This window comes from Vicia villosa, linkage group LG4 (assembly GCF_029867415.1).
Source record: "Vicia villosa cultivar HV-30 ecotype Madison, WI linkage group LG4, Vvil1.0, whole genome shotgun sequence".
NCBI classification, from domain to species: Eukaryota; Viridiplantae; Streptophyta; class Magnoliopsida; order Fabales; family Fabaceae; genus Vicia; species Vicia villosa.
In genome coordinates this window covers 116,483,662-116,555,750 of record NC_081183.1, presented here as the reverse complement: position 1 = coordinate 116,555,750, position 72,089 = coordinate 116,483,662, and the positions used below count along the sequence as shown (strand labels likewise).

General features: G+C 33.2%; 2 protein-coding genes, 2 long non-coding RNA genes and 1 pseudogene across 4 annotated transcripts; 2 read left to right on the top strand and 3 right to left on the bottom strand.

Moving 5' to 3' along the window:
* The first annotated feature begins 10,051 nt into the window (after window positions 1–10,051).
* On the top strand, window positions 10,052–11,178 carry LOC131599525 (uncharacterized). Its single transcript, XR_009282819.1, has 3 exons — window positions 10,052–10,211; window positions 10,297–10,531; window positions 10,980–11,178. It is a non-coding gene; the product is annotated as an uncharacterized LOC131599525 (long non-coding RNA).
* Window positions 11,179–24,330: 13,152 nt separating this feature from the next.
* LOC131599524 (transcription factor bHLH35-like) lies at window positions 24,331–32,970 on the bottom strand. Its single transcript, XM_058871846.1, has 5 exons — window positions 32,706–32,970; window positions 32,451–32,604; window positions 32,116–32,349; window positions 29,374–29,544; window positions 24,331–24,803 (listed from the first exon to the last, which is right to left on the bottom strand). The coding sequence occupies exons 1-5, from the start codon at window positions 32,777–32,779 to the stop codon at window positions 24,714–24,716; spliced, it is 723 nt and encodes a 240-aa protein (XP_058727829.1). The 5' UTR covers window positions 32,780–32,970; the 3' UTR covers window positions 24,331–24,713.
* Window positions 32,971–38,738: 5,768 nt separating this feature from the next.
* On the top strand, window positions 38,739–40,524 carry LOC131599523 (uncharacterized). Its single transcript, XR_009282818.1, has 3 exons — window positions 38,739–39,036; window positions 39,136–39,247; window positions 40,207–40,524. It is a non-coding gene; the product is annotated as an uncharacterized LOC131599523 (long non-coding RNA).
* A 16,195-nt stretch (window positions 40,525–56,719) lies between these two features.
* Window positions 56,720–62,519, bottom strand: LOC131597724 (uncharacterized; annotated as a pseudogene).
* Window positions 62,520–63,631: 1,112 nt separating this feature from the next.
* Window positions 63,632–66,462, bottom strand: LOC131597723 (uncharacterized). Its single transcript, XM_058870400.1, has 14 exons — window positions 66,325–66,462; window positions 65,908–66,175; window positions 65,606–65,696; window positions 65,394–65,521; window positions 65,230–65,320; window positions 65,125–65,149; window positions 64,987–65,043; window positions 64,740–64,897; window positions 64,542–64,662; window positions 64,291–64,461; window positions 64,163–64,207; window positions 64,023–64,067; window positions 63,880–63,939; window positions 63,632–63,796 (listed from the first exon to the last, which is right to left on the bottom strand). Exons 1-14 carry the CDS (start codon window positions 66,460–66,462, stop codon window positions 63,632–63,634), a joined length of 1,563 nt encoding a protein of 520 aa, XP_058726383.1.
* Between the last annotated feature and the right edge of the window lie 5,627 nt (window positions 66,463–72,089).

Here is a 72,089-nt window from a genome sequence, read left to right as displayed (position 1 = left end):
GCGCTTCTAAAAGCGCTCTGGTAGACCCCCCTATAAGAGCGCTTTTCTGGAAAAAGCGCTCTGGTACCCCCCCCTATTAGAGCGTTTTTTCTGGAAAAAGCGCTCTGATAGCCCCCCCTATAAGAGCGCTTTTCCAAAAGCGCTTTCGTAGGTTGCGTTTTTTATTTTATTTTTTATGCTTTTTTTTTTATAAACCTATTATTTTTATAATTTCTAAACCTGCATTTATGGCAGCATTCTTTCATGAACCTGTAATTTACCATTGTTATCCCATAAACCTATAATTTACAATCGTAATCCCATTATTTTAGTAATCTCATTATTTCAACAAAGAAGCGATTTCGATTATATACTAAACATGCATTATAATTATACCATTGTAATTATTCCAAAATATATATACACCGATTCACATATTTCTAACATGAAAACAACTAAACCAATTCACATGACATTATAACAATAAGAAAATCATCCCTAAACAACTAAATCAACTAAATCGGTCCTAGTCCTGCAAAGTCTGAACATCTTCAAATGACTGAAAATCTTCACAATCTGCAAAATAAAAATAATATAATCAAAATAAGATTATTATTATATAAAGGCTCTAAAATAAGAAGGTAAAGAGTAGAACGAGTATATATATATATATATATATATATATATATATATATATATATATATATATATATGTCGTGTAAAAAGAATAATCAAATTAAATATATCAATAAATACAAATTAATTTATTAATATTTAGGACTTTATATATCTAACTTGAATACATGGAATGGAATATCATTTATTGTAAATTAGTTCAACAAATTTTGTACATAAAGTTTACCTTAAATTTAACACAGCCACGTCATATAGCCCAGAGGGATAAAGCAATATAGATCACTAACAATAATCCTGTCACAGACACCCTCAAGAACAACATTAGCTACATGTTATTGATAGGAACACTATTAGAAACTCAACCAACAGCATGTCAAACAATTACAAAATTTGAGAAGTTGTTACCAAATTGATCAAAAGAGCCCAGTATCCTTGTGAGCTTTCTACTATCTCTTAGCAATATAAGAAGTTTCTCTGCAACAACAATTAATGTAAAGTTCACAACCAATTGACAGGAAAAATTAGACACAAATAAAAGTTGAATATTAATTTCTATGACAAATAATACATGACAACTAGTTACTACTACTTACCCTTCAGCGTTTTCCTTCATCTTTGAGCTATGCTATATCTACACTTATTTTCCTACACTTGTATATTACACCGTATATTTTAACACAGATAGATACTTGTGCACAGAAATTAAGATAGAATAAATTAATAAAAAAATGAATTGTATACCTTGTATGTAGAAAATTACGGTGTTGGTGTAAGCTAGGGGTGTATGTTTACTCAATCAATAAATGTTGCAATAATGAGAAGGGGTTGTTGGACTAGAAATTTGAAGGTTTTGTTGGACTTAACCTGCATCGCCTCATTTCTATCCAAGTTGTATTGTGTCACAGAATATGAATCAAATAACTGTACCCCGAAGGATCCTGCCACAGAAGACTTCGGGGTACAATACTTGATTCATATTCTGTGGAACATAATCGGCAGGGGCACATTGTGTTCTATCCTTTACCAGTCCATCCACTGTTTGAAGCTCAACCTACAATAGAAAAACGTGATTATTACTAACTACATATAGAAAATCTTGAATCATGTTAATTTCCAGATACATTATATTGAAAAAAAAATTAGAATGTGAAAGCTAAAAGAGTTCAAAAGTTCCCTAGAAATGAATGTTCTCAACACGTTCCACATTGGAACTCGTAATAGTGGCTAATAAAACAAAAAGTCCTATGCTTTATGTCCAGAAAAGATCATGTAAAAAGCGATCAATCCTGGAGGCCCTTTAAATCAATTCATACTAAATTAAAAAGTGTATAAAACTATAGATAATACATCTATAGATGTAAATACTAACTTCACGGATCTAATGAAACTTTTATTCCAAAAACAAATTACTTGAGTTTTTTTTTTCTGCATAAAAACCTAACAAACTTTGTCTTCAATACTCTAAATCACTGATAAAAACCTAACAAACTTTGTCTTCAATACTCTAAATCACACTGATAAAACCTAAATCACTGATAAATTAAAAAAGCCCCAATAATATTAACTATAACCCTAAATAAAATTTTGTATTTTTGAAAGCAAACAATGAAAAGAAGGAAAATTTCCGGCACAAAACCCTAACCTGAACAGAGAAGAGACGGTTGAAGGGTGGCGATGGAGTGAGGAAGGCGGTGGCGGAGTCGGTTGAAGGCTTGAGAGGGAGTGAGGACGGCGGAGAGGGAGTGAGGACGGCGGAGCAACGAAAGGAAGAAGAAGGTTCGCGTGTTTTGGATCTGAAACAAAACGCGTGTGTTTGTAAAATATATAATTTTTTAAATGGGCTACCAGAGCGCTTTTCAAAAGCGCTTTAATAACACCCCCTACCAGAGCGCTTTTATCCCAAAAGCGCTTTCGTAGCACCCACCCTATAAGAGCGCTTTTAAAAGCGCTTTCATAACCCCCCTACCAGAGCGCTTTTTAAAAGCGCTCTCATACCCCCCCCTACCAGAGCGCTTTTTGAAAGCGCTCTCATAACCCCCCCTACCAGAGCGCTTTTTTTGCATCATTTTCCCTTGTTTATTAATTTTGTTTTTAGCGAGCCCTACGAGAGCGCTTTTGCTAAAAGCGCTTTAGTAGCTGCGCTGCTACAGCTTAAATTTGGCGTAGTGATTGTTGCTTGCTATGAGAATATCATCCACATAAAGCAGCAAAATAACAAATGAATTACCAGGTCGAAATCTGAAGTAAACGCAGTGGTCGAACTGACTTCTAATGAAACTTATGCGTGCCATGAACTTGTCGAATCTCCTATTCCACTGTCGAGGAGATTGTTTCAGCCCATACAAAGATCTCTTTAACTTGCACACATAATCTTCCTTCCCCTTTTCGACATACCCTTCAGGTTGCCTCATCAGGATCGTTTCATCTAGATCACCATACAAGAACGCAGTCTTCACATCCATCTGTTCCAGTTCAAGATCGAACTGTGCCACCATGGCAAGCAACATTCGAATGGACCTATGCTTCACAACAGGAGAAAACACATCATTGAAGTCGACACCTTCTTTCTGAGTGAAACCCCTTGCAACTAACCTTGCCTTGTATCTTTTCGACGTCACTCCTTCAATTCCTTCCTTAACTTTGAAAATCCATTTACAGCTGACTAACCTTGCCCCAATAGGTTTCTTGATCAGTTCCCAAGTATGATTATCATGAAGAGATTTCATCTCATCATCCATGGCCTTCGGCCATTCAGTCTTGTTTCGACTCCTCATAACTTCCTTATAGTCTCTAGGTTCTTCGTCTAGAACCTCACTTGCAGAGATTAAGGCATAAGCTATAAGATCTGCATATCCAAGTCTCTGAGGTGGCTTGATGACTCTTCTAGACCTATCTCTCGACAATAGGTAGTCATCGTCAGTTTCCTCAACTTCAGCATCTTCTGCTTCTTCTTCGACTTCATCTGGGATATGCAATTCAGCATCAACATGCTCCACCTCAACAGGAATCTCTACCAGTTCCAGCTCTTCGTCATATGTTTCTGTACTTCGACCAACATCATCAGTTTTCTTAAAAGCCATTTCAGCTTCATTGAAAACTACATCTCGACTGGTGATACACCTCCTGTGACCTGGTTCTAGGCACCATAGCCTATAAGCTTTGACTCCTTCAGGGTATCCCATGAACATGCATTTCAGAGCTCTAGGTTCGACCTTGTCTTGCCTAATGTGAGCATAGGCTACGCAGCCAAATACTCTTAGTTTGTCGAGATCTGGTGGATGTCCCGACCAAACTTCTTCAGGTGTCTTCATATCTAACGCTGTCGAAGGACATCTGTTTATCAGATATGTTGCTGTCGAAACAGCCTCAGCCCAGAACACCTTTGTTAACCCCGCACTAGTCAACATGCATCTGACTCTCTCCAAAATAGTTCGATTAAACCTTTCAGCCAAACCATTTTGCTGTGGAGTACCTGCAGTAGTTATATGCCTTGCAATACCAGAGGCAGCACAAAAACTGTCGAATGCCTCATTGCAAAATTCAAGGCCATTGTCGGTTCTCAACCTCTTGACCTTTATGCCAGTCTGATTTTCAACCAGAGTCTTCCAACTTTTGAAATTCTCAAAAGTTTCATCCTTAGTCTTCTGGATGAATACCCATAATTTTCTGGAATAATCATCTACTATGGATAGAAAATACCTTGCTCCTGAATGTGATGGACACCTTGCAGGCCCCCAAAGATCAGCATGGATGTAATCAAGGGATCCATGTGTTCTTTGTTTGCCTTTGTTGAACTTCACTCTGCAAGATTTTCCAAGTACACAGGGTTCACAAAACTTCAGCTTTTCGATTTTGTCTCCACCAAGCAGATTTTGTTTCCCTAATTCGACCAGACCTCTTTCACTGACATGGCCCAATCTCATGTGCCCGATTTCTGTTTTCGACAAAGGTTTCGTGGATGCAACATTTGTCGAACCACTTACAACTTCAGCCTCAAGGGTATACAAGCCTTGTTTCTTCACGCCTCTCAAGACTTCCTTCGAACCCTTCATGACTCTTAGGATACTTTTCTCTCCTTGGAAAACATATCCTTTCTTGTCGAATTCACCAAGAGAAAGCAGATTTCTCTTCAAATCAGGTACATACCTGACTTCAGTCAACAACCTTATTGACTCATCATGGAGCTTGAATCTCACAGATCCAACACCTGCAATCTTGCAAGCCTTGTTGTTTCCCAGCAATACTGATCCACCATCTTGATCACATAATTCCTCGAACAAGTCTTTGTTTGGAGTCATGTGCCAAGTGCAACCTGAATCCATAATCCACTCCTTCTTAGAGTCACTGCTTGAAACCACAAGAACATCAGATGATTCGAAATCATCTTGAACAATGGCAGCGTTGCCATTATCTTTACCTCCATGATATTTCAAGCGTTCAGGGCACACCTTTCTTGTGTGACCCTCCTTCTTACAATGGTAGCATCGAATGCCAGATGCTTCGCCACTGTAAGTCTTCGACTGGCTTTTGCCTTTCTTCTTGTCGAACTTACCATCCTTTCGTAAGAGTTTTCCTTTAACGGCCAAACCTTCGCCAACAGTCAAAGGTTTATGCTCCTTTCGTTCATTCAAGTCCTTAGAGTACAAGGCTGATTGAACTTCTTCAAACGTCAGGGACTCCCTTCCATACAAGAGAGTTTCTTTGAAGTGAGCATGTGATCGAGGCAAAGAACACAATAGTAACAGCGCTTGATCTTCATCATCGATCTTCACATCAATATTTTCAAGATCAAGAATCAGCTTGTTGAACATATCCAATTGCTCAGCCAATATTTTGTCTTCAATCATCTTGAATGAATACAAATCTTGCTTCAGGTAGAGTCGATTTACCAGCCATTTGGTCATATACAAACTTTCAAGTTTCACCCATAACCCTGATGCCGTCGTCTCCTTTGATACCTGCCGGAGAACCTTATCACCAAGGCTCAACAAAATTGCGCTGTGTGCTTTCTCGATCATATTTGTCTTCTCCGCTGCCGTAAATTCTGCATTCATGGCTGCCTCTCCCTTCAACGCTTCCAAACAACCCTGCTGAACCAGTAGGGCTTTCATCTTCAAGCTCCACAGACCGAAATCATTCACTCCGGTGAACTTTTCAATCTCATACTTTGTAGAAGGCATCTTCTCCACGCTCATCGCACCAATTTGTTGTGAAAAACGATACCAATAACAAAGTATAATAGGGAATTAGGGAAGAGAATAAGAACACAAGAATTGGTCATAACTGCTATTCTTTTACTTTCTCTTAAAACAAGATTACAAGTTTACAAGAATAACAAATAACCTCTCTCACCCTAAATTAGGATTTGCAGCTTAGCAATGATGAGAGACTAGTATGCTATTTATAATAAAACCTAACATACTAACTAATGGGCTTTTTCAGCAAGGCCCATTACACAAGCCAACTTAATAAACAAGCTAACTTAACAAATTAGGGTTTAAACACTAAAACCTAATTTAACATGCTAACAACCCTAGCATCTTCGACATCTGCATGCTAGACCCATCTTCGACTACAGCATGCACACTTCGACACCAGCATGTGAACAATCCTTCGACTTCATGCTTAACTCTGTCGAACTGTCGAACCAAGAAGCTACCCTTCAACAATACTAGAGTTCGATCCAATATCTCACACATTGCTTGATAAAAATTAATAATTTTCAGTATATATTGATATTTTCCTGCTTCAGTTAGTACTTGGGAAACTCAAAAGTACTTCATAAATCCCACTCTTAATTTTTGAACAATGTGTATTACTATGTTTCGATGAAAATCACACCATTAAGGTTGGATACTACTTCCTAGTTATCATAATTTTATCTTTGTCACCGAGTTTGTCATAAAAAGGTTTTGGGAAGACATGATGATGCTATTATCAAAAGAGTATTGGAAACAAACCATAATGATGCATCCTCCTACAAAAACATATATGGTTGTAGTTACTTTCCTTTCTCATTCTTATTTGAACTTTCTCCCTTATACTTTGCATATTTTCATTTAGTTTCTTTATCATTGTTATAGTTATATCTTCAAACTCTAAGAAAAGGGGTTTAATGAAGTCAAAACATCAAGTGTTCAGTTCCACTGAAATTCTAGTTTCACAAGCAATGAAATTGTAACAACGAGGCAAAGTAGGTGCACAAACCTTTATTTTTCTTTCTCAAATGTACTTTGACCAATAATTTAATTAACAACAAATCTAAGATCCTAAAGAATAATAAATTTACTTTTAGCTTCATAATATTTTTCACATAATTGAAAAGTTTGGCAGCTGTGGCATAAATTTGCATTTGACTCATCTCCCCGTACTTGCTAATCTCATTGTGACAAGTTTCTAAGAGAGATCCTCCTTGCAGAAACTTCAAACCAGCTTCAAAGTAGGTCTCATTGCTTTCAAAATCAAATCTGGAGTTCTATGAAATAAACAGTATTACATCATCGGTTAGAAAAAGAAAGGTGGAATTTTCAAACAAAGTGAAGTAAAATCTTGAAATGATCCATTAACCTTATAGTGATCTGCACTTTCTTTTTGTTTTGTAGCTTCATCCAGGGTGTCAATGGCAGTTTGCTGAGCACTTGTTCTCACAGGACTTGACATGGTAAGTTATTGGCCAGGTGCAACACTTCCTGAACTACAATTAACTAAGACAGCTTGATGAGAGTTGCTATGTCGTTTACTGTTGTCGGTCGAAACACCGCAGCTGGTGAATTGTGTACGAGGTTTCCGTAGTCGGTTGAAGCTTCTTCAAGGGCTTTTGGGTTGGTTATGAGTTTTTCAGATATGTTGTTGTTTGTTGTGGATAACTCTGTTGGTAGTGATGATTTCCATTGCTCGGTTTTTCCAACAGTGAAATGTTTTATTATTAACTTTATTTCTTAATATGTGATACAAGTCGCAGTTTGGAAAAATGTGAAACTGAGTTAGAAGGCTCTGAAGTTCAAACTGTATCTCAAAATGAAAACTTCATACACTAGGTACCAATTTACTAAATAATGATTTAAATGATAAATTTTGAACAGTCTTGGTACTTAATGGATTTGTTTTGGCTTTGCAGGCAACTATTCTTGTGTGTGTCTGTTGGTCTTTGGGCAGCTATTCTTGTGTGTGTGAACAACATCAATATCGCTGATTCTATTAAGAAGAATCGTATTCAGGTCTCCAACACCAAAAAACCACTCTTCTTCTACGTAAATCTCGCCAAGGTAATCTAATTAACGATTTAATTTTTTTCGTTTTTTATATCAATTTTGAAACTTTCGAGCTTCTTTAGTTCTGGGTTGTTTTTAATTGATGTGGGTTTTGTTTAATTTTTGTTGATTTTGTTTTGCAGAGGTATATGCAACAGCATAACGAGGTTGAGCTTTCAGCACTTGGAATGGGTATCAAATCTTGAAACTAAATCTCTTTCATTAATGTTTGACTGTTTTTTTTTAATTTGATCTTTTGTTTTTGTTTTTAATTGGTTTGAGTTTTGAGCCATTTGTTACATGAATGGTTCACTCTATATTTAGAAATTGTTATTCGAGGATAACGGAATTTGACTAGGACTCAATAAATGGATTTGTTGTATGGTTCTGTATGGTAGATTTGATTACAGTAGTGTTAAAGGCAGATGGTCATCATTTTGTTGTATGATAAACACACACCATTGTGGCTTATGGAGCCGCCATTGGCAGTCATCCGTTTAAAATTACATCTGGCAGTAGTCAAATAATCGTCTACGCCGCCATCTAACAACACTGGTTTGAATAGGATTCATATTTAACTTGTTCGATATTTTCTGTTTTTGTTTGTATTGGAATTGGCAATGTTTTTTGAACTAAGAGAGTGAGCAATGAAATTTGTCTTAGAATCTTGACATTCTTAAGAGTTTTTCCATTGGTTATGAACCGAGTACTTATTTCACTTTAGAAGTTGGAACAAATTTAATCTGGGCCTTAGTATCTTCCTTGTTTATATATTGAATCTTTTCTTGGTTATGTTTTTCTAATTTCTGATTCTTTGTTTTTTTACATTGTTGTTACAGCGATTGCCACAGTGGTTACTGTTGCGGAAATTTTGAAAAACAACAGGCTTGTTGTTGAGAAGAGTGAGATACTATTTCTTTTTCAAATTGTTTCCCTTTCACCTTTCTCACTATGTTACTTAAATCATATGACATTGCCGAATCTTTATGCAGAAATCATGACTTCAACCGTTGACATTAAAGACGATTCCAGAGGTAGACCTGTCCAAAAGGCCAAGGTAAGGGTGGTAATATATTTTTGTCTTAAATCTTAAGCCTGCGTGTGGCTCTGTACAAGATGTTGCTGATTCCTGCAGGACTGGTGCTGCTACCAATGTTTAAAGAGGAAAGGCTCTCCAATACACGGGCAACTTGGCAGGTTTTTTTAGGGCTTGTTTTTATTTCTCGCTACTCGGATGATTTAATATTCAATAGTACTGAACTTATTTCAACATTTGGATTCAAGAAATATGCTGAACTTATTGATAAGAAGATCTTGTGTATGAAGCTGGATTTGAAGATCACCTTGGTTTTTGACGTTGTAAAAGATCACTCTGAACAGTCTGCTGATATAGCTCTTAGACAATACTTCAATTCCAGGCTCATTAAATTCTTTGATTTGCACCCTCAGGTAACATTTTTTATTTTGGGGAGTTGTCCTTGTTAACTGTATTTTCTGTATCCGAAGGAGCAATTTACAATATCTTAACCGTGGTATGGGATCTTATATTTGATCGTTAGCTTTAATTTGGATTATTATTTTAGATGCATAGGGTCCGCAGTTCTAAATCCAATCTGAGAGGGTTCTAGAATTTCATTGGTTCTTTCTGAGTTTTACATCTTACATGGTCCAACGAAATCAATATAATGTTGTCATTTTCTTGTAACATAGTAGTCCGGGATTATGAAATTCAAGATTACCATTATGGTGGAATTTAGGTTTTGATTCTCCGCATAGTACTCGTTGTTGTGATTTGTGATTCCATATGGTAGGTAAATGTAAGCATGTTATACTTGGTTGAAAATGTGTTGATGTAAAAAAGTATTGTATGAAATTTAAAATGCAACTCTCACAACCCACCCCTTAATCCAGTGTTTGATCTTAGTAATTTGTGTCCGACCTTGTCTCTTGATGCTTTTTTATTCTATAATTTGTGTATCACCAAATGCACTAAGTGAGGAATACTTGTATGTTTTTTTCCTTACAGGTCCCTGCATCTAATCCAGAAGCAAACTGTGGCTACTTTAAATGGGCTACTTCAAAGTCTAAGAATAAATAAATTGGAATTGGAAACAACTTTAATTCAGCAGTCAATGCTCCATCTCAGCATCTAATTTAGCAACTCCTGATAATTTAGCAACTCCTGATTACATATAAGGTCCATGGCAAAATGGGTGAAGGAACTTTTGGACAGGTCTTAGAGTGCTGGGACCGAGAGAGGAAGGAAATGGTCGGCATTAAAGTTCTTCGTGCAATAAAAAAGTGCTTTTGGTTTCATCGGAGTATCTTAAAGTCCCCGATTACAAGGTTCAGTACTATTGTTGGTAAAAGAAACAATAAATTAATGAGGCTTTGGTTGCTTGTGATTTAAGTCATTTAACATTTGTTGCAGGCAGGAAGCTTTAGAGAGATAGAAGATGTTGCACCCTTGAAGGAGAAATTGGGAAGGCCATTATCAAAGCAAGAAAGAAGTGGGATAGGTGTGAGCAAACTTAGGCTGTTTCTGGAAGAAATACTACAAAAGAGGTTTGTGAAAAGTGAACCTACTTTAGTTCCACAATGGTTGAGAAGTAATGGAAGTGTTACTAGTTCAGCCCACCATTATGCATCTTCATCTAATCACACTGGTAATTTCTATGCCTGATTATTTTTTTTATCGTTTTATATATTCATCAATTCAGAATATTATGCATTTTTCTGATAGTAGAATTAGCATCTTATAATTATTACTTTTTTTGTTCTTTCCTTTTCTTTTTCCTTTTCTTATTTGTTTAAGAAATGTAGAATTTTGGATTTTGTTTTTAGTTTATATAACTAAGTTATCTCTATGAGAAAGAGGAAACGATAATAAATTAATGGGTTTAACATTGTTATGTAGATATTCATACTGTAGCTCACTCAAGGAATAGGTCTTCTAAGACAACTAGTGATTTTGATAGTCCTCGTTCTGTGTTTCTTGAACGGCATTTTCGTCATATTCACGGAGGGGCACTATCAACGGCTCGGTATGGTTACCATTGATACATGTGGCCCTTTCTTGTAATAATTTCTTGTGTCTTGTTTTTTTGCATACAGAAAACAATTGCTTCTCCAGGACGTGGTATTTTGGCCATGGATGAATCCAATGCTACATGTGGAAAGCGGTTGGATTCAATTGGACTAGAGAACACCGAAGTTAACCATCAAGCATGGCGTAAAATTATATATGAAGAAAGTGTTATGACTTAGTTAAAATATAATTTTTATGTGTATGATTTTATAATACTTGAAATATTATGACTGCACATGATTTTGTGTACTTTTTGGTTAATATTGAAAATATTTTGACTTAGTTAAAATATGATTTTTATGTGTATGATTTTATAGTATTTACAATATTATGACTGAAAATAAAATATAACTAAATGGTGTTTATGAAATAGGGTGTAAATAGATATAATTGTTCATTCATAAATGGCGTATTTACACCCGATTTTTACTAAAATAGGGGGTAATTAAGAACATATTTACACCCGATTTTTATTAAAATAGGGTGTAATTAAAACATAATTAAGCCCAATTACACCCAATTTTTATTAAAATAGGGTGTAATTAAAACGTAATTAAGCCCATTTACACCCGATTTTTATTAAAACATGGTGTAATTAAAACGTAATTAAGCCCATTTACACCCGATTTTTATTAAAACAGGGTGTAATTAAAACGTAATTACGCTCAATTACACCCGATTTTTATTAAAACAGGGTGTAATTAAAAACGTAATTACGTCCAATTACACCTGATTTTTATTAAAACAGGGTGTAATTAAAAACGTAATTACGCCCAATTACACCCGATTTTTATTAAAATAGGGTGTAATTAAAAACGTAATTACGCCCAAGCCGTTCAATTGAATAGATGGTCAATGACACCGCGTCATGCCATATCATGTGAACTAATTTATTAGTACCTTGTGATAGACCACTCTAAGGGTATGTTTGGATATCACGAAATGAACGGAGCGGAATGGAATGGAGCGAAATGGAATGGAGCGGAGTGGAACGGAGCGGAACGAATGTACCATTCCATTGTTTGGAAATTTTAGAACGGAATAAGACAAATTATTCATTCTGCCCAAATCGGAGGGGAAGGAATATGGTGGTAAGTGATGGAATGGAATGGAATCCATACCACTCCTTTCCGCTCCGCTCCATCCGTTTTTAAATTATCCAAACAACGAAATATCATTTTATTCCATTCCATTCCGCTCCGCTCCATCCGATTCCATCAATCCAAACAAAGCCATATATCATCGATATTCAATTTTACTAATAGATAGTTATTTATTAACATATACATAAGGAAACAAGTATCTAATCATAAGGATATTTTTCAACTTTATTATTTATTTTGTAGTATTTAGTTCACACTCAATCTTGATAACACAATAACTTTAAAACTCTTGAATACAAAGAGTACAAGTATCATTTTATAATATTATTACAATATTTTATATTCAGTAAAATTGAAAAACGAAAACTTGTTTTTAATGTTGGCTGAATCACCTTGACACTATTTCGTATCAAAATAGAGTATAGTTATTCCAGTGATGAAAAATATTGTGAGGATGCTTTCGATGCCACCAAAAATTTCTTTAATGTTGGCCAAATCAACTTGACTCTATTTCGCATCAGAATCGAGAATAAATGTTACGACGAGGAAAATTATTGTGAGGATGCTTTTGATGCGCTGGCAGTGGGTTTTCATTGATTGGAGAGGGTACTTGTAAAAAAAATTAGCATTCTGACATTAAAGTCGGTATAAGATTGATGTGAAAATTTGTAAGTATGAGTTGAATTATATCTAAATGTGACTCGGGATCACACTTATATAGGAGGGTTCGTTGTAACAGTTTGTCTCCAAGTTGTCCGGTGTAAATTGCTAGTGGTTGTTGGATGAAGATCAACGGCTCTGATGGAAGGAGATTCTTTCTCATGTGCGACGTTGTATAACGCAGGTCTATCTATGCGACAATGTTGTGAGTTTCTTAGAAGAATTAGGCCTACATGGATTAGTCTAGTCTTTATGGGCCGTTATCCAACCCGAGACAATTGTCTCTTAAATTCTTTCTATCATCAATAAAATGAGGATTGCTGATTTAGGAATTATTGAGGTTGTTCTTTGAATCTAAATTGTGGTAACCTAGTCCATTGAGAGGTTGGTCTTCGGAGACACCCCCATGTGTCCCACACACGTAAGGGATGGAGAAGAAGCTCCTAGGCCCACTCGAGTGCACTCAAATAATGTTATTGAATCCAGACATCATTTGAGTTGTTGGATGGAATTTCGAGCTTGGAATGGATCATGATTGTTGATCATGGGTATTAATTTGCATATAAAGTAGGATCCTTCATTTAATTTTCATTTTTATATTCTTTTTGCTTCAGGTGTTTTTTTGAGAAAGAGTATTGTTTTCTTCTTTTTTGCGGTTGGATTTTCACCAATTTAGGTTGATTTGTTCAATAAGTTTGCTTCTTCATTAACTTTCTCTACGTCAACTATATTAACCCAAGGTAGTTCCTTTTTCTCTTTTTTCATTTATGAGTTTTTACTTACGCGTTCACATAGAGAACCCATGAAACCCATATGTAGGAGTTCCCTTTATAGAAGTTAATGATGTTGTTTATAGAACCAGACTACAAGTAATCAATGCTGGTAATAAGGAGCCTTATCTTTTCCAACAAATGGGAAGACTGAGAAAACTATTCAATCGCTGAAGGATTTGTTGAGAGCTTGTGTGCTTGAACAAGGTGGTTCGTGGGATAGTTATCTTCCTTTGATAGAGTTTACTTAAAACAATAGTTACCATTCTAGCATTGGAATGACGCTTTTTGAAGCGTTGTACGGTCGGAGGTGTAGGACTCTGTTGTGTTGGTATGAATCTAGTGAAAGTATAGTACTTGGACCTGAAATTGTCCAACAAACTACAGAGAAAATGAAATTAATTTGGGAAAAGATGAAAACTTCGCAGAGTAGACAAAAGAGCTATCATGATAAAAGAAGAAAGGACCTTGAATTTGCAGAAGGTGACCATGTGTGTTTAAGAGTCAGTTCAGTGACCAGTGATGGACGTGTGTTGAAGTCGAAGAAGCTAACGCCTCGGTTTATTGGTCTGTATCAGATTTCAGAAAGAGTAGGATTGATTGCTCATCGGGTGGCCTCACCACCTAATATTTCGAATTTGCATGATGTATTCCATGTTTCACAACTTCGAAAATACATTTCGGATCCATCTCATGTGATTCCGATGGATGACATACAAGTTCAGGATAACCTTACGATCGAGACGTTACCGATGAGGATTGAAGACCGCAAAATGAAGTAGTTGATGGGCAAGGATATTTCTCTTATGAAAGTAGTTTGGGGAGGAGCTTCCGAAGAGAGTATGATGTGGGAACTAGAGAGCATGATGCGGGAATCTTATCCGACATTGTTCGAATGAGGTTTCGAGGACGAAAATATTCTAAGTGAGGGAGAGATGTAATGCTCGTTTATTTTACATAATTATTTAATTGGTTAATTTTGAATTATTTTGTGAAAGTATGAATTATTATTATTATTATTATTATTAATTATGTTAGTAGATTACGTAGTTGAATAATAATAGTAATAATAATAGAATAAGGTGTTAGATAGTAATTGGGCCTATTATAGTGTTAGAATTAGAAGTAGTGGGGGGTGTGATGTTAATCCCATTAGTGGAGTAATAGTTAGTGAATGATTAAATGAAAATAAGAGGAAAAAAGAGAGAAGGAGAATTAGAGAGAATGTGAAAGAGGAGAAGAACTTAAGAAGCTAGGGCAAGGTTCCATTAAAAGAGTAAAGCACCTTCAATCCAAAGGTAAGGGAGGGGTTCTTACTATATAACAAGTTGTATAATGACGAGGAATGTGTCATAACCAAAGTTTTTACCCCCCTAAGATGTCACATCATATGGCATCTCACATACTTCATCAACTCAAAACAGATACCCAGAGCAGTCACTTGTTCAGCGAGTACTCAGATTAGGGTTTCAAGCTAGGAAATTCAGACAAAAGGATCAATCAATGATTGAAATGATCCTCAACACAATCATAGGGCTCAAGGTGCTTCATTAATCTACATGTGATCTCTAATCTCAGGGCATCAAGCCTCAAGTCCCTCAAAGGCACCAGATTAGGGTTTTGAATTCATCAAGGACTGAAATCAAGGCTTTCACTTGGGAAGACCCTTGAAGCTTCAAAAAATGATTCAAAGAGCTCAATCAACTTCAAATTATTCCCACATCAATGTCCAAGCCAAGATGTACTTCAATTCAATTTCAACAAATCCCAATTTCATCTGGTCCACAATTAGGGTTTTGACCTAATTCACCTGGGAAGTTGACTTTTGATCAAGACATGATCCCATGGCTTAAATCATGGCTCAAAAATCTCTAATACTCCATTATGAGTCACTCATATCATTCATTTGGTTGGGAGAGAATACCTCAGTTGAAGATCACCTTTGACTTTTGAGAAATTTGGTCAACTATGGACTTCTAAGGATCAAAATCATTCACATATGATTATTGAAGCCATTTGATCAAGAGAAATCAATAAAATTGATGAAGAATCAAAATTCAACATTTTAGGGTTTTGACTTTTTTATGAAGAATTACATATTCTTCATTCAAACTTTGAAAAGTCATAACTTTCTCATCCTTTGGCCAAATTTTCTCAACCAAAGCTCATTTTGAAGAGAAAACCAAGATCTACATCTTTTTCACATATAAGATTCAATAAACTACTTATATGGTGTCTTCTTTGGAAAATCACAACTTCTTGCTCAAGTAAGATCCAATCATGTTCTAAGACTTTTTGGAAAGCTTAGATTATGTAATTCAACTCTCAAGGCTATCTCATTTTATTTGCGTATAAATAGAGAGCTCATTCTCATTAAAAATCACATCAAATCAACTTCAATCCTTAATTTCTCAACTTCTCCCTAATTTTCTCATTTTTCAAGTTTCTCATGGAATGAAGAAGTGAGTTCTTCAAACCAGAGGAAATCCCTTGAAAGTGAGCATTCCTGCACTTCATACACATCATGTGGAAGTGATCCAAGCTCTTGTTGGGATTCTGTAACATCAGAATCACCATCTCCATCTTCAACTTGAAGCTTATGTAGTTGAGGTCGAGCAGAGCTATCCAGGAGGTCTCAGCCTAATTGGAGCATCCAAACACCTTCCATGATCATCATATAAGCTTCACAGATCAAAATCTTGCAACTGGAACATCCATATCAAGATACCCGATTCTCACTTTAAGGTTAGTAAATCAAACTCGAATCCTATGATCCATGCAATTTAAATTTTCAAATGATTTACCATCATGTTTATGCACTTATAAGGATCATTAATCCTCAACTAATTGAACCAAATCATACATATACATGATTTCATATTAAAATTTCAGAATTAGGGTTCTTCGTGTTCATGATAAAATTCTTGAGATACACTTAAAATAAATGAATTTTAATGCCACCATCATGTTCCTTGTTAAAAATCAAGTGAAAACCATGTTTGGATCGTTGCATTTGGTTGAGAATTAAGGGAGATAGAAATTAAAATCTTTGAGGGAAGCTTGAGGTTGAAGACGACCATGCCGTCATTTTTTTGAATCTCTGAAACATTTTAAAATATAATAAAATGAAGTCATGTGTTAAACAGACTGAGCGCGTGGCTCAGTTGGCTAGGTTTTATATTGTGAACCCCAAGGGTGTGGGTTCAAGCCCTTACAAGACCAAACCTTATTTTTTATCACCAATTTCTTCCATTTTTTTCTCAAACTTCACATAATTAATTAACGCATCAAAATTAATTATTTTAAAATGATTTTTCAGAAACTCTTCATTTATCACATATATTTTATGATCATGCATAAAAATCACAAAAATATAAATTATTTGATGTATTTTTATTAGGGTTAAAAGTGATACTTTTTTAGTATTTTTAATATTTTTAAAATAAGTTTTCCTTTGATTTTTCAAAACCTAATCAATTTCAAATAATCTTGTGAATAAAACCTAATCTCTTAGGTCTTAATTAGGTGTAGATAACATTTCTTACCTTAGTTAGTCTGTCTTGGTCATTCAAAACTGTTTTACAAAACTCTCGATTAAACAAACGCTTAGGGTTTTCAGTCAACAAAACCCCCTTCAAAAATCTTCAAAAAAAAAAAAGAGAACTTTCAAAACACTTCCTTTCATTCAAATATTGGGCCTCTTGATTCTTAAAGAGTGTAAGACCCAATCCTTTGTTTTTTTTATTTTATTTTAAAGTCATCTTCAACTTTCAAATACATACAATTCAATTTCAAATACAGTCGGGCTTCTATTAGAGTATAAGACCCACATCTTTTACAACTCTGGTATTAAGAGGAGCATTATTTCTGGTGTAACTGCTATTAGACCATTGGGCCTCTCCTTGAGTTGTAAGTCTCAAACCTTTTTTCTGTAAATATTTTCATTTGTTTTCAAAACATATTTCAAAACATCTTTCAGCTATTTTTCATAAACAGTTATCATTGGTCCTCTTATTGAGTTGTAAATCCCAAACATTTTCCGTAAATACCTTTCAATGGGCCTCTATTGGAGTGTAAGACCCAACACCTTTCTTATCTTTTCAGATAATTCATAAAAACATCTAAAAAACATTCATAAAATATTAGTGAGGATATTTGTAACATCCCGGTTTTTATTGTTAACTATATATTTTTTATTATATTTAATTAAATAAATTATTTGTGTGGTTTATGAGTAATTGGTTTATTTTAATTATTCAATGTGTCGGGTTAGCCGGTGTGAGAGTGTCAGACCGTAGAATTATAATTAGTAATGATGTTGGTTTATGATGGAATTAATTAATTAAGTGGAAATTGTAGAAAATACTGTGAGAATGTGAAGAATAATGTGGGGGTGTGATGAGTAAGCCCATTAGTGGTTACTAGAGTTACTGTTATTTTGCAAGGGTTTAATAAAAAAGAAAATAGAGTTAGTAAGAGAAAAGAGGAGAAAAGAGGAAAATCTAGAGAAAAGGAAAAGGAAGAAAGAGGAGAAGAAAATCTAAGGAGGAAACTCAAGAGTTCATTAAGAAATCAAGGTAAGGGTGTATTTTTACATGATTATTGGGTTTGTATGATAATGTATGATGGTTAGAAACATGTTTAGGATGAAATCCCTAAATTTCCATGATTTTGTAATTATTAGGTTTTGGTGATCATCCTTGATATATGATGATTAATTGTGTTTGGACTGATGAAATTGGTGAAAATCATGTATTAAATGAATGAATGGATGATTACATGATGTATGTATGATGTTAGGACCTCTAAATAGGTGTTGTATGCTATTATAATTGTTAAATAATTGAAGTATTTTGAATTCTGAGGCTGAGACTTTTTACGGAATCAAAATCGCAGGTCCGAAAGACATCAAATGATGAAAAATGCAAAATTACGCGTTTAGTTCGTCGCGGCCATGCTCAGCGCGGTAGCTGCTGTTTGCATTTTTTGGCCGAAATAGTTTTGGCCATAACTTTTGACCCATAAGTCCAAATTGAACGTTGTTTGAAGCGTTAGAAAGGTAGTGAGATAATCATTTCAATAGAAATAGTTTGGTTGGCAGTAGGTGATTTAATTACTGCATGATTGTGTAAAATGTCATGTATGTTTGTGAAAGTACATTGCTTGTGATGTGATGGTTTAACATGGTTGCACTATGCAAGTGAATTATGTGTGGATAGTTCATGAATATATGTATGTTTGTGCAATTGTATGATAATTCAATTATGACGAATTATGGAATATATGCATGTATGTTAAGATTAGGGAAAAATCTTAATTGCATATGGCTGTTGTAATTGCACACGCATCATTTGGTCAAGAGGCGATGTTCTTTAGTTTTATGGGAGCTAGTGACTTATCCCAAACCTAGAGTGAGGTTTGAAAGCTTAAAGAACGAGCTTTTGTTGTGTTATTAGTCTAGGGGACGGACTCGGTTTAAATGTAAAAACTGAATAAAGTAATAGGCGATTGGTACCACATGCATAAGTATTGCATTGTCTTGCATTGAGTCACATTTTTTTGTGTGGAAAATTGTAGAATTGTGTGGAAAGAATTCATTTTGTGAAAATTTGAATTATTATTATATTCTTGAAAATAGTATTATGATGGAGTGACGCTATGTATGCCAATTATATGAAGTGTGGCGAATTCATATTGTGTATGTATGTTGTTCATTATATGTTATTATATAATTTCTATAATGATGTGAATTCTCACCCTTCTGTTAGAATGATGTTTTAAAACAGCATCGCTCAGGTACCAAGGATTAGAGTTGATACTAGTATGCTTGGAGCTAGAGAAACTATCTTTTTTTTTTCTCATTTTGGGTTTTGAGTCTGTTGTTCCCCAATTTTGGACCACTGAGATCCCACCTCATTTCAAATATTAGGATTATTATCATTATCATCATCATGCATATATCATTTTCTAACCCAAAATATCAAAAATATTGTTGCTTGTTGCTTGTGTTCCAAGACAGGAGACTGATCAAGAGGAGACTAAGCAAATTAGGGTTTTGATACCCACAAAGGAGTTCAAATTTTCTCATATGCTCAAGTGATTATCACTATCAAAATCCAACATTATAATCCATTCATATCATCTATTTTAAGAGGAGAGCTTGATTCAATTAGAATCCACAAGATTGCAATTCATTTGGAAAAAAGTCAAATGTGTGGGTCAACCTTTGACTTTTGAGAAATTTGGTCAACTATGGACTTTTGAAGATCAAAATCATCAACATATGATTATTAAAGTCATTTGACCAAGAAAAATCAAGAAAATCAATCAAAGATAAAAAAGTCAACAAAAGTCAAAATTAGGGTTTTAAGTGATTTTGACCTCGTTTTGGAAACTTCTAAATTCACCTACAAACTCAAAAATTATTTACTGTATCATTTAAAATTAAATAAAAAACAAGTCTTTTTATATGTTTTAAAAAATACAAAAAAATCATTTCTCTTTTAATATTTTCACCAAATAAATTGTTAATGTTTTTATGTGAATATTTTTAGGATTAGGGTAATGTCTCCTTGACCATACCATGTGCCCATAGACCAAATCTCCTTTAGGGTTTGGTATTTTAATCATTAAAATCAATTAGGTTTAGGTGTGATTCTAAAACCCTAATTTCAAAATCCTAATTCAAAACTTCTTGATCTTTGCCTCACCATGTTAGTATGACTTGTTGCTTTGATCTCATTGTCTTATATACTTGTGCATATACTTGTTGATTTTATCCTTATACACTTGTACTTTTATCCATGGAATTATCATTGTGTACTAACCATATTGCATAAGATATTCATACATCCACCCTTCATTATCTTCATTCATACATGAAATGATCCAAAGGTATAAACATTCCTTTATCCATTATCATTTGAGTTTACATTGATCTCTTTGTTATACTCACTTGCTTCTCTTTTGTGAAACATGTTATCACACACACATTTTAGGTATCCATTTATTTATTGCTTGTTTTGTTGTTGAAAATCCAAAGGAATGGAAATGATATTGACTAAAATTGTCAAGGTACTTAATCTCTTTTCCAATCTCTTTTAACTTTGTGCTTATTATCGTTAAAGCTTTGCACTTGTTTTAAAAATGGTTTTGTATTGTTAAAGCTCAATCTTTTTAAAATTAACCCTTTGTTTTGTATTGTTAAAGCTCAACCAACCCCTTTTTAAAAAACTTTGGTACTAAGAGGAGAATTATTCCCAGTGAAACTACTCTTAGGCCATTGGACCTTGTATTGTTAAAGCTTGGTTCATTTTATACTTGTTAAGTATTGTTAAAGCTTAACATTTTAAAAACCCATTAAGTATTGTTAAAGCTCAACCTCCAAAAATATTTTGGCCACTTGGCCCTTTTATTTTTCTTTTAAGAGGAACTACAAAAGCTCTGACTTCCCTATTGTTAAAGGGGTATGTAGGCCTAAGATGTGATGTCTTATCGAGCTCACTTTTAAAAACTTTCTTTTCTCATCCCCCCACTCTATTTAAATCAAAACACAAAAGCATTTTCAAAATAACAACAATAATAACAATATTTTCAAAGAGGTTCCTATGGAGTACCATAGATGTGAGGGGTGCTTAAAACCTTCCCCTTGCATAACAAACCCCCCGTACCCAAATCTCTAATAAGTTTATTAGCTTTGATTTTAAAAACTTCTGTGAGTTTTATTCGCTCTTTCTCCCTTTCCTTTGGAAACAATAAAGCGCGGTGGCGACTCTGTTTAAAACAAATGAGCTAAGTCATTTCAATGGCTTTAGTCTCATAAATTTCACTGATATTGAGTCGTGCTCTGGTCATGTAACACTGGGAACATCTGATTTATATTTTTTGAAGGATACTTGTATTCTTTATTCTGTTTTGTTAATCCTAATAAAGGTTATGTGATGTTTGGCTTTTATGCCTAAGGTTTTTAATAAAATGAAGTTATTATGAGACAATAATGTGTTTTTTCCGAATGAATGTGATTCAACTTTAAAAGTGCATATGTTGAGATTTATGAAAAAAATGAATTGTATATAGTATTATTGAGCATGACAGGTGTTTGTGGTTTTTGAATTATGTGTGACAACCTTGAATTGATATGCATGACATATTACTCTGATTTATATTATATTTTCCCCGAGGTTTAGAAGGGTGTACAATATTCGTCATAACGTGATTTTTACGAGCAAATTTGGATGCAATCGGAAGAATAATGAGAAAAGTCATGTCAAAGAATGAATAATAGAGAAAAAAACTATAAATAGTGGAAGAATTGGAACTTAGAAGGATTTTGAAGAAAAATGAAGAAATTGTAAAGAAACAAGTATTTTTCAGCACAATTTACGTCACTAGTCACTACGTCCCTCTAATAATTGAATCATATGTTAAGTTTCGTAACTCGGATTGAGACGGTGTTTTTTGAAAAAGAAAGCTAAAAAGGACACCTTTCAGCTTCAAGAATTCTCTTTCCTATGATGCAACCCGATACTAACTTGTCGCAACGCGATGATTGTCTTTTCTGACACACAGTTTTCTATTTAAAGACCTGTTTGGCTAATTTTTCTAGGGTTCAGAATTTTTGAGAGAAATAGATGGCTAAGGAGTTTCAAGGGGCGATTTTGGAGCACATTTGAGTCATTGCAGAGTAATTCTTCCATAAAATTTAATGATGAATACTTTTCCACTCATATTATTTTTTTATTTATCAACGAGTAGCTAAGTTTCTCTAGATTAGGTCTTTTTGAGATAAACCATATTTTTACTCTGTTGGATCATATGTCTGTTTGAGATTTGTTGAGTACTTTTAATGTTATTATCTTATTTAAATTGTTCTTGTGTTTAATGTTTTTTGTCGCTTACAGACGTACGAATCGATCTAGATAATTTGGAATTTATGATCGTTAGTCTAATTATCTGAACTAGGAGATTCATTCAACTTTGTAATTAACTAGGGATAGGTAATTAGAAGTAGTTGCTTATGAATTAACACACCAAGAACACCTAATTTAACTTTGAATCAGTCTAAGGAATTAGGGGTTTATCGTATAAATTAGTGAGCTACACACCAAGGAATTAGGTGTAGTTGTTTTGCGAAGTCACTGTGAGATAATAATTTAATTGAAACTCAGTAAATATATAGTTCATCAACAGGTAAAAATTAGTGGATTCTATGATAAAGACCTAATCGCTCTTCTCATCTTGAATTTCACCTTTTGGTGATTTTAATTGAAAAAGAGAGGCTTCAAAATTTTTTTTTCTATGTATGTGATTTAGCCAAATTCCTTTTAGAAATGCCCTTGTGTATATACTGTACACTGACCACTCAGACACTATCAGATAAGCTTTCACACTTTCTCTCTTTCATACTCTGAAACTTCCAAATTTCTTTGTCGGATATACCAATCATATTAAAACTTTAGGTTCCTTGAATCTTCTATTGGATGTGGCTTGAGATATCTTTAAGTTAGTTAGCATTATTAGAGAGTAAAGATATCACTGGTGATCATAAACCCTAATTCTTTACCTTGATTCGTAATAGCTTGATTAATCACCATCTGCATCTTGGACTGCATGATCTAACTTTAGCAGTTTCTTATTATCAAAACCAAGTTTAGTGTTGTCATCATAAAACCAAGTCATCATCAGTTCTAAGCATTTTTTTCTCGAGTCTTGTTGTCTACTATCTTTATCATTTTGGATCACTTCTTGATTATACATGTAAGCACATGGTTCCACTAGATCTATATCCTTCCCTGGATATCGTCAGGTATTGTTAACTTTCCTTCTTATATATGTCACATGTAATTTGGGCATGAGTGTCCGCAACCCAAACCCCCCTCCCCCCATTTGAATGGACGAGAAAGAAAGGATTTATCAAAGATATTGTTCACAACTATTAAGCATATCCCCCTGATCTTAGATAGGCCATTTGAGGGTACTCCACGGTTTATTGTCTTGCTTATACATTACGCTACCTTTCTTCGAAAACTTTGCGACAACTCCTACCACTTGTCTTCAGCAGAAGGAGTTTATTGCACTAAAATGTTTGAACGCAGGCTACTAAAGAGGGAAACTCAACGAATGTCTAATGCAAAACCCACACCTCATTAAAATCATATTGGCATACTCTCCCAAAAAAAGTGCATACCCTATTGAAGACGAGAGTGAGGTACAACAAAGACATTTTTGTCCACCTCCATTCTCAAGAATTCGTATGTGGATGGTTCCGCTCATTCAGATACCAACTGGGAAGCAATTAACCTCCTTAAAAAATAGAAGTATGAATGAATTAACATATCAAATTGAGGGTATTAGGTTTTTCTTTTAGTAATAATAGGAGTCGATCCTTCTCACAAAATCACATGGTTCCCTTATCCAAGCTCTGTGCCCTTGACATTTATAAGGACTCGTTAGTTCTTTCTCTCGAGTACATACATGAAAACGCCATATATTTTGGTCCACCTTCAATGTTATACACATCCTCAATTTATTTCAATTTATTACTTATCAAACATGTGTCCCTAATTGCAAATGAGGACTCATTGGTTTCTTCTCTGGCATACATCATAGCTATTGATAATTCGATAAGACCAGCAAAAGATTGACTAATTGTCGATGTCCAAATATTTCAAGGAAAAATCTCATATCTTTTGGTTCACCTTCCGTGTCATAGACATCCTCAATTCATTCAACTTATTATTTATATAAAATTTTGTGTCACTAATTGCAATGCGGTGATTCCGGTGTATCATGTTCCAAATGTGCCTTGATTCGTGCCTTGATTCTCAATATTTTATCATGACATTCAATTAAAGATACTAGTGCAGGAGTTTACATTTCATAAAAGAAAATGGCATTTACATGTCATGTAGTATTTGAGCTCACACTTTTCATGATGTCACACATGATGTAGCTCATGTAGTATTTGAGCTCACACTTTTCATGATGTCACACATGATGTAGCTAGGCACATGTACGTGGATGCAACAGAAACTACATCCGCATCGATGTAGATCCAAGGTGATTTGACATAATCCTTTATTGTATTATCAAGCATATGTAAGGACACAAATGGATGAAAATGGAGGTAAAATTAAGTAGGTAGGGAAAGAAATTAAATAACACAATGATTAAGAACTCTAATTAAAACTTGAAAGGCAAGGCTACTCAACCCTATATATGCACTTCATTAGATACTCATGGGACTTAGAGGATCATTGCGAGCTGCAATAGCTGTTTGGATCTTCATCTGCAATAGATCTTTGTCTTCTTCATTTGCCTGAGAAAGGAAAAAAAAAAAAAGTAACAGAAGATGAACATGTTAGTAATATATAATAGGTACCTCTTTTTTTTTTTTTTGCTCAAAAACTTTTTGTATATAGAAACACAAAATGAACATGTCTTTTACATTTGATTGGGTAGTTTACCAATAAATAAATATTGGAAATTATCGAGTGAAAATATTTAATATATATAATAATAAAGGTTAGGTTTTTAGAAAGAAAGTGGGATAATTTTATTTAGAAAATGGACATTTTCAAAGAAAAGATATGGGTTAGTGGCTAAATAATGAGTTATATGAGAAGTTATATATATTCTTAATTATCAAGTGATCTTTATGGGATTAGCAGAAGAGTATTTATTAAATATATGGGGTGATATTAATTTTAAGGATAGAAGTTACTTCAATAATTTAAGAGTTTTTACTTATAAGATATAAGTTCTGCATAACAAATATAACTTATGTGTGCATGTGTAATTTAATGGTGAAATGTTTGAGTCTGGGAGTGTGCTTCTCTCAAGGTCTCAGGTTTAAAACCTGCTAGATTCAAATTGTTTATTAAAGAAAAATAAATGTAACTTTTTTTATACTCCAGTCGAATAAAAATCGTTAATTTATCATGTCATTCAACTCATTTTAATAATTTGTCCAGATACATATTGTTTACTAGATATTATTATAAAACTAGCATCTTTATCATCTCTTATTTTAAAAGAAAAGGTAAGAAAATAGTTAATTATCCATATTTTTTTCTAATTATCAATTTTCCTATTTTGTGAAAACATATATATATATATATATATATATATATATATATATATATATATATTAGAAATTAAAATAAATTAAATAAAATAGTATCCAATTATTACACACACATCATAAAAAATAATTAATTAAATTTAAAAAATAAATTAGATAAAATAAAATGCCTAAATACATATTCAGTTTTGATTACTAAATTATTACCTAAATAGTTGTAAAAAAAATTCATTGGTACTATTTTTTTATAAAATTTTAATTTAAAAAATGACATAAAATAGTAATTTAATTGAAGAAAAATAAGTATTTTGTTAACTTTTAATATTTTTATTTTTATTTACAACTAACCTATTTTATTAAATTGTGAGTGAGATAGATCCATTGATATTTTTAGTTGAATTAAATAAATGTTTTTTTCAATAAATAATGGTATATTAATCACAAGAAGGTTACACGATCGAACCACTTACCTCTTTATATAAGATAAAGGAAAAATGTTCTAATAATGAAAATCAATAATAACCACTTCCAAGAAACGAGAACTCTCACACTATAACAATCATCAAAGTTAAGGAGGTTACATTTGAATAAAATAGCATTTCTTGACAACCAAAGGTTCCACACTATCACTAACCAAATGACTTAATCGCTCTTCTAAAGCCTTAATTTTCTCAAAATATTCTCCAAAATAAATGTGAATTGTTTGTATATGGTTCAACCCTTGAAAATGGTATTTCTTTGCATTTTTTCATGTTATACTAATGTAAAATAGTTTTTGATAATTTAAAAAATATATTTTATTTTATTTAAAAAATCGATAATGATTAAAAATTAAAGAAAGACAAAAATATAATGTACTCTATAGAGAATAAGCCTATAATTATGGGTCATTATATAAAATAATCCTTTCAGTTAGAGTTACACACAAGCTAAATGACAACTAGTACTAAAAACATTGATATTAAATGGTGCATGATTTTTGTGTGGGGTGAGAAAGATTAGGTTTGTTGGAAGGTTCTTACTTTGCAAATAATGCAAAAATTGTTGTTATCAATAATAATTGCATAAAAAGATATTACACTATTTGAAAGAGAACAAAGAATGAGAAATACGGTCAAAGTCACGCCGAAATAAAACTAGACAAAAGTGAGAAACACGTTTTCAACTTTTGCTCTTTTTCTTTGTCCCCACTCATGTAACTCACTAACCCTTATGTGACCCTATGTTACAATGACGTATATAGAAATTCAGATTTAAATTTGAGATTACAAAAATTATCGTATAGAAAATAATAATAACTAAGTGTGTATAATAATACTTAAGAATATTGGTTCATTATATATGTGATAAAAATTAATGTTTTTATTGTGATTTCAATTATTTATTCAAGAAATCTCCACTTTGTAAGAGTGGTCTATTGGTTTCTAAGCTTGTAAACCCCTCATTCTAGCTGTAGTATTTTATTGTCTTTTTTATAATTTTTTATTATCTTAACGTTGAATAAATTGATTGACTAGAGAATGGTCGATATTTATATATAACTGGTTCATTTCAGAAAAAATCCATTTCTCCAGTTTATAATAGGTGTCCTCTTTGCAATTTTCACGATTCTTAAGATAATAACTAATTATGTTGATTTTAATGATAAAATGAATATTATTTATTAAAATAACCTTATTAATAATAAATAGTGGAGTAGATACATAATTAAAATATAATAAATAAGGGCAAGTTAATGGAAATAAATAATGAATATCATATTGGTATTTAAATGACAAATAATTTGAGACAAATAATTTGAGACAAATAAAAATTGAAGAGATAACACTTATTGTGAGATGGAAGGAGTATGTTTTTAAAATAATTTATATTTTACAAATCAGATATTCATTATACAAAATTATAGAAATTAATCTTTTAAAATAGAAAGAATAAGAATAGACAAACAAAAAATTTTCAGAAAATATAACACTGGTGCATTTTTAAAATAATTTATATTGATTTGGTATTAATTCAAACAATGTTTTTTTAGGCCGCTTCTAGTGTACATTCTTGTAAGATAGAAGAAAGCAACTTTTATTTTTTTTTGTATCTCGATTGGATTCCATCCGAGGAAGGAAGAAACTTGGAGACCGCTTTTGCAAAAGATGAAAAATCGATTGAAGGGGTGGAAAAATCGTTTTCTTAACTTGGGAGGAAGAATTACTCTATTGAAGTCTATTTTAAGCTCCTTAACTAATTTCACTATGTCTTTCAACAAAATGCTGGTGAATGTGGCGAATGAGTTTACGAGGCTTCAAAGTAATATTTTTTTTTTGGAGAAATGGAGGAGAAGAGGAGGATTCGTTGGGTAAGTTGGAATGATGTTAACTTACCTTTTGAGAGGAGGGGGTAGGAGTTAAAAATATTTCGGATTTGAATTTAGCTCTTCTAAATAAATGAAGGTGAAATTTTTTTCAAAGCCAAGATTCCCTTTGGTACAATATCTTAAAGTCTCGCTACGGAGATTTATCTATCCAAGTTTTGGAAGGAGGAGTTGCCAACAAAGATGTCATGTTGTGTTCTTCTTGGTGGAGGAACATTTTGAAGATAGGGAATATTCCTAATAATGACCATATTGTTTCTTCTTGTATGTTTTCTATTCATGATGATTTCAATGCCTCTTTTTGAAAAGCTAAGTGGTTAGATGATAACATTTTAAGGGAAGAGTATCCGAAAATATTTTTGGCTTCGAGGTTGAAGGGGGTTTCGGTGGCGAGCATGGGAGGTTGGGTTGATGGAGAGTGGAGATGGGGAGGTTTAGGTATATTCGAGTTGTTGATGGCTAATTCGGACTTTTTGGCCGAATTAGGCGTTTTTTACGGGAGACATTGGAGGCTTTTGGGGGATTGGAGGAAGGTAAATATTTGGTGGGCTTTTAACCGGGAGGAAGGCTTTTCGGTAGCTTCTTGTTATACGTTTTATGCTAGTTCTCGAATTCCCTTTGGTCCTTCTTGTATATGTGATGAGGCAAAGGGTTAGTTTCGAAATCAGAGGTGTCGTTCAAGATAAAGACTTTTGGTTGGAGACTTCTTGCTAATAGGCTTCCAACTAAAGATCTGTTGGTGTATAGAGGTATTTCCATTCCTTTAGATAGTTTAAACTGCTCTTTTTGTGATATAGGTTTGGAAAACCGAGAGCGCTTCTTTTTTTTTAATAAGCAATAGATTATAAGAACTCGCACTAGGGGTGCAACCCTTACAACACGAACAATCTACAGAGCGTTAAAACAATCCAGAGGTAATTTATAATTGTTTTGTGATTAAGAAAATATGGAAGGAGATAACTTTATGGGTAGGAAAATTAGGGGTAGAGGTAGAAGAGTGTTTGTTGAGTTTTATGGATTAGCAGTCGTTTTGTAAAGCTCAAAAGGTGAAAGTGAGCAAATTAGAAGTTTTTTGGGTTCCTAATACTTGGGCAATTTGGTTGTTAAGGAATTGGGTATGCTTCGGAATGAGGATTGAAATATTGATAATTTGATGTGAAATATTAAAACTTTAGTGTAAAGGTGGTCTTTTTGTGGAGATATTACTCAATCTAATTATTCTTTTTACGAATTTAGCAAGGAACCATTGCTATATCTGTCGTAAGTATAAAATAGATATAATGCATATTGAGTAAAATAGAGATAATTCATATTGAGTAAAGAAGAGGGATATAAAATAGAAATAATGCATGTTGAGTAAAGAAGAGGGATAATAATAGTATGTTATCTCAAAAACAAAAAGAAAGTGAAATAAGAGAAAAGAAGAGAAAGTAACCTAACCTGGATTAAGACTGTCTTCATAAGTTTGCCAGAAGAACAAGTGATGTTGGCAGTGATAATTTTGAGGTTCAAAGATTCGAACACTTCATATAATTGAACCATAGTGTCTGTCCTTTGGGTACATGTCAAGCTCACTAGTATTGTATTTTCTTCCATGTATTTAACCCTAAGCTGCACTCCACCATATAATTAAAAATCTTCATTAATATTTCTTTACAAGGCCAAAGATAATCTTTATAAATAATAATAATCATAGCTCACGTCTATTTTTTTTAGCATCAATAATTCAAGAGAGAAGTTATGTGCTTTGAAATTTCTCTCTTCTTTAATATATGTTTATTGTTTGTTTGGGGTTTATAGCAGGAAAAACTGAAAATGACTTTAATTTGGTATTTTGGAGTTTGTGGTACGAGCCTTCAAGTCGATGTAATACTAGTACATGTTAGCTTCTTCACACAATAAAACTAGAACATGTCAACAATATTAATATAAAAATGTTATCTTAAAATTTAGTGTATTTTTTTAAATATTTAAAAATCTCATGGTTTTGCAGTAGTTTGAATATTTAAAAATCTGTTTGGTAAGTACGTTAAATTATTTATTCATAAATTATAATTTATAAATTTATGGATGGGTGACTTAACTCGACTGATATCAACTCAATTGGTATATGATAATTGAATTAAACAAATATAAATTTTTTATCTATTCGATTCTTTATGTATTAATGTATATAAGTTATAATATTTATGAATCAATAAATTAAAAAAAATTATAAATTTATTTTAAATCAAAATTATTTAGAGTGAAGATCCATTTTGTCCCTCACAAACATTAGACAAATTAAATTAGTCCCTCACAAAAAAAAAAAAAGACCCAACTTAATCTATTACAAAATATAACCGAATCATATTAGTCATTCTCATAATATTTATGAATTAATAATATCAAAAAAGTCAAAATTGTTTTGTCTTTACTACTATGTCAATGTACATTCATGAAAAGTAATTCTCATGATTTCTACTAATATTAACAAATTCTGTACATAAATTTTTATTTATGAGGTCTCAAATTCAAGTCCCTTCAGATTAAATGATATTCATTTTACAACTAGACAAATCAATTTCTATTGTAAATAAAGTGACTATCATTTACAACTAAAAAATTCAATTTCTATTGTTAGTAAAGTGATTATCATTTAAAACTAGACAAATCAATTTTTACGGTTAGTAAAGTAACTATCAATAACAACTAGACAAATCAATTACTTTTGTTAGTAAAGTGACTATAATTTACAAATAGACAAATTAAATTCTATTGTATTAAATTGATAGTTATTATTAAATTGACAGTTATTTAATCTGAAGGGACTTAGGTTCGAGACCCCATTGATACAAATTTTGTATTTTTTGTTTTAAATATAGAATTATTTAACATTACTAGAAATCATGGAAATTACTTATCATAAATGTAAATTGGTCTAGTGGTAACGACGTAAGATGTGGTTTAAAGGTCTGAGTTAAACGTTTTATAAGAAATAATTTTAACTTTTTTATATTATTAATTCATAATTGTTTAAAAATGAAATTAAAAATAAAAATCAATTTAATATTTAAAAAATGAAAAATAAATAAAATCCAACGTGACAGTGCAGTCACGATTTAATATGGTCCGATTAAATTTTGTAAGGGATTAAATCGAGTTCATTTTATTGTGAAGGACTAATTTAAATTGTGTAATTTTTGTCGGTGGCCAGAATGAGTCTTCCCTCAATTATTAATGACTATCATTTTATTTGAATTTAAGATTTAATTTTACTAGTTTATAGTATATTTGGTAAGTTACTTTAAGTATCTTATACTTCAAAATAACATTTTAAAAAAAAGTGTGCGTGTGTGGTCTAGCGGTGAATTGCTTGAGTCTTGAGAGTGTGCTCCTCTCAAGGTCTCAGGTTTGAAACCCATATATATATATATATATATATATATATATATATATATATATATATATATATATATATATATATATATATATATATATATATATATATATATATATATATATATATATATAAATTTAAGAGATCAAATTCTTTATTTAAAAAGAGAGATAGATCTTATCATTAAAATTATATTCTATACAATTTGTATTTTTTAAAATTAATTTAAATTGTAAAAGAGTTTTTAGATAATAAATATTATGTTTTATTAAATTAAATATTAATAATTTATATTTATGTAAAACAAACGTGTTAATTATATTGATATTTAATTTAGAATTTATTGGTGAGCGATTTGATTTGGTTTGAGTTTATTCTTAGAAGTGCATGTTGAACATTCAACCTAAACTATTGATTGAATTAAATATTAGTTATGATTAAATTTGATCCAATTCAATCACAAAACCCTAACATTCGCAAAAACCCCCTATTTTTTATCAATACAAAGAGTTGTTGTTAGATGCTGATTAAAATCAATAATTTCTATTTGTTTTGTTTAATTAACAAATATTAATTAAATTACCTCACTCATTTATTCTTTAATTATTAATTAAAAAAATTATCTTTTAAATATATATAATAATTAATATATTTAATCTGCATAGTAACTAAATAAATTAATTATTTAATATATCTAAAAGTTGGAAATTTTCTTATAATTAAGATATTTTCATTTTTAAAATAATATTAGATGTAGTAGACCGTGAGAGATTGTGATAGAGAATGTAGGGCAAGTAGTTAACCTCAAGGATTTCTATTGGAGAGTTTGTTGAATTGACAGAATCATAGAATTGATCTGTTCTCTTCTTCTTGGACCTTAGCAACACAGGAAGCTCCTGATCTAAATCATAACTTGGATTAATATTATTTGGCATCCCAGATTCAAGTTCCATTATCTCAGCTTCAAGAATCTTTTCTTGTTCATGCAAGTGCTGTATGTACTCAATTGCATCCTTAATTATTGAAGCCTTATCCATCTAGAAGAAGAAGAAAATTGTCACCGGTCATCATTATTAAAGAAAAATATCTGAGATCGAATTATAATTATGGACCACCAAAATGAATTAATAATGTTTACCTTGCTAATATTAGGGACCACTGCTCTAAGTTCCAAGAGTTTTTTATTGAGTTTATTTCTTCTATTCCTTTCAGAAACAATGTTCTTAGATGAAGCTGCACCATCAGGAGAGCTTGAGTCATAGTATCCTGAAAGTGCCTCATCCAATCCCCAGCTGCCACCATGCACATCTCAATTATCAATACTCTAATTAATTTAATTTCACTAATTGAAGCTCTACGTAATTGAATCTAGAAAATGAAATGATATTGTTACCTATCAATCTCTTGGTTTTGGACAAACATGTTGTTCTCCAAGAAACGTTTGTACTCTTGATCAATATTCTCCATGCTTGTTAAAGTTGAAATTGAATTGAAGACCGACACTAAGGAAAAGAGAATAGGATGCTTTTTTGATTGAAAGAAATTTAAGGTGATTGTGTCTTTTGATTTGCCTAATTTGTGTATATATAGGTCTCGTGGAATTTAGTCACGTGTTGTGTTAACAGTTTGGATGTATAGCTTCTGTTGTACCAGCTCCATCGATCTCATATAAATGTACAACTTAAATACAACCATACGAATGTGATATTTAATTGGAAAAATGAGTGTGAAGTAGTAGGGGTGCAACCATACGAATTTGATTTTGACGTTTGTTATTTCCTAGAAAGATCCCAACCGTTCAATTGAATAGGTGGTCAATGACACCGCGTCTTGTGATATCATGTGAACTAATTTATTGGAACTTTGTGATATTCTAATTTCATGAGTTTTTTTTTTTATTAGGCAATGGTATAAGAAATTGTACTAGGGGTGCAATCTTTACCACCAAAAATTTTAAATAGAGTTGAAACAATTTAAAGGTAGCTTATATCAATCATAAAAAATAAACCTAAAGTTGAAATCACTATTACACAACCATCTTCAAGAGTATAACATAATATTTGATAAGACCACTTCAAAGCTAAAAGGAGCATTATCAAAAATAATGGCATTTCTCATTAACCAAATGCATCAAATTAAAGCCAACCAAATTAAATTAAGTTTAGCTCTAGTCTTGGTATTTTTCACCTTATCTTGAATGCAACCAAAGCTCTTGAATTCTTCAAAAGAAAACTCCAAGTCATTTCTCAACCAAAGGAAAATTCTTTCCCAAACCACTTTCGTAACTAGACATTGAAAGAAGAGATGTTCCAAAGTTTTCGGGTGGTTAGAGCAAAATAAGCAATCAAGAGAGGTAGCATCAGACAATCCTCTATGAGACAAAAGATCTTTTAGAGGAAGTTTATTGATAAAAAATCTCTAAGACAAAATCTTAATCTTTTTCGGAATGTAACCTTCCAAATGACATCCAACAATTTGAGAGTAAAAGTTGGTCAAGCTAATTCCTTTGCATTTGACATCAAGTTTGAAACGCTAGCAACCGAAAAACAACCATTAGTAGTTAATTTCCAATGGAAATCATCAAAATCCGAATTATCCAGAGCAATGTCATTCAATAACGCCATTAAACCCCTCAAGTGGAAAGCAAAAACCGATCCCCTCCCATGAATGGCCGAGAGAGAGTTATTTGAGTCCAAATGGACCAAACGATCACTTCCGAATAGAACATCAACATTTCAAGAATAGGCGCCGTTGTTCCAAGAGATCATATCACTAACCGCGCAAAGTTTATTGGTTGAAAGATCGAATAAATACGAAAAAGAAGCACTAAGAGTTTGACCACCCATCCAACAACTATGCCAAAAAAGAATAAATTGAGTTTTATTTAAATTGATGGTCTCTTTCAGCAACTATTAGTAATACTATTTATTAACACACATAAGAAATCAAATATCTTATCATAAGGATATTTTTCAAATTATTTTATAGTATTGAATTGACACTCAATCTTAATAATTAGAATGGTTCATGGTAAATTTTATAGTTATATTATCAAATCGAAACGAATCGAATCATACCAAAAATAATTTATTCGAACATCACCAAATTAGATTGCTGATTAAAGTGTACACAACCTAAATTAATCAAAGAATCTAAACGTTACAAATTGGAATATGAATGACATGAGGTGCAATTTTCTAGCAAATTACACTAAGAGGAGAAGAAAATCAAACTGACTTGAACTTCCATTAGACTTGACAAAAATCATCGTCCAAAGACCTGAAAGTTTGACATCTTTCTCCAATATATTTTACCTTGATCTCACATAGTCCAATGATTTTTTTGGACCCTACACCACATTCTCATTAATGGCAAACAATTTTAATCACTTGTTTGAGTAATGACTTAATATATGTAAAAAAATCAAGCAAATAACAAAACAAAGGTTCTAGGTGTAACACTCATTTTTCATTTAAGTATTTTATTTAATTGTGTGCTATATGATTTGTTTAATTATTATGTGTTAATTATTTGCTTATGTGCTCTTTGTGTTATCCATTGAGTTTTTATAGTAAATAACATGAGCTAGAAGAGTTATTGGGCCTAAGTTGGCATTATTAAGTGGAGAGTGTTAATTAGAGCCCAATAGCAATTAGGAAGTTAGTGTGAGTTTCACAAAACAAGGATTTTAGAGAAATAGAAGTTAGAAGCTCATTTTGGGTTTTTGGTGAAAGAATAGAAGAGAGGAGAGAAGAGGAGAATCTCAAGGTTGAAGATAGAGTTGGCTTCAATCCAAAATCTAAGGTAAGGGTGAGGTTCTTTCATTCTAAAGGGGTGTATGATGATAGTTCATGGTGGGATTTAGGGGTTATATGTATTGAATCATTTTCTTGATAAATGTTAGGTTTTGAGTGAAATCAATTGGGTCTTTGTGAATTGTTGTGTTGAATGATGTTATAATGATTGTCTATGAGTAGTAACATGCTAGGTATCACTAATATGTGCTGGATTTAGTCTGGAATGAGATTTTGGGTGATTTTTTATTGGAACCCGTAGCTGTTAGCTGAACTGAGATTCTGATTTTTGTTCAGTTCGCCCCGCGAACAGCAGAACTTCTGCCATCGCGCCGCGAACATGGATGGCCCCGCAAACTGAAGGCAGGTTTGGGAAAATTCAAATATGTGTAACTTTTTATTCGTAACTCCTTTTCGTATGCTGTTTGAAACTTCGGGAAGCTCCAATTGATGTCTTTCCATTGTATACGCTTTGAATATCTTTGGAAACTCTTGTGAATCTTTTTCTTGAATTGGATTGTTGTATGATGTAATTGTTGTTGTGAGATGAATTGTTGTTGTATGATGATGCAACCTAATGACGTGATAATGACGTGATGCATTCTTATGAATGATGGTGATTTTGTTGTTGTTGAAGTTCGACATTATATTGATGATGTTCGATGGTGATTTTGAGTGATGTTGTGACGTATTGTTTGTGTTGTATGTGTTGTGTTGGTGGGGATGTTGCATTCATTGTGTCCCATTCATTTGCATAAGCGACGGTGGCCTTATTACCAAATAGCGACGGTGTGCCCAATGGCAAAATTGAGACGGTGGGAGTTTTACTCCAAATTGGTACCACATGCATTTGCATAAGTCGAGTCGCATTGAAATGGCATGTGATGTTATGCTCAATATGTGTTTATATGATGTGGTGATGAGACGTTGTTGAGACGTAGCGATGAGATGCTTGTTTGATGTATTCGTATTATACTTGTGAATGAAATATGATGTTATACTTGTTACTTGACAATCTTACTGTATTTCTAGATGTTTAGCGAATTGAACTGTATAACATGTTATGTGATAAGAAGTGGTGATATATGTATGATCTTTACTACGCTTTGAATATTATCATATGTTTTTTTATCGTGAATGATATCTCACCCCTTCTGTTTGAATGTTACCCTCCGTTGGTAACGTGCAGGTGATGATGCGGAGTAGTCGTGTACCTTATAGCTTGAGTCAGTGTGTCGATGCTCTGATACGTAGCACTCGAGGGGATGTCAGATTACTTGCTTATGTCTTGCTTCTTGTTGTTTACCTTTTGTTGGCTTTCATCATAATGTTATGTTGAGACTTGTTGGATATATTGCGCCATGTTGGCCATGATGTTATGACTTAGATTGTTGTTGATATTCGATTTCCGCTGCGATGTGATTACTTTTTGGCATTGATGATTAATGCGTTGGTTATTGCCCTCCTTTATGTGTTATGTATCTGTATTGATGAGCATGATATGCGAATGTTTTATTAGTCGATTAAATGTGACGCCTCGAATCATGATGCTTGAATTGTTTTTAAGATTTTTGCACTTTGATTTTCCTGCTTATTTCGAGGTAGATTTGTGGTGTTACACTAGGAATCAGATAAAAGGATTAGAAGTAATGATTTTGCGGGATAGAGGGTTGAGAATGATTATGAATCTTCAATTATTCTACGATGTATTCATTCAAAACGTTGAATCGATGCCATTTATCATAATAAAAGCGTAGATTATGTCCACAACAATGCCGCAGGTTGATCTATTACACTAAAAAAAGTAAAAACATACCAGTCAGTAATGGTATAATAAATAGATGAATGAATGATAGATCATTAAGTGAAATTGTGTCAAACTAACCTCTTCCAGCCAATACTGCAATGCAAAGCAAGTTTTGGTGCTTTCTAGTCTTTGGACAAAGCTTCCCACTTTTGCAGCTCTTGTTGTAGTTCTAGACCAACACAAAACCGCATATTCATGTTTATCAATGTCAAAGAAACATATCGAGTTGCACTTGATATCCGCAAATTCTAAAAGCTTCCACCTATTAACAAAACTAAAAAAACAATTAACATTTGTTTATTAAAATAAAGAAGAAAACTATAAGAACTAAGACATGGCATTATTAATAAAAAAAAGCCTCCAAAATAAACAACTCAGACCAAGCTTACACTACTACAAATACTCGATTTACCTGTGGAATTTCCTGCGGAAAATTTTCCGCAGGTTTACCTGCGGAATTTCCTGGGAAATCAATAAATAAAATAAATGTTCCAGCGGATTAAGAATTGGCAGAAAATTCCGCAGGTATACCTGCGAATTTTGCTGCGGAATATATATTTCCAACAAAAAATATAACTACAATACAAAATCCGCAGGTAAATTCGCAGGAAACGTTTCTGCGGATTTTGCTGCGAAAATCTATTTGAATGAAACTAAACCACAATACAAAATCCGCAGGTAATTCCGCAGGAAAGTTTCCTGCGGATTTTGCTGCAGCTTGAACATATTTAAATTTTTTCTATGAATAATTGTAATCTTTGTTTAAATTTTACAAAATAAAATCATTATTTTTTTCTATTTTATTAATAATTTTTATGGTGTTTTTCTATTTAGTTTAATTTTAATTTTTAGTTTTAATTTTTAATTCTTATTTTATCTATATTATTAATTATTTTTATGATGTATTTTAATTAAGTTTTAATTTAATTTTAATCTTAGTTTTTAGTAAAATAAATGGTATGCAAACTTTTATATATATATATATATATATATATATATATATATATATATATATATATATATATATATATATATATATTTATTTAATTATTCAACTTATATTTTAATAGTGGCTATGAAAGTTTTAAAAAAATAAAATTATAAAAATCATAAAAAATTGAAAGGAAAATCTGATAAAGATTAAAATTAAAAAAGATATAAAAGATTGAAATGGTTTTTATGAAGATCAGACTAGGACTAGGAATCGAATGCCAGTTTCAACCTATTTTGCATCAAGTATCTACCACAAAGACACTAAATTTAATTGTAATTTAATTGAAACAAAGATTAGGTATACTTTGCTAATGTTATATCTCAAACTAATTGTTAAACCAAAAAATGTGAGAATGAAACCACTAAGACACTAAGCTCCTGCAACGTCGTATCTGCCTCTTTACTGCGTCGTATTGCCGTTCTTCCTCTCTTTTGGTCCGTCTCTTCGCGGTCTGTCGTTCGTGTTCTCCATTTGCTCTTTGTAAAATTAAAGGTATACAAATTTTAATTAAAGGTATACAAGTTTTTAGTTTAATATATTTATATTATAGAATGTCAAAATTAATTTTTCAATTAATAAAAATAAATTAAGATAAAATCATTTAAATCTATTTTATTATACTAAAATAATATATATAATTGAGATATAAAAAAAATATATTAGCTTTACTTAATAATTTTTTTCTATTTTTATAAATATTAAAAATATTTAGTTATATATATAATATACTTTGGTGTATTTCAATAATAAATAAAAATTTTAAAAAATTAAATTAAAATAAGGTAAATAGTAGAAAGAAAGATTAAGATACTTATGCAGTAGTGACCTCTGAAAATGCAGCTTCGGTGAAAGCAAAACACGACTTATTCAGAAGCGCTTCTTCAGAGAAGCACTTTTTCTCACGCGCATTGACTCAAGCTTTCTCGGTTTCTCTTGTGCGACACTCTCTCAAACTCATGCTCTCTCCCTCTCAATTCTTACACAACAACAACGATTACGATGCAGATTCTCTTGGTCTCGAATTGGTTGGATTTGGATTTCGGAACTGATTCGAATTGTTATCGACTCAGGATTCGATTCGTGTTGGGGTTTAGAATCTGTTTGCGCTCGAAAATTCAACTTAGAGCAGGTTAGTTTTGTTTCGTGATTCTTTGCATTTTTACAGTTTTTACTCCATTACGGTTTTTACGGTTACTTCATAGTGATTCGATTTTAATATAAGTTTCAGTTTGAGTTAAAGTTACAACAAGCATATGATATCATAAAGCTGAGAATGGAGGAACGCTTACCGGTTGAAGCGATGAGGAGAAGAAAATGCAGCTTTCAATCTTGCTCACAAGGTATTCGTTAAAATGCCTCACCGAAATTTTTTCCTCTTTTTGCTTCTATTTTACTTTTGATTTGTTCCTGTTGTGTTTCTTAGTTGCTATTGTTGATTATGCTCAGGTTGGTTTTCATATTAGCATAGAATTATCGTCGTTATTACCTTTTCGTGCTATTGCCGATAAGAAGTAATTATTGTTTATTATGTGTGACAAATATAGAGTTTCTTTCCACTGTTATGATTTCTTTCTTTGTTAACGTTCTAGTTGAAGTGGTTTAATTCAGTTTTGCAATGGGAATTTTGGACTTGCTTATGGTTGACATAGTATTATAATTTGTATGAAGTATGAATCCACTTGGCTTATAATAGATTAGTTAGTAACTATAATTATATATTCCTTGTATTAATTTATTATACAGAGATGAATGAATCATAATACTATTAATTCTTGACTTGAAGTGATTATTTTCTAAAAAGCTTATTTGTTTGTGGGAATGTGGCTTTAATTCCATACATCTTCACAGTTGGTGAACGAAATCTGTCAACCACAGCACAACTACTGATAGTGCTTGATTCATGTGGATCTGACATTATTGAGTTAAGTACTTGTATGTTTCAAATTGTGAGGGAAAATCACAAAAACGTTAAACTAATCAATTCCAAATTAATTTGATTATGATTTTATTTGATAAGATGATGATTGCAATTGGTGATTTCGTATGATTAAATTAAATAATTTGAATATGGATTAACTAGAAGAACCAAGATTTGTTATAGTATCTAATGTAGTGATGCATTGTATTGCATAGTTAATTTGGTTGCTCAAAATTGGATTATACTTTTTCTTTGGCTGGAAGTGTCATAAATGGATGGTATATGAACTAAAGACATAACATGGGTTTTCTGTTACCATTAATCATGCCATGTATGCTTCCTTCCTGTTGTGTGTTAAATTCAATATATAATATCCTGCAGGAAGTCCGGGCCGCTGGTTGACGCAATTCAGCGGAAGCAGATAGATATCTGGCACATATGAGAAGAAAGGATGCCGACTAAAGTGCTTATAGGACATTGTGGCAAGAGTTTTAGATTGCAACAATATACTTAGAAATGTTCCTGTTGAAATTTCTTTGCAATTTTTCTCATTCTTCATAGTTCTGATAAATAGAATGGAGAATAAGTTGGTAATGCTGTAGCGGATTTGGTAACATTTGTATGTCATTTATTATTTCACTGGTAATAAATGCATAATAAAGATGTAGTCTCAATTTATCAATTATATATTAAATTTTATTAATTTTTTTTTAATTTGGACACATATTAGCTGCGGATTTACCTGCGGATTATTTCCTGCGGATTTACCTGCGGAACTTCCTGCCGAAAATATTACCCACGAAGGTTTTAGCTGGGAACAAATAACCGCAGGAAAATCCGCAGGAAACGTATTTCCTGCGGAAATTTAGCAAAAATCCGCAGGTAAATCCGCAGGAAAACAGAGTATTTCTAGTAGTGTTATTTATCATTAAATAATAATCTTAGTACAAATTATTAAACTGGTATCCAGGAGGGAGGAAAAGTGCCAAGTAAGGTCTTGAACGTTTCAATTTTCAAATTTTTGTCTATTTATTAAATAATTATTATCTATTTAAATTTTGCTTATTGAAATTTATTATAATTTTTCAAATATAATAATTTTATAGTGAAACCCGTATATTAATATTAAAAGATAACATATTTTAATCTAACAAATAATATTTAATTATACTATAAAATCGAAAAAAATATGATTAACAAACATTACACTTTTCCTGTTTATAAATATATTTGAATAAAAATCATATAAAATAAAAATTGAAATTATATGTTTTATTTATTAATAAACATTATAAAATAAAACATACTATAATTATATAAAATGTAATTGGTTTAATAATTGATTAGATTTAATGAATTGAATCATAGAATTAATATTTTTTTCAATATGTTTTATTTAGTTAGATTATTAAGAAATAAAAAAAAAATCATTGCAACTTATATGTATATGGAAAGTATTTGACATAGAGGCATGTGTTCTTAATAGTTGTATTCCATTATTTATATTTATTGAATCATTGCACCAATTTTTTGAAATATGAAGAGTAGAAAAAGAAAGAGGAAGCGAAATTGAGATCAAAATCAGATTTGCAAGTATAATTATTGAAAGATGAAAAGTAGAAAAAGAAAGAAAAAGAGAAGAAATTTTTTCAAATTATGCTAATCCATAACACTATGTCCAAGAGGAGACCCAAAACAAAACTATGAGATAGATTAAATAAACTAACATTTTGTATATATAAAAATAATACAATAACTCATGTTTTAAGTAACATCCACAGAAAGAATGTGAACTATCTTTTCATATTTGAGAAACAAACGTTGATGAACAAAAACATCTCCAAGCATAACCATAAAATAAAATAATTAAAAACACAATAGAGTTTAGAGATGGAGAAGTTTGACTTAATTTAATCAAGACTTGTGATGCCAAAGCATAAACAAAAAAATGTGGAAGCCTTTTAATCATTATCATATTTCCAGTAAACATTCACCATCATCTTCAAAATGCAACCCTCTATTTTCTGACAGTACTCACCAATTTCTTTCATTTGAATCTGTTGGGAATTTTCCTTGCTGAAGGTTCTTCAAGTCGTTACTATCATGCTGCACCCTCCCAGTAATCTCCAAACACAACCCCTTCAAGTCATTGTATGCATGTAAATAGTTAGCAAATCATATTCTATAATTCAAACTTACCTTCGCATCCAAAAATATGTGATATAATAAAGTAGTTATATTTGACAACATATTATCAAAGTACATTCAATCATGGGCAAACAACTTAGATATCTTCACACTTGAAGAAAGATATTTTGGGATTTCATTTTCACAGGGAATTATGGGTAAACTTGTATTTTTTTCTCACAAGATGCTAGATATAATTTAGTAAAAAATATACTTACAATTTACTCCTTAAATTAAAACCTTACAAACATAAAGAAAAGAATATGTTTGAATTCATACCACAACTTAACCATATAATTAAAAGGTAATGCATGAATAAATTTAGCGTTGAATGAAACACACTCCTAAAAGGAATCATTTATCAGCTCAGAAAAAATATTGATTTCAATTGGGAACTATATTAGAGAAATATTAGAGAAATAAATATTAAAATACTAAAGGATGTGAAACACTTACTGCTCTCTTTTGACCTGTCATTCTTCGTATTTGAAACTTTTTACCAGCGATGAAAGCGTAATAAAGTGTCGAAGACACCGCTTCAAACGTGCGATTTTGAGCAATTTATCAACGAATAAGGCTCAAATTAAAGAAGAATACGTCATAAATTTCATTTATATTTATTCATTGTTAGGTAGATCATGGAATAAGATTTCCAACGCTTCGAACTGGGCGCAAATTTGCGCCCACTTTTACGGTTCTCAAGTTCTGGCCAAAATAAGATTTCAGGTTCTCGTGTAGTGGGCTAAGCGCAGATTTTGGCGCGAAGCGCGGTCAGCGCAGTTTGGAAAATGTTTAAATAGGGGAAAATCATATTTTTTTCGGGTTATGCTTTGGGGTATTTGTTCCCAAAGTCATCACCTTCATATTTCTTAGGTCAGAGCTTAGAAAACAACATTTAGAGGTTGTAATCGGATGATCTGTAGTTGAACCTTCTTTGCTCGTGATTGACACTGCAAAAGATTTGATTTTCTTCTCCATTATTCTCTTAGTAAGCTTCATTTGTTGGGTTTTGTTTGTAAGTATACTTGTTTTGTATGTATTTTAATTACTCATGGTGTTGTATTAAACCTCTTTTACAAATCAATGTTGATGTTTATCCTTGTTTTTGCTTTATGCTTGGATTTGAGTTGCTTTAGAGATAAACTCCTCAAATATTGTTCTTGGATGAATATATTCTAGGTTCTAGACTCTAGAGATAGATTTAGGCTTAGTAATTATTGTGGGTATCGACTCTTAATGCCTGTGTCTTATTCGTGTATTGCTGAGAGATCGTCGACGCGGGAAAAACGGTTGATTTCTCACTTTGTGTTATACATAACCTCTTTGTGAGTGGTACGTTATTATATTGTCGAGTGATTGAGGTTGAATATATCTGAGTGATGAGTTTAAGTATTTAACGGGTATGTGAAATTCAATCCTGAGAGTTCTATCCTTTCTGAAGAATGAAATTATTTTTATGTTCATATTTACTTTTCTGCTTTTACTTTAACTCATTCAAACCCAAACTCAAGAACTAAGAATCCGTCGAACGGAAATTATTTCCAACCAGTCCCTATGGAGGCGATAAATATCTGAAATAATATTTCTAAATCTTTTTTTGCTTGTCGCTTTACCTCTTCAACAAAATGGCGTCGTTGATGAGGATTTGTTTTGGTATTGGATAGTATTGCGATAGTTTCTAGATTTTTTATTTTTTGTACATACTTGTATATTTTTACATGTTTTCATACTTGTAAATTTAGTGTTGGCTAAACAAATTGAAATAGGACCATATTTGAATTCTCTAATCTTCACTTATCAATTTGTTTAGCCAATTAAAGTTGTGAATATTTGAGTTTTGTGAATAATTGTGTTTTGATATATACTTTTGCATACTTTTGCTTATTAAGTGTTTGGGTTAGGATGTTTTCTTTAGGTTGTGTTGTGGTCAGAGCACCGGCGTGTCGTGGAGAAGTTACTTTCCAAGCACGAAACAATAAAAGGTGTCGAGCTAACGACGTAAAACAGGCGCTTGTTGATAGGCACCCCAACGGTTGTAAGTTTTTTTCTTCTATTAAATTGTGTAAATGAGATAGTGTGGGTGATTGTGGAGGTTGATTGTAGGACTGTGTTTTGTTGTCCTTTTTTTTCTACTGGTGTAGCGCTCTTAGCGCGTGTTTTGGCGCTTAGCGCGCTCTGCGGGATTGGGCCAATGTTGTTTTTTATTCACTTGGCCCGCCGTTTTCTCACTTTCACCAAGGCTATTTAGTAGTAAATAATAGTTTTATTTTTTCTGATAATTTTCTTTTGTTGTTTGTCGTCCAATTTTGGTCCGGTAACTTGAAGAATTTCAAGGTGATTTTCTGATTTTGATTGATTCAACTTGCGGATGTATGGTAATGATAGTTTTGAAAAATTGGTACACACCAGGCACTTGTTTATCGCTTTCTTTAGCATAGCAAGTTTACGAAACTTGTCATTTGTATAATTACCATGCCATTCGTTCTTTGTGCATTACTTTCTTTTTGATTGAATCACTTTAGTTCCCTTTTTACCCATAAATGTGAGGAAGCTTTCCATTGTTCACATATGCTGGAAGCCACAATTCTTGTTTTAACTAGATTTTATCATGCTTAATATTTTATTTGTGTTGATTGTATGAATGCATGAAAAGGATCAAGACAATTTTTGTTTCATTTTGAGCACAACTACCTTGGCCAAATAGTCAATTCACCTTGTGAGTGTTTGGTTCTTATTTTTGTATGGATGTTGATTCTTTGTTTTCTTGAACCCTCAATTTTGATTTTTGGTTTGAATTTTTACCTTATCTTAGAAAGTAGGGAGTATTCACACTTTGATGTTGGTTGAATTTAAGTTTGGGAGAGAAATGGTTACTACTTATTTGGTTGTTTCTATGAGGTTGAAAAGAAAAAGAAAAGAAAAAAATTATGAAAAAAAAGAAAATAAAAAGAAAGAAAAAAATAAAAAAATATTGAAAAAGAAAAAGAAAAGAGAAGTGAATAATTGTGCTAATAAGTAGTATGTTTTGGTTTGACATCTTGGGATTAAAGAAGAAGTTTGATCAAGATTTTTTTCCGTGAAACTTTGTGGATTGATCACTCCCTTAGGTTTAGACAAGTTTTTGTTTCGATTAGCTTTAGGGATTATCCTTTATTTGTTAACCAAGCCACATTACAACATTGAAAAGTCCTTGTGATTCTTGCCTTTGTATTTTCAATATGATTTTTGGATGAATATATAATTTAGTCTTTTGTTTGCCAGATTGTTGGATGAGTGTCAAAAGTCCTCACCCTTGTGTGTTTTTCATCTATTGATGAATTTTGCTAGGTGTGATTCATGATGTGAGCTTGTATTGTTTTAAAATGTTTAACATGATTTTTGTACTTAGGATTCGTTTTGTTTATATGTTGTCGTTGTAGGATTGTGGTAAGTATTTACCTTGTTGTGCGTTTTTGTTTGAACCGTACATTTGTCTTCGGTTTTAAAAACTTGTTGATTCACGATTATTTGGTTTATTACTTTTGATTCTTTGAGTTATTTGATTTATGTTTGAGGACAAACAAGTTTAAATTGGGGAGAATTTGATAAGTGGCAAAGTGTAGTTATTTTTGTGCGAGAATGCGTATGGTTTTGTTATATTTGTAGATATTATGTATTCTTCGAGTTTTCGAATCATTTATGTACCGTTTGATAGTTTTTTATTCATTTTTTAAGTATTGACGCGTATTTGGAGCATGAGCATTAAAGTGTCGAAGACACCGCTTCCCGTTAATATTCAATATTGTGTGATCAGTAACTTCATGTTCTCGTTAATATTCAATATTTTAATCAGAAACTTCAGGTTCCCAGTTAATAATCAAAATTGTGATCAGTAACTTCATGTTCCCATTAATATTCACTATTTTGATCAGTGACTTCATGTTCACTTTAATATTCAATATTTTAATCAATAACTTGAGGTTCCCGTTAATATTCAATATTGTGATCAGTAACTTCATGTTCCCGTTAATATTCAATACAAATAATCAGTAACTTCATGTTTCCGTTAATATGCAATATTGTGATCAGTAACTTCATGTTCCCGTTAATATTCACTATTTTGATCAGTAACTTCGTGTTCCCGTTAATATTTAATATTTTAATCAGTAACTTCAGGTTCCCGTTAAAATTCAATATTGTGATCAGTAACTTCATGTTCCTTTTAATATTCAATACAAATAATCAGTAACTTCAGGTTCTCGTTAATATGCAATATTGTGAACAGTAACTTCGGGTTCCTCTTAATATGCAATATTATGATCACTAACTTCATGTTCCTGTTAATATTCACTATTTTGATCAGTAACTTCATGTTCCTGTTAATATTCAATATTTTAATCAGTAACTTCAGGTTCCCATTAATATTCAATATTATGATCAGTAACTTCATATTCCCGTTAATATTCAATATTATTTCACAAGCTTCTCTCACACACAAACCCACTATTTTCTAACACGCCGCCATATACTTCCTTATCCATCCTATTATCAAATTTCACCATTAAAAAACATAATAAAATACTTTCTTATCCTAAGATGTTGTAATTAAAAAAACTTAATAAAAAATATCATGAATAAAAAATAATATTTAAATATTTAATGTTGTAAGAAAAATAATATTTTATATTAATGACTAATGCAGCTCATAATATCTTTCGTTATCACAAAAAATATTATATGATTAATACATAGATTAATTAATTAATACGAATATAATTTTAGAACCAATAAGCAAGATAATAGAAATCTAACTTTATGCTCCAAAATCAAAAGAAAAGAGGAGATCTACATTTTGTATACACCTTCAATAAAAATAGGAAATCTAACTTTATTCTCCAAAATTAAAAAAATAAAAATAAAAAATAGAAGTTGTAACCAAGAAAGTAGTGATTTGAAAGGAAGAGAAAGTTGGAAAAAGGGATGTGGTAAAAAGTCACTTTATGAGTTGATCAAAAGTTTATAAGCAAAACAATAAGAGATGAGTAGAGAACAAAACAATTGAAATCTAGATGGAGAAGGTATCCACTTGTCAAGCTTAGAAGCAATAAGGGCATTAATGTCTTTTCCAAAACAATGAATTTTCTTATATGATATATATATATATATATATATATATATATATATATATATATATATATATATATATATATATATATATATATATATATATATATATATATATATATATATATATATATATAATTTATATATATTTTTATTTAATTTTTGAGAAAATGAATATTAATTAAAAACTATAGAAAGATAAAAATACCATGGACTCGCTAGAGAATAAGCCTATAATTATGAGTCATTATATAAAATAATTCATTTCAAATTTCAATTATAGTTAGTTAGACACATGCTAAACACAAATAGTACTAGAAAACATTGATATTACATGATGAATGATTTTTGTGTGGGTCAGAAAGAGTATTGTTTGGTGGAAGTTTCTTCCTTTGAAAATACTAATAGAAATAGAACAAAGAACGAGAAACACATTCGATGTCTCACACCGAAATACAAATAGGACAAAAATGAGAAACACATTTCCAATTTTTGGTCTTTTTCTTTGTTCCTTCTCATGTAACCCTTATGTGACCCTCTCAGCTTAATTATGAAAATACAGTTCAATTACTAGATACAATGACGTATATAGTGATTCAGATTTAAATTTGGGATTATAAAATTTGTTGTATTAAAATAATAATAACAATAATAATAATAATAATAATAATAATAATAATAATAATAATAATGATAATAATAATAATAATAATAATAATTATTATTATTATTATTATTATTATTATTATTATTATTATTATTATTATTATTATTACATGTCTAATTTTTTAGTATCAAGAGAAAATTATACTTTGAAAAAAAAAATTTCTTTAATTTATTTTTATTGTTTCTTCTCTAATTTATTTTTTAACATTAACAATTATTTTGATTTAGCTTAGTTATTAAAATTTCATCTTTTAAAAATGAATAAATGAGTATATATATAGATTCGAACTCATTCTTCTACTTATGAACTAGTAACATACCCGTGCCTACGCACGGATACCGCTGTTGGATGGACCATTTATGTTAGAAAGAATATTAACTGTAAAAATAATATTGACCTGAAACAATAATTTAAAAAAAAGTTTGAAAAATTAGTATATATGACGAATTAAATGTGATGTTACAGGTAAGTATCTAAGGTTACTAAAAATAAATAAATATTGTGGATAATAATAGATAATGGGCAAAAAACTGGTGTGGTAAATTCATTTGAATGGAAATTTAATTGAATATAAAAACTTAGATACTAATTAAAAAAATCTAATTATTGAAAAGTTAAATTATATAATATTATCAATTAAGATTAAATAAATTATGAGAGTAAAATCAAATATGTGATATATATATTAAAGATTAATTATAATAAAATACGACGCATATAATGTGTAATTGCACATAAATTTAGAACAATTGTTGGTTTAAATATATTATTAAATGATACAGTTAAAAATGTAGAATGATATTTGGGATATAAAAAAATAGGAAGGAAATATATGATTTCATAATAATAAATAGAAAATACATAACATCAGTCTAAAAAGAAAAGTGTAGTTTAATGTTTTAGACGAATAAAAGGTTGTAAAAAAAAAATAATTGTAACTGCAAGGAAATGAAAGGGTGTTAGATATAGGGAAGTGTTCCATTACATGTGTCATTAATCCGGAATCATCTATTGCAGTTACTGTTCTTTTCCCCAAAACCTCTTTGTGTTGACACAAAAGAACCACCTGTAGACCACCGTTCTACATTCTCCGATACGATGGTAGGAGACGCAGAAAATCACGGCCCGGCCACGGTGAAGATTATGAGCTCAAGGTATGATTATATACTTATGCGTTACTAAACTGTATGTTTCGATATCCACTGCATGCGCCGTTGTGTAGCACCGGCAAGCTATTTTTCACACCGATTTTGTTCGGAAAGACACTGTGTATGTGTGTTAATGTTCGAATACATTGTTGTCACAGAAAATAGGGTTGATGTGATGTTTTAGGTTTTACAGCTCCGTTGCATATTGTGATATTTCGCATTTGTATCTTTAGATTTTGATAGGATTACCGTCCACGGAACCTATATCCATTTTGAGAATAAATTCCAGTTTATGGCAAGATTTTTTTAGACATAGTTATCGTCAAACAAAATAGTAGTTAACCTTTTTGTTTATTCAGAAGTGAAGATGCTTCCCATGTAATGAAAGTTTGTGGGAAACGTACGCGTAGTGCCACACTGAAAGCTATGTTGGAGGAGTTAGCACTTGCAAAGAAAGAGAGTAAAGAGGCAATGGAGGAGATCGCTGCATCGCAGGTAAAAACCGAACCTGGAAGTAAGGATGAACCTCCTGTTGTCAGGTGTGTGGCTGGACAGATTGGGCAAGAAGGAACAGGAGGGTTCTGTTAGAACAAGATTTGTTCTGATCAATTATCTTAGTTTTGATGATAACAATAATATGAATTTTGCTTAAGATAATATGGTACTCTAATCCAATGCAATTTCCTTTTCAGGAAATATATAAAGAGTATGCATAATTCAGCGCTCAGAAGCTTTGTCTCAAAGGGTTCAGCATGCAACATCAGAACATGGTCTGGCAAGACATCAGAAGATGGTCGAAGCAGAATCAGAACATGGGTCTATGGAAGCATCAGAAGAACAAGAGAACAGAAGCACTGAAGTTCTGATGGTATCACGCTCAGAAGCACTTCAAGGTCAGAAGATCAGAAGATGCTTTGCACCAAGCTGTTTGACTCTGATGATATTCAAACGTTGTATTCACAAACATCAGATCAGAAGAAAGTACAAGTGGCAAGCTACGCTGACTGACAAAAGGAACGTTAAAAGCTACTAAAGGCTACGTCAGTAGACACAGCGTGAACAAGGCTCGAGGTAGTTGACAAAAGCGTATAACATTAAATGCGATGCTGTACGGAACACGCAAAGCATTAAATGCACTCAACGGTCATCTTCTCCAACGCCTATAAATATGAAGTTCTGATGAGAAGCAAGGTTAACGATTCTGCACCAAAACAACGCCTATTAACTTGCTGAAACTCTGTTCAAATTCAAAGCTCAGAATCTTCATCTTCATCAAAGCTCACTACATTGCTGTTGTAATATATTAGTGAGATTAAGCTTAAACGATTAAGAGAAATATCACAGTTTGTGATTATAGCTTTTAAGAAGCAATTGTAATACTCTTAGAATTGATTACATTAAGTTGTAAGGAACTAGAGTGATCGTGTGGATCAGAATACTCTAGGAAGTCTTAGAGGTTATCTAAGCAGGTTGTAACTAGAGTGATCGTGTGGATCAGTATACTCTAGAAAAGTCTTAGAGGGTATCTAAGCAGTTGTTCCTGGAGTGATCAGTGTGTGATCAGAAGACTCTGGAAGACTTAGTTGCTGACTAAGTGGAGAACCATTGTAATCCGTGCGATTAGTGGATTAAATCCTCAGTTGAGGTAAATCATCTCTGCGGGGGTGGACTGGAGTAGTTTAGTTAACAACGAACCAGGATAAAAATATCTGTGCAATTTATTTTTATCTGTCGAGTTTTTTAAAGCTACACTTATTCAAACCCCCCCTTTCTAAGTGTTTTTCTATCCTTCAGGTTCCATAAAGGAAAGGGAAAAGGAAAGGTGGTGGGGTCTGGTGGTAGTTCTGAGAGAAACATGTATCACGCAACCGTTTATCGAAGATCTTTTTCTGCAAGGTATGAGTTATACTGATTCATTAACATGAACATGAAATGTTATTGTTATATTCCGGTTCAAGAGGTAGCTAGTAGGAAATAAGATGACCTTGTTTTGTGTGTGACCGTGTGTAGGAGCAAAAAACATGACAAAGTGTTGGCAAAAACAAAGGGAAAGGCTGCATTAGTTGGTAATGGCGAAGTATCGTCACGGGTGGGCAAGATAGGAATGGGGAAAGTTAATTACTCAGGAAGTGCAGGAGGTGCGACACGAAAAACTTTGAATGTAAAGGTTGAACAATCAAGTGACACCGAAAGGTAAATGTGTTATAAACATCGGTACATGCAGTGAGGTCATAATGATTTCTTTAAGCGTAAAAGTTATGTGGAGTACACGGTGAGAGGTTTTGTTTTTTAACAGATTGACCTATGTTTATAATACAGCGTGTTTAATTTGCAAGTTGTTATGTTTTTCCATGAAGGAATGATTTTGAGCCGAATGGCCTGCCGTCTTCCAAGCATAACAAACAACATAAGGCTGTAAATGCATCATTCAAGAAGAACCCGTCAATGGAAAAAGGCAATGCCATAGCTCCTTTGGCTGAGGAAAATTTGCACGGTAAGGGAAAGCGTAACTTGGGGAAGCGTCAAAGCGTCGGATGTGTTGAAGGTGGACCCAGAAGCAAGGACAAAAAGAAGGGCAAGGTCGCAGATTCATATCCTGGACCTGTGGGTGGAAACTCGGCTTCGAAGGAATACTTTACGGTTGCATCTGATAGTGAAAGATCGGACATAAAAGGGTAATGATTTATTGTTTTGTAGTATTTTAGTTGGAATCCAAAGAAAATTATTCCCAATTAATTTAGTAAAATTACAGGATGTACACTCCAATATATGAGGAAGAGGAAGAAGAGTACTGGATACGTGAAGTTAGAGATCCAAAGAAGATGCGTACCAATGTGTTGGTAAGTGCCTTATTAAGTGACATAGTTTATCCGTTGTAGCATGTATGATTTAGATAAATGTGTTTATTTTATGTCCTTTGTGCAGCAATTTCCCGTCCACGTAATCAACAGCTGTCTTCTTGGAAGAAAAGGGAGTATAGTTGTCTACGACGTAGATAAGGAAGTGTCGTATTATTGCGAGATTAAGAAGAGGGCAAAGAAGAAAGAGATGTACCTGATAGGTGGCTGGTATGATTTCGCGAAGGAAGCAGAACTGAATGTAGGTGACAAAGTGCACTTTGTCATCCGATACCCACCAGTGGATGAAATAATGGTTCATGTTGAGCGGCGGGGTTCGGTGTAACATTTCCTTATCTGTAGTCAGTATGTTTTCAAGGATGTTGTTCAGACATTTTGTTTAATACTCCTAATTATCAGACAATTTAATTTGGTGGTTTCAGCCTATGACTAATGAACCTGGAGTTTTGTTAAGTTGGTTCAGTGATATTATATTTAGTTTTCATGTTTCAAGCTGTTTGTCGATATTAAAACTTATGTAATCATTTTCACAATAGGTGGTGTTGCATGGAATTAGTTTAAATTCTTTAGCAGTAGTCTTTAAAATAGTATTTAGTGTGTATGTATTTTATTAATATTTATATGCAGGTAATATAGAGCAAATGAACTAACAGAAGACAAAAGTCTATTTGACCATGTATTGTAGAAGTGTTGATGGTGGATTTATCATAGTTGCATGGGAATTACATTAGGAATTTTACCAAAAAGCCAACATCCTCTTTATTAAGTATGATGGAGTGCTGAATGTGAATAACCATAACTTATTGTTTTGAATGGCCATAAAAAAATAGAATTATATCTAGGTGGCATTATAGTTAATAACATAGATAAAATATAAAATAATAAAAATGTGGTTTAAAATAGTGCAGTAATTGAAAAAACCATAAAAGAAAGGATTTTTTGAAAAAATAAAAAACAAAAAAGTGGTAAATGTTGCAATCCATAAGAATTATAGTATGTTAATGGTTAGGGCTAAAATAGATACAATACGGAAAAGAACATTTAGTATCTAACAATAACATGTGAACAAATAAATTTGAACCAACAAATTGCATTCGTAACTGGACTAACTTAAAAAAAATAGAGTACAATATTGGGCTAAGAAAACAGTTGGGCTTTGGTTCCATGGCATTGATCCAATGGTCACAAGGTAAGCATGATTAATAAGATATTTAAGGGAAATTAGGGCAACAATTGTGTTCTCTGCTGCCGCTATTGTTCAGTTTGTAACAGTTGGATTCGTGCACATCTGGGGTTCATCACGCAGCAGAAAAATGGCAAGCAATGGTTACGGGAACCCATTTAACGGTCAAAGACAACAGAGGTGAGTATTACATTGGTTGTCTTACGTTGTTTTGCTAAAAACTGTTTATGTATTTTCTGTTTTACCACCTCTTAGCGGTGGCATGAAATACCGTTGTTAAAAATTTAACAATTTATGCAGGTCCCTTCAATCACTTGAGGCCGAGGCAAGATGGAGAAGAATGAAGATCGATAAGGCGATGAAATCGTACGTCGAGAACAGGCATGTTGAATGCGAAAAGAACATGGGATCTGGAGTTGGAAACAGGGTTGTTGGTTCATCTGGTTTGAAAAGGAAAACTGAAGTCGGTAACTCAGTAGAGAACGGGAAGAGTGTGAAAAAAGGAAATGAAATGGTTGACTGTGTAGTTGATGCGGAGGAGGCAAAGGTGGGTGTGACTGAAAAGGGAGAGAATTCAAACGAAGATAGGGTTTCGAAGAAAATGAAAGGTCTGATAGGCAGTGGGTCAGGTTATATTTCCATATCCTCAGACAGTGACAGGTATTGGTTAACTTAAATTTCATTAATAGTGTACAGGTAATATGATAAGGTATGGAAAAAAATTGGTTTTGTAAATGTTTTTTGATGTAGTTCGGAAGATGAAGATGAGATCAAAGAAAAAGTAGTTGGAAGGACCACAACATACCATGTATGGAAACTGAAAGTAAAGTGTGGGAAAAGTGTTAGAAATCATTTGCTGGTGAGTAGATTATGTTATAATAATTATATACATTAGTCCTAACAATGAGTTGGGCCATGTTATCATTGATTTACAATATTGTTGTATGCTGCAGGAAATTCCTCAGAAAGTTGTTGGGATGAATTTGTTGAAGGATGATAAGGTGCTACAAATGCATGATGCTGATACAGGAAAACACTATCTTTGTGAAGTTCACTTTGCAGAGAAGAAGAATAAGGTTGGAAGGTTTATAGGACGTGGATGGTATGAGTTCGCCAATGAGAGGGAACTTAAAAAGGGAGACAAGCTGGTTTTTGCCGTTCGCAATCCTCCTGCATCAAGATTAGTGGTTACTGTGGTGAATCGCTGATAGTGCGATTTGGTTACCATCGCGTTATTATGTTAAAATGTCATTTTGGTGTGCAAAAGTCAGGAAGGCTGTGAATTCCATTAGTAGATGTCTACTTTGGTGAAGTAGTGTTTTAATTTAAACTGATATATCTGTATTAAGTGTTCTTCTGTAATTTTGTGTTTGAATGCTAATTATTTTAGAAACATTATCCTCAGTGTAATGGTTTATAATTTGCTATTGGGGCTATTATTATATTATGCAGCATATGTTGATGGTTAACTCCTAACTTCCTGTTATGTTTTACTCATGTATTTTGTGTTTTAGGTCTTTATTCACTCAGTTACCATAATGTTAGGTTTGACCTAATTTTTATTGGTAACACATATATCAAAATGCCCTGAATCGCATTGGGGCAAGTGTTTAGGGAATGATGTAGATTTTGATATTTAGGTAGTTGCTGAACTGACTTTGTCAATGTAATAGATGTATTTAAGAAGTTCAGACCCTGATCATTATGGTATATGTAATATTTTGGGGTCTGTTGTAATTTTCATTGAATCATATGCTATTGAATGCAAGTTCTATCTGGAGCTACTTTATATATCATCTTTTAATTGAATGAATAGAGTTGGTAGAAATCATGTTAGATTTGGAAGTTTTCACGTTCAAGTAATATGTACGTTTATGAGTGTCCATGCATGAGTTGCATGGAGGGACGTTTTGGATATTAAATTGACATCAGATTCTGTTTCATTTAGATACATATGTTAAAAGGTGGACCCATTGCCAAGAAGTAAATAAAAGTTGTTGTAAAATAGTCCTTGTTCGGGTAGCTTCCAAATCTCTAAGTGTCCTGCTTTTATTCAATTGAAACATATCACATGTTGATATCTGTGGTGGACCCCTACCAGAAAATTAAAAGCAAAAGTGGTACCGCATTTGTGCTGTCTATTCTAGTACTGTGCACATGTGAGAAAGAATGGAGAATACTTATTTTACCATATTCCTTTCTCCACTATAAGACAACATTGCATCACATGTTCAAGTCAGAACAAATTACCTACCACTGTTCAGACGTGAATAAAGTTTTATTTGGTGAACATAGTTTGGAAATAAATAGAACCTCTCCCATGTCCATGTATTTCAAAGCAAGCAGGAAAAGTTGAGACAAAACAAATTGTTTGGAGGAAGACACAACATGGAACTGTGTGGAGATCTTAAGCATTCAGAAATGATTGAGTATTTTTTAATTGCAAAAGTTGCCTCGCAGGTTCTTAAATTTTGTTGGTGTTTTTAAATTTTTTTCTAAATATGCTTTTTGCTTCAGCTTTCTATTTGAACCATCATAATTAGAATTATTCTGTCATACTTGTAGTTGTATCCAGAAATTGATCCGAAATTTGTGCTTGAGAGAGGAGACGAAATATCAAAAAGTTGGACAATGTTGAACAACCAAGGTGTTCACCACGAATTGATATTTAACCAAAAGAATTTTCACCCAATGATTATCAGCGGCTGGCCTTGTCTCCAATGCTATTACAATCTACCCGATGAAGTTGTTTTGACAGTGGGTTATTACGGTAACAACAATTATGGGATTTTATCGATTAAGGAGGTAGCGAGACAACAGGATTTGCCACGATTTCACAGTAGATATGTTCTTCACAAGGAGATATATGCGTTTGACGTGATGTTGCATCCGTTCAGCGTGGATCTGCCAAAATTTGTTGAGTATAATCTTTGTTAGTTTGTTTTAATATTTTTAGAAATAGGATGTATTAGAATCTCAACAACTAATTAATCATTGCATTATAGAAATTGCAGGATGATTTTGTAACGACTCTAATAGAGCATGGATATGAAAATATTGTGTTGTGCGGTGACAATGGGATGCCTCGTTCGATGTCGGTGTTAAATTTTGGTGCACCTCTGCGCATGAAGTTAGGCCCTGGATGGGATGAGTTTTGCAAGGCCAATGAATTCAAAAACGGTGATAGACTTCTATTTAGACTTGATGTTTCTTCTTTGACCCGAAGGTGTTATGTATATTTATTTCCGTATCCTTAAGAGATATATTTGTGTATCTCATCTCACCTGTTTTACGTAACTTAGATTTCGTCTTGAACCCGCGAAAATAAAACAGTTTGTGATATTAATGGTTTGAATATTAGAGTGTACATCACTTGCTGTCATTGAATCAGAAGATAAAAAACAAAATTAACAGCGATAGTAGTAAATGGTTGGAATGTAAATTTTAACACGATTTAGCATTCATTCTCCACCAATGCAACTGGAATCCGCGGGTTCCCTTTTCATATAATGGAAAGGAGCACAAATCTCACCAACCTGAAATACATAACAGTAAAGTTGATCGTTAAAACAAAAAAGAACATACATACCCATGATTTACTACAGGTGTGTAGTTAGCATAGGTACTCCAAATCTGGTCTGTGAAATATACATTTTGGTAAACCTACATGGACATGGAATTGATAGTACCGTAAAAAAAAATGGGCGGAGACGTAAAAAATCAAATACCTGAAACCATGGGGTTGCATTTAGATATTGTTGAAAACTTCTTTGTAAACAACATTGGTGGTTGTCGACTTGAACTTGTCGTTTTCATCGTATAACAAAATTTTTATTCCTTGTTTTGTTGTGACCCTTGATATTGCAACATATATTTGACCATGAGTGAATACGTCTCTTGGCAAGTAAAGTCCCACCGTATCTAGAGACTGTCCTTGAGACTTGTTGATCGTCATTGCATACGATACCACTATTGGAAATTGACGCCGTTTAAGTTTGAAAGGCCAAGGGGATTGTGAGGGTGACATATCCATTCTAGGGATGTACACCAAGTTTCCATAACCTTTTCCGACCATTACCCTCGCTTCGATGACATGGTTTGCAAGCTTAGTTATCATAACCCGAGTGCCTTTACACAAACCCTCAGACTGATCGATGTTTCGCATAAGCATAACAGGTGTTCCAACCTTCAACTTAATGTGATGGTTAGGTAATCCGAAAGTGGTTAGTGAACTGAGAAACTCAGGTGTTAGGATATCAACTACGTTGGTGTCATGAATCTCGGACTTATCAACCGTATTTGAGCTGTAGTAATCTTTGATCTCCCCTAAGTCAAAAATAATTTCATATTAGTGGAACAGATTAATATTTCTAGATAAATAGAAGACATTGGAAGAGTATGACAACCTGGCATCAAATCAAGAACATGATCATTTAGTTGATCAACAACTTCTAATGTAGAAGCAAGAATGGCGCGACTTTTGAGGTAGTCGTTGGACTGGTAATTTTCGATAAAATCGGGGTACGTACTATTGACAATGGCAACAACAGGGTCGTCGTAATCCGTAATTAACAGTTCCGGTGGCAATTCAATGTTAGCAAATCCATCATTTGGCTCAGAAAGTTTTCCTTCACCTATTTGCAACAACCATTTTGAGAATTCTGCAATTTCTTTCTTTTCATGTTCATTTGGCCCGGATTGAAGTCGCATATTTTGTGTTAAGTTTAACACTTGGACATCACGCCATATGTAAGAAGCATTAATGGCAGAATGTACAATATCTGAACGACTCCCTCTGGGCACAACGGGCAAAATCTGTCTAAAATCACCGCCGAACACAACTACCTTGCCACCAAACACGTCCTTTGAATTACTGTATGTGCTCATTACGTCTTTCAAAGTTCGATCAAGTGCTTCAAATGCATGTTTGTGTGCCATGGGTGCCTCATCCCATATAATAAGCTTTGTCTGCCTTAGTAGTTCTGCAACATCATCGTTATATGTAATGTCGCAGGTAGAATTATCCATTGTTGGAACGGGTATCTTGAATTTAGAGTGTGCAGTTCTACCTCCAGGCAATAACAGTGAAGCTATTCCACTTGTTGCCACGGTTAAACATATATCATGTTTTGACCTCAAAGCACTTGCAAGTGTTCGCCACATATACGTTTTACCGGTTCCTCCGTAGCCATGTAGGAAGAACACACCACCTCTCTGAGCACGGACAGACGCCATAATTGTATCAAAGATTGTCCTTTGCTCATCTAATGAAAAGGAAAGAAGATTAAGTGGTATGAATTGAATTTATCGGATTCGTCTACTTAAAGGATAATCACGTGTACCAACCTGTCAGAGAATTGAAAAGGCGTGTGTATTCTGAGGTCATTGTAGACACATCGTAGCTTCGTTCATCATATATCAATCGGTTGCCCAATTGTTGTAGGACATACCCGTCCGGATACGGTATTGGTTTAAAATCCTTGAGACTACGTCGATTAGCCTGAAGGAGTTTTTCGATCTCAGTTAAAGTCAAATTCTTTAGCTGTTCATCAGTCAAAACCAATTCTGAAGAATTTGAAATAAAAACCAAAAGTTAGCGGCAAAAGTCATAACACTAAGAACAAAGTTGGCTCAAATTGAATGTACCCTTTAAGTTGGTGACAGATGCATGACTCGTGATATCTAAATATAGAAACTTGAAACATAAGGCATTAACTATAGGATGAATGACTCCGAGATGTTTTGGAACAAATTGAATGTACAATTTAAGTTCCAGGCAGATGCATGCTTTTGATATCTAATTATAGCAGCTTGAAACAGAACACATTAAGTATAGGATGAATGACACATTCACATTCAAAGTAATTATGCCGATGATCCTGAAGCATGCTGTACTGGCAGGTGAGATTTATTATTATTCTGCATACAGCAGTAAAAACCAGGTTAAAAATAGACAGATATATACAACCTGTATTATGAGCCAACAGTCTTTGTTCATGCAGCAGGCCATCAGATAATAGCTTCCATGATTCGTTCCAGACATGACCAGGTCTATTAACAGCGGAAGACAAAAGCATGACTACAAAAAGCTTGCGGAGAAAATGACCCGAACCCCACTCACTCGCTTCCTTTATTGCGCCAATGTATTCTCGATCGTCTTCGAGGAAGCCCATTGCAAAGCAGGCATCCCTAAAAGTATCGAACTGAATGTCACCAACTTTGCGAATTTCTTCGTACGATGATGGTCCTTTCACCACTGTCAACATCATTCGCAAATAAAACAGTTCTCCAGTGGTGGGTGGAACCCATATTAAACGGCCAATTGTGAAACCCTTCTTGCGAGGTTTCCATGTTCTGGTCCTCTTTTCATAAACAAATTTAGAGACAAATTGTCCATATGTCAACTCCCGTGCGTCTTCGTATTTCATGTTAGCAGCCAACCAAGCAGTGAACATTGATTCCGTCACACTTGCTTTTTCCAAGACGTTTTCCATTCTAGCGTGATCCGGGTAGTAGACTGCTTTTTCACCTACTAAATGATAAAACATACGTTCCACTGTGGGTTTCCTACCATGAATGTTGTAAGAGTAAATTCTCCAACATGCTTCACTCGGGGAGACATACCTACAATCCAGATATTGTTTAATCTCATCAACAGGCTGTGTGTCACATCCCGATGTGGAATTTGAAGATGAAATTGTTGCTGTGATTCGATCAAATCCTTTGTGTATGTACTTAAAAAGATATTTGATAGATGTAATTTGATTACACCACTCCATGTTAATATGTGCACGATACTTCAGAAGAAATCTGGTATTGTAAGGCACAACATGACGATTGTCCAAAGCGACACCATTCTTGTTAATAACATGGGAATTAGATCTTCTCCTGTATAGGGGATACCCATCTGAATCAACAATGGTTTGGTCTTGGTATTTTTTTGGGAAGTATTTAGAGCATTTTCTATTCTTCATGCACTGAGACTTCATGCGTGCTGGACCACAAGGTCCGTGCATCATGTGTGCCAAAACCAAGTTGTGCAACACCGGATGAACATCTGGGTCAGGAATCTCGGCACAGATGATTTTATCGATGTCGGAGGGTGTTGGATATTTGCTCTAGGGGTGCAAAAAAACTAAAATGTGAGCATGCGGAAACCCTCGTTTCTGAAATTCAATAGTGTATATAACTGTGACATAATTCAGAAGGTAACAGCTGTTAGATGTAATCATTAAACATTGTGAATATTTACGGCTGTAGATTTAGGCAGAAGTACTTACATGCTATAACCTTACCAAGTACATGGCGCTTTGTTATATCAGTCATTAGCTCGTCAAATTTGAGTTTGAAAACTTTGGTAATTAAATCCGGTCTATCATGAGGCTTCAACGAAGTGCCGGTGAGTGCACGTGTTATTTCCGGCCATGCAGGATTGCAAGTAAATGTAACGAATAAATCTGGGAATCCTAATTTGCTTGAAATGGCCATACCATCGAAATAAAGTTGATCCATGTATCTTTTGCTGCCAACAAAAGTTGATGGTAAAACGACACGTTTTCCCCTCTTAGCTGATGTATTTGATTGTGTACCGCGATTTTTATCCTGCAACTGGTTATATTTTCCAACTCGTAATTTGGACTGATTAGCCCTCAGCCAATTGAGTCTTTCGGACTCCATCATTGCAAATCCATCCACTAAAAACTGCTGAAATAGCCTTCTCGAATGAAGTAATGTCTTTGCCTCTGAATGACGTTCCTGTAATCGGAATGACAGCCAATCTTTGATGGACTGACGATTTTTTCTGGTAACCTCTTGTTCATGCTCATATCTGTGGAGAATATTCTTCCTGTATCCATCCTCCCCATACACAAAAATGAGAGGGTATTGGTAAGCCAAATAAGCGGGATGAAACTCATCAATTTTTTGAAAATGTCCATCGCGAGCGTGAATGATAATGTCTCTTGGTGTGTTAGGATCGATATCGCCAACAATAAGAGCAGCAACCTCCGACACAGTTGGTGTGTTGTAGACACGTCCATCTTCGGGTCTATCACTGATTAGGCGTAGTTTCAAGTCCAAGAAAGCGTTGGCTTTCAACAGATCTCTCGCCATCCGAAAAGCCTTTGCATGTGGATTGCATATGTCTAACATAACTTTCAGATTCGAGACAATATCCCTCTTCATAACTGTGTTGTCGCTGAATGAGGAATTTTAAAAAGGTCAGTTAGTGCGGTGATACAGTACAAATTGAAGGAATTATCATATATGCATAAGTAAAATTACCCGAAACATTTAAGCCGGTTATCTACTTCGTTGTCGGTGTCATAAATATATAGTTGCGCATATTGCGGTCTTCCATCTTCCGGGATTAATGTACCTATTCGATGACAGGTCTGACCATGCAGTCTTAAGGTCGGCGGGCCTCCTCCATCCGCAACAGTATTGTCAAATTTCATTCCAGCCGAAGTGAATGAAAACATGGCATTGTAAGTTCTAATGTTGCTTTGGTAGTTTTTACTGTCTGCACGGGTTCCATTATGTAGAAGATGTTGCAGCAGTTGCGGAGGATCGTTCAACAGCGGAAGAACAACTTTCCCACCTCTGCAGCACCGTGTGAATTTTGGAACAGTGGTATGCCTTGTTTTTCCTATGCGTTCTTGGTACCACATAGATGCGTGACATGAAGGACATTCCCAAGCTCGATCTCCTATGTCAGAGTATTCTGCATTGTCAAACATGGTTAGGATCAAATGCGTTAGCAGTAAAAATATTTGAAAGAACATAAACATGGGTTGGTAGGCAGACAAACCTTCGAGATGAGAATCGACTAAAGGTTCGTTATCAACGTCTTCATCATCATCAGAACTACTACAGATGTTCAAATCAACTTCAGAATCAGAATTTGCATCATCTGAATATTGAGCTGATGCGGTAAAATTTGAGTTCGCGACATGACACTGAGTAGGTGCTTTAGAGGTAGATGCCTTGTCGGTGTTGCAATAAGGTGGAACAGTTTGGTTGAATCTGGCAAGTAAGTTATTTCTAGAATTCCGATGTAACCTGGTTTTTTTATGAGACATAGGTTGAGGTGCATGTCTCTGGGACGGGGATGTGTTCATGATGTTAGATAGATGACCAGCAAGTGGATAACGCAAACCGGATGTCGGTGTTTGAGTACTGGTTATAGTAGAATCTCCGGCCATGCAAATATTTTCCTTGTTTGCATTATAAGGTGTATTCCTCTTGTTAGACAATGTTATCCTCCTCTTCTTTCTAGACACTGCGGCATTCACAGAATTTTCCAAGAATTGATAGTTAGAGGATGCAGGGGTTCCATGTGAATGATTGTGTGCCGAAGATAAGTTTGGAATAACCTCATCAACAGAATGGAAGTCTGGAATCGTACTTACACTCGGACATACCGGGATGATAGGACGTTGAGTGTCTACACCCTCCCGTGACCGTCTCCTTGCCGATAATATAAGTCTTCTCCTTCGTCTGGCAACATAATAAGCATCAACGGTGTTTGTTGCAGAATCGGAGTCCATGGTTGACAGGAGTCGGTTTAGCAGACAGTTGCGGAAAATCCACAGGAACTACTGTTCAAAATGAGTACAATGTCAATGTGGTGTGAGGTTTTGTAGAAGGTTGCATCAAATGATAGGTGCTGGAAGACTCTATCATGTAAACAGCTCATGTGAAATGGTGTGAATATGCAGTCCCAAAAATAGAGGGTAAGTTTGAAAATTTAAGTTTTCCCGCTACATGAAATATGTATGGGAAAAAATAATAGTTTGGAAATTTGAAACTTAAATTTGTAAATATAAAAATAGGTACTTGTAGAAATAAATTTGTACACTCAATGTCTTAGTGGTAAGTGAACATCAAGTCATAATACAGCTATGGGGCTATTATTTTATTGGGAAATGGGAGAAGTGTAAAGTATGTTGTTTCTTTTGCATTTTTGATGATTGAGTTTTGTTTCTGCCTCTTCCATTGTGCAGTCAGGCTAATGTAGGTACCTAGGTAGGTTGATCATCATATAAATAAGAAGGCAAGAATGTGTGGCATATGTCTGTGGTTTGGAAAAAAGAAATTGTTCGAAAAATGCAAATTGTAACTGTTTGTTTACCATAATAAAAGTTTATGAATATGTAGTATATTATTCATATTGGTTTATTATAGTTTATAATAAACAAATAGATAGCACCATGGTTGGATAGAAAAAAAAACAAATGAAAAACACATTTGGTGGTTAGAAATTTTATGAAAAATAGGAAAACATAGTGTTATTAGTTTGTTTGAGTAAGCATGGGGTGTGTGGCAGCCACACTTTTGCATGCAGGCTCTTAATATCCAAGCATGTGGACAAAACAATTTGGAAAAACATGGTGATAGGCTCTCCAGCACCTGGGCAGTTGTTTTTCATGTGTGTTTTGAAAACTTGCTGATACAACATGTTCTATAAACCCAAAAGAAATAAGTAATAACATGTAAGCTATTTAAATATAGAGTGAAAGATTACTTAATATATGCTCATTAGGCTTGTCTTGTTGCAGTAGTGAACAATGATTATAAAGAACATAGCAAAATATGGATCCAAAATATTACAAAGCAAAATGTCAAAGACAGCAAAAGATGAAAAATCTTGAAATATTCCTCAAATATTCTTCTCCAACTTGATGATTTTTTTAAGTTTTGTTGATGACAGCTCTCCATCACACATCCCAGCCACGGTAGTTGATTCGTTGGAGCCATCACCAATATGCCTTTTTGCAGTAGGTGTGACCGGATCAGGATTATGCCTGGATGTAATTTCCACATCCTGTAAGAACAAAATCGCAAGTGTTATTTTCATTTACTTTGCTGTTGAAATGCCAAACACATATTCAGTCATTGGAAGGATACCGTAAGAATTTCACACTCTTCTGCAGCATCAGTTTTTGCTTCGTCGACGCTCTCTTTAATCTACATAACAGGTATCCAATATTTTTGGTGAGATATGCAAACAAAAACGGCGTAATAAAATTATCACGAAGGCATGATAATACCTGCTCCGTTAGAGGTGTTACGGAGGGCTGAGAAGTGGACACCTTCTGTCAAAAGCATATTAAAGATCAGCCAGATTGTGGGGATTGTAAATCAAAGACATAAACGGCGTAATAAAATTATCACGAAGGCATGATAATACCTGCTCCGTTAGAGGTGTTACAGAGGGCTGAGAAGTGGACACCTTCTGTCAAAAGCATATTAAAGATCAGTACAGATTGCGGGGATTGTAAATCAAAGAACGCGTGCGATAAGTTGGTTACTTAATACCTGTGTATGTTCCCACGGAGCCTTTAATTGTTGGACAAAGGGTTTATCTTTAATGAGCATAACAACGGAGCATGAGTCCCAGCTTGGCTGCCACTTAACTCTAAAAGCCAGCTCCAAGTCAAGCATCTTATCAAGAGCTAATGGGAACTCCAGAGGATCAGTGATTCCAGCCTTTGAAACAAAATAGTAACATTGGTAAAACAAATGTTGAATAAAAAGCAACCATGAATATAGTGATATAAGTAATTAACCTGTATCATTGTATCCCGCATTTGAGCAGCAGAAATTTCCAAGAGATCCGTACATTCCCGGTCCCAAAATATGAATTTGCAAGGTACGCCCTTATGCACAGCCTCTATTTCAATTTTATACCTGGAATATGGATTAAAACAAACATTAACAAAGAGTGATTAATGATAAGGAGTGAACATTTAAAAAATTAACTTCACCTCCATATTTCAGCCTCCGTTTTATGATTGTTATCGCATATGAAAGGAGGTTCATCACCACGTGCAGCTTTAGGACATGAATGGCATGCTCGGTAACACCAGCCGAAGGAAGAGGCAATCAGTTTTTTGGTTTCAACAACGGTAGCGCAGAAAGAGACCTGCATTGAAGAAAATCGGAAATTGCCTTAGAATATTATGTGGCAGTGTATTTGGAAATCAGTTAATATCCATGAAGATCCCTTCGCACCTGTTTCAGTTTCTTTATTTCAATGAGAGGCAGAGCCAAAGCACCAGACAACAATCTCTGCATAGGAGTTTGTCTCGAATTGTCAGAATTCGTGGAGCGGGAGACGTTCTATGAATTTAGGCTAAGCTGGCTAGAGACCGCGCTCATAGTCTCCTTAGGTATACTGCAACATAAACTCGGGAGTCACGCATGTAAGGAATCATAAACTATTATTTAGGAGAGATATCAAAGTATTTAGGATACCTTTCAAGGAAATGCTTCACTGCTGGCAAATCTGCATTGATATGTGATTGCGTAACATGGAAGGTGTTTGTAACCGAAAGAGGATATTGTCCTGCATTTAAAAAAGAAGACTATAAACTTACATTGAAATTAAAGTTTGCATAAAAGAGTATTAAAAGTCCAACCTTCTTCTTTAATTTTTGCATATCGAAGCATTATAACAATTGGAACGGACGTATTAACCCGTTCTTCATCAACCTTGAAGAATTGAGCAGCATAAGTCTCCCAAAGGGTGCAATTAATTGTATTGTTCCTGGGCATGGTAAATGATGGTAGTTAGTAAACTGCATATACATAAATAGACACTCAGATAGACTTTGAAGGTGGAAAGACATACGTTGCATCCCTTAGGACCAAATTAACCTGTAATTTCTTACTTCCGCGATGTCTCTGGGCATACCCGATACTTTCACCAATACCAAAAATGTCTGGGAGTCATATATATCAACAATAAAATGTTATTACCGATAAGCATATAAACAAAACACATCAGAGAAACATTATTTATGGTATATATTACCGAGAAGCATGTAAACCAAAATCATCAGAGAAACATCATTAACATACATATTATATTCCAGATAAACATATAAACAAAAGAGATAAGAGGAACATTATTGGTAATATATATTATATTACCAATAAGCATATCCTTCCGAGTTTTCCCGGTTATAATATCAACAAAACTCGTAAACATGTGTTGCTTTGGTTGTATCTCATGTTTGTTGACATCAGATACAATTGTTCCTCCAGTAAACTTCACCATAAACCCGTGGCCAGAAGGTTTAAACACCAAGTTATTACGCTCAACTTTGAAGTTCGACACTGTATAGGTCTGGTCCAATGCAAATCTGTCATTGTATGCCGCCATATACGTCGTTGGTACAACAACATGGATATCACACCCCTGGGAAAGGTATCATATGAGTCAGTACAGTATTATACATATATCAAACACTAAACCCTAACATCTATTTTCTGCAGCAACGTCAAACAAACAATGCAAAACTTTTATTGACTCAAAAGATCTTAAAAAATGCAACGTTTAAACCTTACATGTTTGTCGACAAAAATCATTTCAAAGTGTTCTTTGTTGTTGGAAATAACACTCCATTTATGCTCCACACGAACCGCCACCTTCCACAAATCCTTTGTGTCATTGATGTCGGCAATATTTTCGAACGGTCTGGCCATGGTAGAGAGAGGGAGCGAGACTTTTCGGTGGAGAGAAAATGAAAACGAAGGTTCAGCACAGATTTAGGGTGGATGGAGGAAGATAGAAGTTTGTGGGAGGGATACTGAAGAGGGAGGGGGGAAGATGAAGTAGAGTAGGTGTGACAAGTAGTGATATGATGGAAAAGCATGGCATTTGAAAGTTTGTCTTCTCGAGGGAAATAGAAACAGTGTCACACGTGAAGCTTGAAATCTGCAAGGAAGAAAAAGGTGGAGACAGAAAGTGGGCAATTGGAAGGTAGTCGTTTAGAGCATCCAAGTGTCAGTCCAAATTGCAAAGAAGGGTAAATATGGAATTTCAAGAACAATTGGTTTTCTTATATTATAGATATGGATTTCCAGTTTGCATCATGGTTGTAATAGAATACTTAACTTTGACTTTACTAGATCTTGAAAAAAACATAATTTAAAACGTTAATTTGGGTCTTACGATGCTGTTTAAAATGGATCAGAAGATAATAAACAACATCAAAAAAATGATCCAATGATATAACAGACAAAGAATATTTGTGTTGTGTTGAAATGGTTGTGATGAAATGGTTGGATTGAGGAATAAGGTGTAAAATTTGCAGGATAGGTCAATGGTGTGAAATTTGTAAGCAGCTTTAAAGCTACTACAATGGGGGGTAGTTTTGTTTTGTGAAACATAAGAGTTATGGTGTGTCCCACATCAAAATTTTATCCAATATTGCAAATCTTTATATAGCTTATACATAGAGTAATTTGCTAAATGGGTCATGGGCTGAAGATAATGTAAAGGAATAGGTTAGGGGTAAAAATGCATTTTTAAGCCAATTAAAATATTCTTTAGTTCTATAAATTAATATAAAATATTATGTTATTTACATATTGTAATATCTACAATTTTGATAATTATTAAAATTTAATATAAATATCACTCAAACATAAAATCAATCAATCAATGAGATTTATTTATTATTTGCACTTAAAATATAAAAAATTAAAGATCAAATAATATATACTAATTATGAAAATAGGGGTGTTGATTCATTGTACGTGCAAATAGATCATAATGCTTATTTATTATTTGCACTTAAAATATAAAAAATTAAAGATCATTTTGAAATAATATATACTAATTATGAAAATAGGGGTGTTGATTCATTATACCAAGAAACTATTCTTTTAAGATCACGTGCAAATAGACCATAATGCTTCAACTATTATTAATAAGAAGTTAAAAATTACAATCACAAAAATTAAAAATTACAATCAATCAATCAATCAATGATTTCTTTGACTTTACAATAAATAAATATCAATAATATTTTATATCACATGTCTCACTCTCAATAGTGGTGGGAAAGACTCAAATTGCAAAAATGGTTTAAACCAAAATCTCCACTATTAGGTTTCATGAACATGATAGAAAATGTGTAAGTATGATCGATTATATATCTAAGACTAATGATAAAATCGATTTGAAATGTGGAAGATAGAAAATGAGAATATGGAGGAATAACTGTTTGTGAAGAAAGAAGTTGAGGTCTCACATAAGGTTTTTCATCCACAATAAATCAGTAATAAATGGGTTTTTCTTATATTATAAATTCAAATTACGTGAAATTTTGTAGGAAGAGTATTTGATGTGGCAGCATGAGAAGACAGGAAATTCTAGACATTTCTGATAGATTTATTGGTAGCTTGTGATATACTCTAACTACAATTAATATTCTAATTTCATGACATAATTGATAAGATAATTTTGATGACATAATAGCCTGTGATACAATTAATATTTATTAACACACATGACGAATCAAATATCTTATCATAAGAATATTTTTCAATATTGAATTCAACTCAATTTTAATAACTAAAATTGTGTCATGATATATATTTTAACCAATAAAATCAAACTGAAAGGAATTGAACTATAATTATATTCCACTCAAATAGTCTAACTATTTTAATTTGTGTAAAATTAAACTGCACTAAATTATTTGTTCGATTCACCGGTTTTAGATTTTAAATCGTATCATACTATTATTGGACAATTTTTTTTTTCTAAACTAAATCATTTATTAAAGTGAAATGAACTTTTATATTTTTTGAATTTTTTAATGAAAAAAATATTTTATACTCTTCATTTTATTATTTTGGCTAAATTACAGTTTTTGTCCCCTTATTTTCTCTGATTCACAAAATTGGTTTCCCTATTTTGAATTTAAACAGTTTTGGTCCTGTTATTTTAGATTTAAATAGTATTTGTCCCCTTTGATAATTTTGGACTTAAAATTAACGATATTTTCATTTTTTTAAATGACAAATTACTTGTAAAACATGACAAATTATTGTATATAAATCTATTATTGAACTTTGTAGATAAAAATATAAGTTGAAAAATAAAAATCTTATCGATTTTCTTTGAAAAACCATGAGAGGGGAACTAAAATTGTTTAAATCTAAAATATGGGGACCAAAACTGTAATTTAGCCTATTAATTTTTAAGTATGTTTTTTATTTAATTATTTTTATCACTATTCTTATTATTAGTCGTGTAAAGGTATTTAAATTCAAACTGATTCAAATTAAAATCATAAACCTTTTAAAAAATTAAAAAAATTAAAAAACGTATAAAATTAAATTTTAAGAGACGTAATATATTTCAAACTTTAAGCAAAACTTTATATCCAAAACCCGGGCGGATAGGCTTAGTAATGTAATACCTAATATTATCTCCAAAGAATAAAAGAAATTTATTCATGGAAGATCAATAAGAGATAACATCATACTGACCTCGGAGGAAGCTAACCTCCTGAACAGGAAATATTTTAGAGGTAAAGTTTCCATGAAGGTAGACGATCTCTAAGACCTTTGATACTCTTAACTGAGATTTCTTGCTCAAAGTCATGGATAGGTTTGGTTTCCATCCTACATTCTCAAAATGGTTTAAAACCATTTTACATTCTGCAAATATCTCCATTTGTATAAATGGTAACCTTAAGGGCTTCTTCAAGTGCAAACAATGGGTTAGGTAGGGAAATCCGTTATCTTCGTTGATGTTTTGTATGACTGAAGAGGTGTTGTCTAGAGGCCTATCTAATCTAGTCTTTAATAATAGCTTGAAGCTAATTAGTGCTGTCAAAAATCAGTATGTTCCCTCACATTATTTTTATGCTAACGACATTATGATATTTTGGAAAGGAATTAATGTAAGTATAAGATACGCCTAAGAGGGGAGTGAATTAGGTTTTCAAAAATTCAATCGGTTTTATGAGAATGCTTCTAACAATTTTTGGTTTAAAATATGAAGGTTTTTGAATGGTTCTTTTCTTTTCTTGGTAATAGTCATGAAAGCAATAAAATGCGGAAAAGTAAAGAACGCAAGGATATATACTGGTTCCCCTCACAATCCGAGAGTACTCCAGTCCCCTTTCCAACACGAAAGAGATTTCACTATAGTTAGAATTATTGTACAAGCCTATGCTTACTATCTAACCTATAGGGTGATCAAAGGTTCTTAACACCTTTAAGATCAAACAACACTAATGTGAATGAAGAACAATCCTCTTCAAAACACAACACTTACTTCCAACAATCCTGGATAGTAAGGAGAAATAATATTTTTGAATGATACAAGAGTTTATGATGAAAGATGGAGAGCAATATCAATCTTAGATTGATCTTCTTCTTCGAGCAAAACAATTCTCAATGAGTATATAAGTGTTCACAATGTATGTATGAAACTTAGAATAAATTTTCAATGAAAATAAATGTAGAAAGTTTCACAGAAAATTCTGATTTGTAAACACTTAAAAATAATGAAATTTATGAGTATGGAATTGTTAATGAAGAAGGTGTTTTTGAATATGAAAGATGCAGAATTTATAGTGTGTAAAACACCAGCAATCATGCCCAGAGCCTCAGCAATTGCATCATTGTTTCTTCCTCCTCTTTCGGCCATTGTTCTGCTAAATATAAAACAATATTCATTAGAACAAGAAGTATCGATAGTGTCAACCTTACACTAATCGTATACGAGGGATTAACTGACATGAGACTCTGACTCAAACGACCGACTATGCTCTGATACCACTACTGTAACACCCTTCTAAACCCCGCGACAATTTAAGTAAATATATCAGAGTAAAAACATATGCACAAGGGTGCCACAATTATTTTAAATAATTAAATCAACTAAGGTCAAAGTCATGCTTCATTAGGAAACGGTTCACCAAAACACAATCATGTTTATCACAGCGGAATAAGAAACAGTGTTAAATACGACCAAATGGAAATACAAGTCATCATCAAATAAAACAGAGTAATCTCGTAAAACTCTAAAACTCTCGTTTCCCAGTGTTACAAGACCAGAGCATGACCGACACGACCCAACATAAGTGGATAAACTCTACGAGTCATCCTCACCAAGCACTAATGTCGCTACTCCTCAATCTGAAAATGACAACATGTAAGGGTGAGTCTCATTCGCAGTTAGTAGATATTATGCAATTCATAAGCAACAAGCATCATAATATACCATTCACCCAATTATACATATTGAGATTCACATCCATTATTCATCAATCCACACAATATTAGATTACAACACATAACACCGAAATCCACACAATCATAATATGACGAAATGCATATGACACAACTGACACTATGCATGTGGTACCAATAAACCGTGGAATCAATCCACCTAACCGATCTACGCCTCATCGAGATACGGCCCACCGACACAATTTCCGCACAATGGGAAATATGTCCATGAATGATCCATTATCACCGGAATCCAACATCAAATGCATATGAATGAATGAAACACACATAACATACTTAAAAACATCACCGAATCACGATGAACAATTCATCTCAACACCACATCACCGAATAAGTATGTACATGTTTTCAACATCATTCAAATAGTCATGCATTCATCACAATCATAATAATAATCACAATCAATTCATCATCACATCAACTACATTGTCACACCTATCTCATATGCACACAATGTTCAATTCCCATCAAGTAATTAAATCGAGTTTTAAAGGAATAAAGTCGGCCACCGCCCATATTCATCATTCATCATATAAACATTTAATTACTTGCACAACGTCCAAAACGACACTAAGAAATGATACACGGATCAAAAGATACGTCATTTTAAAGTTTAGAAAAATTCACACACAGCAAGGTTCGCTCAGCGACACAAGGCAGAAGCGAAATTCTTCCGACCCTCGCTCAGCGGACCTCTAGCGACGTCCAACAGAAGAGAACTACGTTGGGACCTCTGCTCAGCGGACCCCCTCCGCTCAGCAGACCTGCGATTTCAGCAAACCCCAAGTATGCGACAGACCCTGCGATTTCACACCCTTTTCACCCAAAAATGATTCCAGACATCACATACAGGCATATAATCATCATACATTCAATTATACACCACAAAACATCATTTAAACGCATTATTAACCAATTAGTTCACACAATTATCATCAATTCAATCCAATTTAGAACAACCTAACCTAACAACCCCAATGTCTAATTGAATCAAACCATACATCAATCTACCTATTACCTAAGATCACATAATAGATACTAAAAGGAAGAGTCCC

Coding starts and splice junctions, on each gene's coding strand:
- LOC131599524 (XM_058871846.1), bottom strand. CDS start 32,779: ATGGAGAATATTGATCAAGAGTACAAACGTTTCTTGGAGAACAACATG. Junction 32,605..32,705: donor CAAAACCAAGAGATTGATAG/GTAACAATATCA, acceptor GCATGGTGGCAG/CTGGGGATTGGATGAGGCAC. Junction 29,545..32,115: donor CTCCAATAGAAATCCTTGAG/GTTAACTACTTG, acceptor GGTGGAGTGCAG/CTTAGGGTTAAATACATGGA.
- LOC131597723 (XM_058870400.1), bottom strand. CDS start 66,462: ATGGCCAGACCGTTCGAAAATATTGCCGACATCAATGACACAAAGGAT. Junction 65,522..65,605: donor TTGGTCCTAAGGGATGCAAC/GTATGTCTTTCC, acceptor TACCATGCCCAG/GAACAATACAATTAATTGCA. Junction 65,150..65,229: donor GTGAAGCATTTCCTTGAAAG/GTATCCTAAATA, acceptor TTTATGTTGCAG/TATACCTAAGGAGACTATGA.